Raw genomic sequence first — 72089 nt, forward strand, 5'->3', positions numbered from 1 at the left:
CAAGCCAACAGTTATTTTATTTAAAAATTTTTAATTTGAAGAAAGGACAAAAGGGTTTGATTTGTGAGATCGTGAACAGTTGATACAGTCCAAGATGGAGAAAAATTTTATTAAAAAAAGAAGATAATAATGCGTCAAATATATTTAGGTGAAGCCTGCCAGGCTATAACTTATAGCCAAGTAAATTTCCATAGCCTCTGTTTGCATGTGGTCGTGTTGTATTAACATTCATTTCAAATGCAGCACAAGCCTGGCAAGCGGGTGCTGAGGCAATGCACAGGCTGACATGAACATGAGCCTACCAAGGTTGCATGTTACTAGAGGAATCGTGAAAATTGCAATCGAAGAATAAGAAAAAATTAATATCAAACAAGTACTATGCAAGGGAAAATTTTGATACCTCTTGCCCACCGAAGCATAGAGTCCACAGGTAGCTTCGACAGCCAAGTGAACCGGACAGCCAAGTGAACCGGTCGCCCGGGGTATCGACCCATAGCTAAATCACACTTAAAAGTCCCTGAAAAGCATTGATACTCTTCAACTGCATAACTTCATTCGACGGAAAAATGCAGAAGAGTTCTATTCCCAACGGTGATCAGGCAGCAAGAAATGATTTACCAAGAATTTCACAAAAGCAGCAACTTCTATTGAAATTCACTGATGTTCTCTAGAGACATTAGAGCATCGCGGAGTTTTCAGCATATGGCTGAGCCGCATTATGGAAATAAACGAGAAGTTCCCAGCTACGGGACTTATTACAGACCATAAATGAAGCATACAAGGTTTTCACTTCCAACTGTTTACTAACATACCACAATCATCCACTTCAGGAAATCATTTATTCGCCCAGGCAGTTTTCTTCACGACCCCACCATACTGATGAGATCAGTTTGGAAACAAACCTTCCATCTAGTTTCCTCTGTCCGATCACTCCAACAGGTCTTCAACGGATTCCTCGCCATCTGTAATAATGTCCTCAGAACCATCCACTCCATCTCCTGGCTGAACATCCGCACCTGAAGCCACCACCACTTCACCAACGTTGGGTAACTGGATGTTGACCGTTCCAGATCCTCCAGCTTGAAAAGCCATCTGCTCAGCTGGTAGCAGGCCACTTGAGCTGGAACGATTGCTTGCAGCACGCATCATGGCGCGCACCGGTGGAGACGGTAAATTCATTGACTGCTCCACAGGAGCTGCACCAGCTAAGGGTCCAAATAAGCTCCCAGCACTGGCTCTCCAAAGGACAAAGTGTAACCAATATCAGAATTAGATCATCACCTTTGAGTTGTGAGTTGATAGTACTTTTTACCAACAAAATCATGCCGAGGAAAAAAAAAGAATGGAAGGCGGTAATGCAAGATTGCTACTTAAGTATAGCATCTATTCTTCACCATAAATATGTCAGTATCTACCAAGAAATGGTGGAGCATTGACAGGATTACGAAAAGATGCTGGCACAAAATAAAAGAATGATTAACCATTACCAATCACAATGAGGAGGATGTTTTTAGGGATGTGGAGGAGCCTCTAATTTGATAAAGATTTACCTCATATTGAAAATGGGCTCCCCCAAGAACGCAAGGTCTGGTGCTTCAAGTCCGACAGGTTGGATGCTGTTCATCCCTTGAGGAAACAAATCATAGTGTTCATTGGGGCCAACATTACCCTGAAATGAATATCCATGATCCGTCCTTCTGTTGACGCCGAGAAGAAGATGTGTGATCCTTGTCACCTGAGATGACGGTGAGGCCCGACCAGAACCATTAACTGAACCCATCATCATATGGGCAGTTTCTCTGCGGTGGCGTGGAAAGGAGTAGGGGTGTCTAATAGGACTGCCATCTGCAAAATATAGCACTTAATTAATATCCCAGTAAAGGTAGCACACTCATCAGCACACTGGCCATCGAAACTTACGTCCAAGTGATGGGGATCCGCTGAACCTGCAAAAGTAAAAAAAATTGTAAGTGGGAAGGAAAGAACACTACATATGGAAGATGAGTTTTAAAGCAAAGAAACAGAAGACTGTAGCAGGGTAGCCTAATTTAATCAGCTAAATAACGACGTTTATACTTTTAGATCTCAAAACCACTGAATGGACACATCGTAACTAATTTAATAGTGTCAAATGACTAGTCTGGACCAAAAGGCAAAACCCTAAAAAAGTCCGAGACACCACAGATCAAGTTTGCCTGGAGCATGCAGGTTGAGATCTAATTGATGTTTTCCGTACAAAACAATCATAAAATAGAATGATGTATCAACATTGATGACTAAACGTGTGATCACACCATACACGCCACACATGACCTCTTGAACTCCTAATAAAAAGAAAATATTTCACTTGAAACAACATCAGACTAACAAGTATATCTAAGAAGAGATGCTGCATTTCTGATGTTCCTTATCTTAATTTGCAACCACTTACTTTTCTTCTGCCAAAAAACACTACTTACTTTTTCTTTTGCAACTACTTCAATGAAAGCTTTCCATAATTTATCTGCATTTCCTTCGGCAACATAAAAAACGCCATTGTGCTAAGAAAGCTAATAAAAAAGAAAAAATTAAGAAAAACAATAAAAGCTTGAACGTCCCCTACTTATAGCAGTCTTGCCTCTTATATTTACTTCATTTCGTCTGCACATCAGCCTTTTTTCTTTTGAGCATTGATGAAGAATGCCAGACTTAAATATCCGTACGTTTTTCTGCATAATCTGATGCATCCTTTTATAAAGATCTTGATCACCATGTAAAAGTAATGTAACGAATTGTAATGACCTAAACGGGACTTCTTTCCAGTTGAATTTTCCTAGTACATCGACAGGCCACTATCTAAACAAGCATTCTAGACAAGAAAATTTGTTACTTAAGAAAAGAGTTCAGATGGAGATAGCAAAGCTGCAAAATTATGTGATACCAGTAGGAGGGAAAACAAGATCCCCAAGACATCAAATTTGCTAGCAGCCTAGCACTACGATGGAATTTATTTAAAAGAACCTCAATTACAATGTGGAAATTGCTCCTCTAAAATTAATTTCACGGTGAATTGTATTCTAGAGAGAACCATTATTTATGGCATCAGATTCAAATCCGTTCAAGAGCCTGGACCTATGAAATACGAGACAGCCATGAACTCACTACCCACTCCACCATAGGACCACTGCTGTAAAATCCATCCAGAGATGGGACAATAATTTATAAAGTTCTATAACTTCTTTACGGAATAGGTGACAACTATTCGAAAGGTTCCTATTTAGACCTCACAGCCTGATGAATCAAACAATTTCATGAAGAGTTCAGACACAAAAGATTCATGTTCTTGTCCATAATAAACTCGCAATGTATCTGGAAATGATGATGCACTCAACTGGCTTTCTATGGAAGCTTGAGAAACTTATAATAGGATAAAAAAAATGAACATCTGCTAATGCATCAAGTTTTAACAACGTACACTCCAAAAGGTCCAAAAACAAAATAATGGTAATTGATGATCACATAAATCAGAGTACCAAAAAAAAACCGAACAAGTAGCTATATTCAGCACAAGCTGATATTTCCAGCATTGCAAATCCAATATCTAGAAATTCCTCGAATTCTCCTTTGTTATTGAGGATCATCAAGATAAACAGGAATGGTATACCAGGTATAGAAGATTGAAAATTGGAGAAATTGTTTGCTTTAAGAAAGTTGCTACTGAGCCAAAGAAGGAAGCTCAAGGTCTATGTAACGCTAGTATTTATCATACAACCGAGGTTTGACATATAAGGGAAAGAAAATTAACAATGAAGCTTCCACAAAAATATAAGAGATAGTAACCGTTAATCATAAAAACAAGCATTTGCTCTTCTTACAGACATGGCAAAAAGTAAACACTCTGCAATCTCAAGGAAAATCCACACTTACCATCCCTGATCAAGGCTCCAGTAAATTCCAGATGGTGGCTGCTGCACAAATCAACAAAAGATTCGACTTGAGAAAACAACTATCTATTAGACAATGTAACAGGTATGACAATACAATTATCACCCAAGAGTAAAATCAATGAAACACAAACTGAAGCACAATTATAGAGGCAAGAGTGTGGTTGCAAGAGACAGATAAAATCATCATACTATGGTCAAAATAACGGCATAACGGAATACAGAGATCATGACCAATTCAAAGAACTTCCATAAAGCGAGAGGCAGCAGTCAATTAAACTCAGAATGAAGTCCACAGCAACTAGATAAGCCTATTATCATCTCAATTGTCAATGATGCGGGCTCTTTTACGACTTCCAGACCACTCCCTCTATGATAATACATGGGAAAATATTCCACTATTACTGATTAACCATTTTTGGATAAGTACTCCAGCAGAAGTCCTCTCTTATACCTAATGTAAAAAATATTTTTATGACTAGCTGCGTGGTTGACGTGGTGTAATTAGCCAATCATATTGCCAAAATGATATACGTCTCCATCGACTTTGTCTTTTGAACACTGAAACTGTTCATTTTTTCCTAGCCAACTTCTCCAACTTCTAGAGAAAAGCATGAGTAATGAGTAGTCTCAGTAACTAGTTCAGTCTAGAAACTTGTTGAATATCAATTTCTCATAAAAATTTAGCCTCTCTTCCACTGTTCCCTCCATATGGTCAGGGACAAGAAAGGCATAGAGGGCAACAACAAATTTAGCATCAATTCAAAACAGGAATTTTATATAATTGTCCAGTAACCATACCAGCTTTTATTAAACAGCCAAAGCAACGATACCGGCCTCAGTTGACCTAAATGATGCTTGGTTATTACAAGCGACTTTGATGAAAAGTATGTATTTTGTGGTCCAAGAAGACACTTCCAATATCAGTCTGATGCTCTACTAGAGAAATCTTGTCTTCGCCAATGTTCATGTAGGATAAGAGAGTGTAACAATGGCAAAGAACAAATTATACCCCTATGCTACAATTTTCAAGCAATAAATTGACTTCTTGGTCGTATAAGAGTTTGTTTGGAGTGGCTTTTGCTTCTTGCTTTTTCAAGTGTCGCGGCACATGTACTTTGACTATTTCATTTACAACTCAGGGGAACAGTTGCAGAGAGCCTAGCTACATGAAGCCCATGGAATATAGTCCCCCAAGTCCCATGAACTGACTAAGTCCGAGCTTTGCTTTATGCAAGCGGCCCTGAAGTAGAGCAGTTTTACGGGATTTGAATGGATGATCTCCAACTCTTGAGCTGCAAATTCTCTGACAACCCAGCCAATCATACCAACCTTGAGGGATTACTTTGACTTTTTTAAAGGTGCATACTTTTTGAGAGGAATCCATTACTTCATAAATATTATTTCTTTTAAATCACAAAGGCATATCCATGAAGATACGTAATGCATCTTTCTTGCAAATAATGCTATTTTAGCATATAAAAGGTCCGGCTATGTTTAATTCAAGCTAGGCTTAGGAAGAGAATGATGATCATTTTCCGTATATAGAATTGATAGTCCACAAGGAAGCTAAATTGAGGACAAAGTGGAAGATATACTAAATGCATGGTAGAAACATAAAGAGTACTCCGGTGCACAAGGCTTCTCGTACTGAGTGTACGAGGATAAGTTAATATGTGCAAACTACCTCTAGTTTCCTAGAGAGGTTGTTTTCGTGACTAGAAGTCATAATTTCAGCTACAATGGAGCAACCTTTTACGGCTACACTAAGGCTACCTCTAATTGCCTTTATGATGATTACATTTGTGAAGTTGCATTTTCGATTCGCTAAACAAGATAAACAAGTGGTTGTCGCTATGTGAACGATGTTTTTTTACATGTATGGATTAACAAGATTACCAAGAGTGAGCAATGCATTCATTAAACAATGGAGATATTTGGAAAACTACGTAAAAGGTTTTTTGTATCATTCTGTAGTAGCTATATTATAATTTGTGTCTATTCGTGTTCTCTGACAACATCATAATAATAATTTAGAAAGTCAAATGATTTATTATTGATTTGATCAAAACATGTTATAATCCTTGTATATGAGTCAAATGTATCATGTCATGTCATATTTGGTGTTTTCTCTGCACATATTTCACCTTGCCTCATGACAATCGACTCATTAACAGGTCATGTCCAATATTGCGAACCTTATTAACTAATAGGTTCAAACACGAGTCTCGTAAAAATTAATCCATTTAACCCCTCAGATATGGCCGAGATCCAATTGAATTGGCATTGATCATAGTAGAACCACTCGAGTAGAGTCAAAAGCCATCTTATCATCAGATGGATGATGTGTAACTTCTCCAATTTCACTCGCATAATAGGTATCTTGTAGTGTAAGCTCATTTGTCTTCCTAGAGAATAAAAGCCCTGTAAAACACATGGAGCTTCGCAAGCTTCATTACAAGAGCTTAATTGCAAAAGATACTAAAGTAAAAAGGTTTTGACATTTCTTTGTTTCCTCTATGTTTTTTGGTTGATTTGGAAAGAGTGGAACAAGAGGGTCATTGAAGGAGAGGAGCCCTCTTTTAAAGTAATTATTGAAAATTGGCTAAGAAATCTTACATTTTTAGTATAATCGAAGCTTACTTTTGGATGTAAGCGCTTTGATCAACATTGCAGACGCATTGTCTGGTGACTGAGGCAGAGCTCTTTTTTGGTTCTTGAGCTCTTTTTATATATGGTTTGCACCTCCTTCGTGCATTGGTAGCAGATCATCTTTTACCTAAAAAAATTTGTCGGATATTGCAATCTGAGTAACATTGGCAAAACAACGATTTTTCAACGAAGGGAAGAGGAAATTGTTGTGCACCTCTGTCTGCACTGCCCTTGGACATGGTAGATTTAGACAACTTCTTAAGCTTCCGTAGAGGGGGATTGGTCATGAAAGAGGTTCGAACTTCACAGAGTAACTTGCTACAAGAATGGATCCATCTTTGTGTTTCCCCATATTTCGGTCAATTTGGAATGGAAGGACCAAAAAGACTGCTGAGGGAGTAGTCCTATGGCATAAAGATATTCAGGGACGCCCAAGTTTCGATAGAGACAATAAATTCATGAATTCAATACTAGATGCCTATTGACATTCCGGCCTTCCTTCTTCTTTCCGAGCCTATCCGAAAGGCAATTCAGTACTTCTTAGTTGTGAATATATAAATAGTATGAACAGTTCTATGGATATCTTTGCTTCGGAACAAAACAGTTAGAATCAAGCTCGGTCAACTAGAATGTGTATTATCCATATAGGGATTCTTTATGTAAATGTGTATTACAATTTTAGTATAATGGAAGCTTACTTTTGGATGTGAGCGCTTTGATCAACATTGCAGACGCATTGTCTGGTGACTGAGGCAAAGCTTATTTATGTTTCTCAAGCTCTTTTTATATACAGTTGGCACCTCCTTTGTGCCTTGGTAGTAGATCATCTTTTACCTAAAAAAATTGTCTGATATTGCAATTTGAGTAACATTGGCAAAACAACGACCTTTCACCGAAGGGAAGAGGAAATTGTTGTGCAACTCCGTCGGCACTGACCTTGGACATGGTAGATTTAGACAACTTCTTAAGCTTTCGTAGAGGGGGATTGGTCATGGAAAGAGGTTCAGACTTCACAGAGAACCTTGCTACAAGAACGGATCCATCTGTGTTTCCCCATATTTCGGTCAATTTGGAATGGAAGGAACAAAAAAACTGCCGAGGGAGTAGTCCTATGGCATAAAGATTTTCAGGGATGCCCAAGTTTCAATAGAGACAATAAATTCTTGAATTCAATACTAGACGCCTATTGGCATTCCGGCCTTCCTTATCCTTTCTGGGCCTATCCGAAGGACACTTCGGTACTTCTTGATCGTGAATATCTAAATAGTACGAACTGTTCTGTGAATATTTTTGCTTCAGAACAAAACAATTAGAATCGAGCTTGGTCAAATAGAATGTGTATTATCCATATAGGGATTCTTTATGTAAATGTGTATTACATTTTTTGTATAATGGAAGGTTACTTTTGGATGTAAATGCTTTGATCAACATTGTAGACGTATTGTCTAGTGACTGAGGCAGAGCTCTTTTTATATACAGTTGGCACCTCCTTTGTGCCTTGGAAGTAGATCATCTTTTACCTATTAAAATTGTCTGATATTGCAATTTGAGTAACATTGGCAAAACAACGATCTTTCACCGAACGGAAGAGGAAATTGTTGTGCACCTCTGTCCGCATTGCTCTTGGACATGGTAGATTTAGACAACTTCTTAAGTTTCCGTAGAGGGGGATTGGTCATGGAAAGAGGTTCGGACTTCACAGAGTACCTTGCTACAAGAACGGATCCATCTTTATGTTTCCTCATATTCGGCCAATTTGGAATGGAAGGAACAAAAAAACTGCTAAGGGAGTAGTCCTATGGCATAAAGATTTTCAGGGACGCCCAAGCTTCGATAGAGACAATAAATTCCTGAATTCAAAACTAGACGCCTGTTGGCATTCTGGCCTTCCTTCTCCTTTACAAGCCTATCTGAAAGACACTTCAGTACTTCTCAGTCGTGAATATCTAAATAGTACAAACCGTTCTGTGGATATCTTTGCTTATGAACAAAACAATTAGAATCGAGGTCGGTCAACTAGAATGTTTATTATCCATATAGGAATTCTTTATGTAAATGAGGTTGTTTTTTGGTCTCTCCGCTCTTGTTAAATGCGTGTTTGCACCTCCTCAATGCCTATATGGTAAAATATTTCCTTGCTCAAATCAAAACACAAAAGATGGAAGCTGTCAAAATTATCTTCAAGATATATCTATCTTGTGCATGAGTAGTCTCTGGTTACAATATATTTCCAACAAGAGAAATAGATTTTTGATTGATAGTGCTATTAAATGTTTCCAAAAGTTCAATGACCACATAAGAAAGAAAATGAGTCATTCCCATCCCACATAATGATAAGGGAAATTGATCAGGTTATCAACGTAAAAGTTGCCAAAGAAAGATATCCACCAGTGAAAGCTTCTCCTAGTGTTATCAATGTGTAAAGCTCTTTAACAAGATCAGCAGCGACAAAATTCGACTATTCAAGTCCTTAAACCTGCTAGATTCCCAAAGAATCTTACCCTATCCTTTTCTTAAACCCAGCTTGTTCCTCAGTAGACTTCTTTAATCTCATTCCAAATCCAAGCCCATTCTGCATGCTCCATAAAAGATCTCATCCATCATCAACTGTCCTCCCTATCAAAGGATCTCTTTTCGCTGACCTCTCTTAATGATCCAGACCAGAGCAAAGAAAGCAATAGTGATATCGTGCGAACATGCTGCACACTTAAAAGTTAAGGGTTTGAAGGAAAGGAACAACCATTTCACGTTTTGCCTTTTCTCTAATCATTGTTCTCTCTACCTTTCCTTTTTTTTTTTTCACTTATGTATCAACAAGGTGCTTAAAATTGCCTTGCACTAGTCACAACTTACAGTCATTCAGTTAAGCCCCTTAACTTCTAATTTAGTTTGATAGGTTGCTGCTTCGATGTGAACGAGTAATTTCCTTCACATACACGTGGCCTTTCATCATGTTGAATCAGATTCCAACAACATACTAAGAAGACAGAGAGCAAAACAGATAGGAGGAGCAAAGAGCTCGACAGAGCCTAAAATTGCATGAAAATACTCTGGAGAGCTCATTCAACTCTAACTGATTTGCAGTCCACTCCAAAAGTATACAATTCCCCAGTCCTAGTCTTCCACAGGTAAAAAGCAGATCGACTCAAGCTCATTACGAGAAGAACGAGACAAAGCTAATGAAACTAGGAAACTGTGATTTCTTTCCACCACAAAGTCTAAGAAATTTAAAATCTCAAGTGCAGAGACCAGAGTCATAGCGATAACTCAATCCACATTACACCACATGCAGAATAGGGCAACATATTGCCCCTATCCCATCAGTTTCACCTGTAGCTTATCAAAATGATCAAGCAAAGCCAAGATTCAAAATCCAAACGGAAAGAAGCCACGAATCTACAGTCCTAGCAGATTCTAGAATCACGGCGAATGTGAATTTACAGGATCCCACGAAATCGAGAATCGAATGCGCAAAACAACTCGACGCAAGTAAGGGTGACTATTCATTACCATTCCGACGGGACGCACCTGCACATCTCCCGGGGCCGCACGGGCACCCGCTCTGCCGCCCCGAGGAGCTCTGGTCGGGAAGGTCCTCCAGACTCCTTCCTCCATGGCCCGGCACACGGGGCAGCGCATCGCGTTCGCGGCATTGAAGGCCGAACCCAGGCAATCTGAATCAGAAACAATCCCAAAAAGCAAAAACGATTCATTGCCGGAAATCAAACCCAAAGGGCTCAACTTGAACGCGATTCATCATCTGGTGGAAACTGGAACACTACAGCCGATGGACAAACCCCAAGAAATCCCACCATCAGGACGACAGATGCGAGGCAACAGAGCATCATACATTCACGAATCTAGACATTCTAAGAACGCAACAGATTGCCCATCATCATCCATCATTCAATTTGCTAAGATTGACAGGAATTACCAGGAAGGGAGATGCATCAGCTGGACATCGCATTGTCACCCTCTCTCTCTCTCTCTCTCGGACCGCAACATGCTGACTTCCAGTTTCTGTACGAGGATCCTTATATAGCGATGTCGTTTCATCTTCTTTCTTTCTTGGTGGTTTTTTTTTTTTTTACGGAGTGAGGGTCGACAATAATGCTTCCACTAATATTTAGTATAGCATAGACTTATATTTCCATAATGAGATGATATTACATCAAAAGAAGAAGCTTCTTCTAATTACATCAGATTCAGTTACCAATTGATAATCATGCTAACCATAATGCTTCTACTAATATTTAGTATAGGCGCGGAATTATATTAACACAAGATGCTATCACTGAAATCGATGTATCTATAACTTTCTCTCAACGCGTTTTGAAACATTAGGACAGCATGGACAATCGTGGGAGAGATACATATGTCGGCCCTTTTTCTTCAGAGAACTAATGGAACATCCGAGTTAAGAGAAAAGGAAAGCTAAAGAACGATATTGACTATGGTTGATGTCTTCCCAACCTCAATCCAGTCGCAATTAGTTAATTAGACTCGCCACGACAATAACTCGGTGAGATCAAGTCGCAGGAATTAAACCTCACATTTGCAATGATTGATGAATCTAAGTCAAATGACTAGTATCACCTTTGATTAATGTAGATACTTTTTACTTTTTGCCTACTATAGATAACAATGTGATGCTAATTAGACAGAATAGTGGAAGGTAAGTCTAAACAATGTAACCAATCATGGAGTTGTCAACATCGCAAAGAACATTAGTCGTGCAATATTTTACATCACCTAGCCATTCACCACAAAGTTTTAAACCATGCCAATGGTATTGGTCTTCAAAACCCAAATCGCTTATGAGCTTGAGATCATCAATATCAAGTTATGGCAATCTTGATATGTCTAGCTAGGCCAACGACGCTAACAAATTTGGGTTAACATTAATATATCGATAATGTCAGCTCAACACTAATAAATATTAAGATCTTCTAAGGATGAATTGATTAATTCACTTATCTACCTTAAGAGAGAATGTGACTTAAATTCTCACTCACCAAGAAACTTCACTCTCTCCTCACATGTTGTGTTGATATTGTGATCTCTCTCTCCATTACAAAAGATGAAAGGTAACCAAAGATATGTGATTCATTAATTCGATGCAAGAAAATAATAACTCAAATGTGTAAAGAACAATATACAAAATGTAATGCATGATATATTTCAACATATAAAGCTTATAGAAAGGAATCACAATGATAATAATAAAAACTAGATACATAGATACAATCAAAGCGATCCAATTAATAAAGTATTTTGTATAGTAGAAGTTTTTAATGGCCGGTGCACCTAACATAGACTTAGTGATTTTACCTTAACTATGATACTTTATAATAAGCAAATACTAGGTACTGTTTTTTCTACACATCCTCATCTATCACCATTGTTGTGGGTGGTTAGTTAATCAAATTACCCTAATCAACGTGATGAATGTACTTGCTAAAAATCATTTATCGTCAAGAAAATTGTGATCGGTTTTGATTTATGATATATCCATAATATAAAGAAAGCAATAGGATGTATTCACGACAAATGAATATTTTCCGCAAAATCATTTTTTCAAAAGAAAAATGTTTTTCCATTTTCAAGTTAGGAAATTCATTTTCAAAATTATAAGCATTCATATTTTCTTTAACCATAAATGATTTTTCATTTTCAGCAAATCAAACGCATAAAACTCCAAAAAAACTAATTCTCGAGAAATTCTTTCGCTCGAACATACACTTCTTGAGTTTATTACAATTATATGCACTCTTCATTAAAAATAGTTTTATTTTCTTTATTTTGAACACGTCATCACATTTTGCTTATTTGGTTGAAATGCAATCTCCTCTTTTTTTTTTTTTCTTTTCTTTTTTCTTCATAAAAAGAGAAATCTGGAAACGTCCTATATAAGAAAAACAGTGCAAACTTCTTAGAAATCAACAGTTTTTCCTTTGAAGATATATCTAACAACATGGCTTTCTAAACTGTGTTTTTAGACAAAGATCATAAGACTACGACACACTGGCTTAAGATATAGTAGTCTAAGATTTAATTGGCCTTATATTAGCATCTTTGATTTCCGATCAAATAATGACTCATGTATCCCAATAAAAAATAAATGGTTTTTAATACGGTCCGCACACAGGGAAAAACCCTAAATTGATGCACAAAAACCCTAATTATGCATGACAAATTTACTCCGAACTAATTTTTTTACTACTAAAAATCTCAAACTGCTACACTTATGACAAATTTACCTCCAACAAATGTTTTGACCACCAAAATCCCCAAACTGGTACACTTATGATAAATTTACCATTTGTTAAATTGCAATCACAAATTGATAAGCCTATGACAAACAGAGGAGTAAAACCCCAAACTGGTATACCCGTCAATTTTCACATGTCATCTAACTCAGCAATTTGATAGTAAAATTTAATGGAAACTAACGGAGGGTAAATTTATCACAAGTGTACCGGTTTGGGGTTTTTAGTGGTCAAAAAATTAATTTATGGTAAATTTGGTACAGTTGTACCGATTTGTGATTTTTCATGATATTAACCCAAAAATAAATATTAATCTCTACGTATACCATCGCCAACACCAAACCCCCACAGCAATAAATGCATCAAAACGTAAGTCCACATATTTCACGTAGAACTACGCGTTTTTCAGTCGAGCAGGCACATTTTCGTGCACAAACTGTGCATACTTGCACATGTGTCCATAGGGTAACAGCAACAAGACGACACACATCAGTTCTGAAGTATGAACAACTCGACAAAACTCTCTGTTTCTCTCTCAACAACAAGAACAACGTCAATTGAAGAAGTATACTTGTCACATGTGTACCAGTTTGGAGTTTTTAGTGGTCAAAAAATTAGTGCGGAGTAAATTTATTACAATAATACTGGTTCGTGATTTTTTATGGTATTAACCCAAAAATAAATATTAATCTCTACGTATACCATCGCCAAGACCAAACCCCCCACAGCAAAAAATGCATCAAAACGTAAGTCCACATGTATTTCACATAGATCTATACATTTTTCAGTCGAGTAGTCACATTTTTGCGCACATACCTGCATATACTTGCACATGTGTCCACAGGGTAACAGCAAAAAGACGACACAAATCAGTTTGCAGTATGAACAACTCGACGAAACTCTCTCTTTCTCTCTCAACAACAAGAGCATCGTCAATCGAAGAAGCACGCAATGAAAACTCACAGACACACAAAAAAGAAGAAAAAAGAAAAAACATATGAGTCTATAAATGCATATATACACAAGACGAAACACTTACCCAGATGGAAGGTATGGCGGCAGCGAAGGGTCACGGTGGTGCGTACAGCCAGGCCCTCTAGGCAAATTGTGCAATGGTTTTGGTAGTTTAGAGTGTTGTTTGATGCATCAGCCATTTTCTTTCAGATGCAGTTTCTTCTTCGCCTCCTTCTTCACAAACACAAAAGATGAGAACACGCACACAGACACACAACTAGGGTTTTGATCGAGAGCAAAAGAGGTGAGAATGAAAAAGGGGAACGATATGTAAATCAAGGGGGGTCACGATGATGTTAATGAGAATGAGGCAACTCCATACAAGGCATGCATAATCTGGGTTGGCACGTGGAAGCCATGGATGCAAGTGCATTCAATGCAAAAGAAGAGACAGACCAAATCCGATATAGGTGGTGCATTTTTCCATTGTTTAGTTGCAGATTTTGGGGAGTAGGCCCACAATTCCGCGGATGACACTAGTGACAAATAATGTAGAAATTACTCATTTAACCTATGTTTTATATACTATATCAAATTTGGACCACCAAATGGGATAACACTCATCAATTTTAATGGTCTGAACTCATCTAGCAATTTCTTTGATTGATTTGAGATTAATGGGGCTCATTTCCCACATGATTTGCACTTATTGGCCAATGTAAATTAGAAGTGTTGAACTAAGAGCGAACCATAAGAACGGTAAAATAAACTTGTGTTTTATGATGGGAGTAATGGAAGTCTTGCCATTTTTTATTATATGATTGGCTTCATTTAATAAAATGAATCTCAACGATATTCGGATAGTTTTTAGACTAAATCACTTTCCAAACATACCGTGGGCTTGAATTGTAGAGGATCATAGCTGGCCATTTTCCGTAATTAGGGTGCATTAACTAAGCTGCTCACTTTATAGAGTGAAACGAGTTTATCGTTTTTAAGTACTTTCCACATTTGCAACCATTTAAATTAATCATGATAACCAGACAAAAAAGAATCAATCATGACAAATAAATATGCCCTAAATGTATTGTTTGAATGTTGAATGTAACCCATAACAATTAATGTGAATAATTAATATGGATGAAGGAAAATATGGTAATTTCAAGACTCCGTTTTTTTCACGAAAAATATTTTCCGGGAAAACATAATCCTTATTTTTCGGCGTTTGGATTACTTAAAAAAATGAGTCAACGGAAAACCTACAATTAAATTCAGGAATATGATTTTCTCTTTAAAAAATTGAAAATCATTTTCAAGCATATGACTAGATATCAGCACTTGGACCAAAAACTCTACTTTTAGGCACGAAAACCTTAACGCTCATTCTCGGATCCTCGACGTCTAGGGCTGAGTCCATGGCGCCCAGACTCGAGATCCTGGTGCTAGTGCCCGGGTCCATGGAGCCCGAGCCCTACCGGTGCCAACGCTTAGGTCCCTGGCGCCAGTGCAAGGGTCCATCGAGGTTGGGCTCAAGGCCTCAGTGCCTAGGTACTAGGGTCTCAAGCATGGGCAATAGGGTCTCGAGCCCGGCCTTGATTGACTCAGTCGACAGGAGCGCTAGGTCCCCAACCCGGCCTCTGTGGACTTAAGCATCAGTATCCCGTGCTCGGCTTTTGTGGACTAGGGCTAGGGTGCCAGGGATTCGGGCACGGTCATCGAGGCCTCGAGCCTAGCCTCTATGGGCTTGGGCCCGGTGCTTGTGCTCTTGCTCGGGACCCAGGTGCTTGGTGCCCAGGTCCCTAGTGCTCGAGTTAGGGTCCATTAAGGTTGGACTCGGGATCTTGGTGCCTGTGCCTGGTTTCTCGGCTGCCTGTGTGCAAGTTATTTTCCAAAGGACGAAAAATATTTTCTGGTTGTTTTTCAGGTTTCAACTGCACAATATTGTTTTTTTCTTGGAAAATGACTACCTGAATTTTGTTTTTAAAAAAATGTAACATTTTTGTGAAACAAACAGGTTTCAAAGCGCCTAAAATTTTCCCAATCACATACAAGTGCCTAATTTAGGCAAAACAAGGTCAAGAAAAAAGCATAATGCACTTCGTGGTTACGAAAGTAAATGTTTGCCAAAACAAAATTTTATTGATTTTAGTTTGCAATTGATTAATTTAAGGTGAGGTTGTGCTTTTCACATTATTATTCGAAAATTACTTGGGCTTTTTAGCCAACACGAAAGTATCAGATGGAAAAGTATATATTGACATTGGACTACATACGTATAGACTGGGTAGCTGGACAAATTACAAGCGATACTCATACAAATATGCTACATCATTTACTATATTACTTTTATAAATCTATCTTAGTATAGCTAACATTATTGAAGTGAGAAATACAATAACAATATCCGTTGTAATTTTTTTCTGCAGTTACTAACCCTGAATGTGACCTCTGATCGATTTGGAGAGAGGGGAAAAGGAGGGAGCCGAGGACTTTGCTTGTTGAGCCAACGATGCCTTCAGATGTTTTCACCGGGACAACATCTTAAATTCGATTATACATCTAGTTGTCTAGTCTCTATCACGTCCCTTAAATAATAACTTGATATATGTGAATTTTTCGCTAACATAAAAATATGGATTTCCAACTTTTTAAGTCACCGCTCTTGGTTTTCTCCTTAAAATGTCCCTAACCATTCAGGCATTCACTGCATATCCCTAGATAAGCATAAAAAACGCAACATAGTTAAGATTAATCATCCACTAATTGCAAACGACTTTCACCACCTTTTGTTTTTCCTTCCCTTTCACGGTTTTACCTTTTGTATAATTTGTTTGCGTTCATATCAATTTAAAATAAAAATGGGAACATATTTTTTCATTCCATATATATGAATGCCGATTTGTGCTAATTTGCACATGTGCGATTGAGAAACTAGCTATGTGACCATGTGCTTTGTGCGAACATATATTGGTAAACATTTTCCTCTTTAACCGGTCTCTCGCACTGATTTAACTTTGACATGGTCTGCATCGTTTGAGATTGTTGTCCCTCACATTTGAGTTTGTAAAAATAAGAGTCCGAGTCACTTTACTTTTCTTTTAATGCACTTACGCTAATGCATCGTGCTTACCATCTGATCAACGATGTGTCTTTTCTTGGCTATTGTATTAGGTTTTGGGAAAGTAATATGGAAAAGAGATGTCGTTTTTTTTTTTTCTATAGTTGGCATGTTTTTTTTGTATAAGTGTGAAATGAAACTGATTATGGCCTGAAGGGCCATTAGGCTCGAAGTACATTTTGAGCAAGTGTCCACAATAGCGTTTTCGCAATATATTTTGATATTGATAAATGATATGGTCACACACAATAAAAATTCATAACTACCATTAGCTTATTATCTTTCTATTTGCTAAAAATATCAGAGAGAGAGAGATATATATATAAAATGGTGGAGAAAGTGGGGGTGAGGTAACTTACTAAACTCTCCAAACGACTTAAGGTAAAAGTAGAAACAAATGAAACTCGAGGGCAATCCAAAAAATTTCTAAGATACTTTTACTTTTTGGATACCATAGACAATGATTTAGTGGGAACTGGGCAGTGCAACCAAGGTAAGTCTAAATGGTGTAACGAGTCATGTAGTCATAATCATCGCTAAGTGCATGAGTCGTGTAATGATTTGCATCAGTGGCCAATCACCACAAAGTTTAGAATCATGCAATCGATTTTTTTTATTAAATATTAAAAAAATTGAAAAAAATTATAAAAATTATCTAGGTCAGCACTGTTGATACCACATAGGACAACCGGCATTTACATCAAATTTCCGATGAGGCAAATTAATGATGACAGTTAAGAGATTGACTTTTTAAATTTGTAACACTGAATGATCAAAAAAAAGTCATGGCGCTCATTACGAAAGTTATGGTATTCTTACTATTCTTATTCCAAAAAGTATCACAAGTAAAAATTCAAATAAATGAATGATGCTATATATACTGAAACTGGCCTACAAAAGTATATACTGGATAACCTAAAAAATTACAAGCAGCAGGCCCCTTGAGCAGGAACGATTCTTTGCAGCACATATCATGGCGCGCACATGTGGAGATGGTAAATTCATTGACTGCTCCTCAGGAGCTGCACCAGCTAAGCGTCCAAATAACCTCCCAGCACTGGCTCTCCAATGGACAAAGTGTAACCAATAACAGAATTAAATAATCACCTTTGAGTTGTGAGTTGATGTTATTTTATACCAACAAAATCATGCTGATGAGATCAGTTCTGAAACAAACCTTCCATCTGGTTACCTCTGTCCGGTCACTCCGTCAGGTCCTCAACAGATTCCTCGCCATCTGACATAATATCCTCGGAACCATCTATTCCATCTCCCGGAGGAACATCCGCACTTAAAGCCAGCACCACTTCACCAACATCGGGTAACTGGATGTTGACCGTTCCAGATCCTTCAGCTTGAAAAGCCGTCTGCTCAACTGGTAGCAGGCCACTTGAGCTGGAACGATTGTTTGCAGCACGCATCATGGAGCGCACTGGTGGAGAAGCGAAATTCATTGACTGCCGCATAGGAGCTGCACCAGCTAAGCATCCAAATAAGCTCCTAGCACTGGCTCTCCGAAGGACAAAGTGTAACCAATATCAGAATTAGATCATCACCTTTGAGTTGTGAGTTGATAGTACTTTTTACCAACAAAATCACGCCGAGGGAAAAAAAAGGACGGAGGGAAGAAATGCAAGAATGCTACTTAAGTATATCATCTGTTCTTCCCCATAAATGTCAGTATCTACCAAGAAACAGTGGAGCATTGACAGGATAAGGAGAAAATGCTGGCACAAAATAAGAGAATGATCAACTATTACCAATCAATAATAAGGAGGATGTTTTTGGGTACGTGGAGAAGCTTCTAATTTGATAAACTTTGACCTGTTATTGAAAATGGGCTCCCCCAAGAACGCAACGTCTGGTGCTTCAAGTCCAACAGGTTGGATGCTGTTCACCCCTTGAGGACATGGATCATAGTGTTCACTGGAGCCAACATGACCCTGAAATGAATATCCATAATTCGGCCTTCTGTTGACTCCAAGACGAAGATGAGTGATCCTTGTCACATGAGACAACGCGGAGGCCTGACCAGAACCATTAACTGAACCCATCATCATAAGGGTGGTTTCTCTACGTTGGCGTTGAAAGAGGTAGGGGTGTCTAATAGGACCACCATCTGCAAAATATATCATTTAATTAGTATCCCACTAAAGGTAGCACACTCATCTGCACACGGGGCATCAGAACTTACTTCCAAATGATGGAGATCCGCTGAACTTGCAAAAGTAAAAAAAATTGTAAATGGGAAGGAGAGAACACTATATAAGGAAGACGAGTTTTAAAGCAAAGAAACAGAAGACTGTAGCAAGGTAGCCTAATTCAATTAGCTAAATAACGATGTTTATTCTTTTAGTTCTCGAAACCACTGGATGGACACATCGTAACTTTTTGGTAGTGTCAAATGACTAGTCTGAAACAAAAGGCAAAATCCATAAAAAAATAAGTCCTAGACACGGCAGATCAAGTTTGCCTGGAGCATGCAGGTTGAGAACTTAGCAATGTTTTCCATACCAAACAATCATAAGATAGAAGTCAGTGAAAATACAGGCTGTATTTCATCCATCCCATGATCCAGATTGATGACTGCGCGTTTGATCACATCACACACGCCACACATGATCTCTTAAACACTTAATAAAAAGTAAATATATTTACTTGAAACAACATAAGACTAACAATTTTATCTAAGAAGAGATGCTGCACATCTGATGTTCTTTATCTTAATTTACAACCACTTACTTTTTCTTCTGGCAAAAACAACTACTTGCCTTTTCTTTTGCAATTACTTACTCAACGAAAACTTTCTACAGTTTATCTGCATTTCATTTGGCCAAATGAAAAACGCAACTGTGCTAAGAAAGCCAATAAAAAGGAAAAAATGAAGCAAAAACAATAAGAACTCGAACTTCCCCTACTTATAGCAGTCTTGCCTCCTATATTTACTTCATTTCGTATGCACATCAGCCCTTTTTCTTTTGAGTATTGATGAAGAATGCTAGACTTAAATATCCGTACGTTTTTTTGCATAATCTGATGCATCCTTTTATAAAGATCTTGATCACCATGTAAAAGTAATGTAACGAATTGTAATGACCTAAAAGGGACTTCTTTCCAGTTGAATTTTCCTAGCACATCGACAGGCCACTATCTAAACAAGCGTTCTAGACAAGAAAATTTGTTACTTAACAGCATCAATTGAAGAAGTACGCAATGAAAACAGAGACACACAGAGAAAAGAAGAAAAAAGAAAAACATTTGAATCTATATATGCGGATTTACACGACAAAACACCTACCCAAATGGAAGGTGTGGCGGCATCGGACGGTCACGGTGGTGCGCACAGCCAGGCCCTCCAAGCAAATAGTGCAGTGGTTCTGGTGCTTCAGAGTGCCGTTCGATGCAGTGGCCATTTTCTTCGGAAGCAGTTTCTTCTTCGCCTCCTTCTTCACAAACAAAAAAGATGAGAACACGCACACAAACACACCCAACCTTTGCAAGGATTTTGATCGAGAGCGAAAGAGGTGAGAATGAAAGAGGGAACGACATGCAATCAAGGGGGGTCACAATGAATGAGAGAATCAGACAACTCCATATATAAGGCAAGCATAATCTGGGTTGGCACATGGCAATCATGATTAGAAGTGCATTCAACGCCAAAAATAGAGAGACAGACCAAATCTGATATGGGTGGTGCATTTTTCCATTGTTTTGTTGCAGATTTTGGGGAGTGGACCCACAATTCCGAGGATGACACTAGTGACAACTGATGTTAAAATTACCCATTTAACCTATAGTTTATATACTAAATCAAATTTAAACCATAAGATGGGATAAGACCGATCAATTTCATTGATTTGAATTTAATTTGACTCATTTACTATAATACTCATCTAGCAATTTCTTTGATTGATTTGAGATTAATGGGGCTCGTTTCCCACATGATGTGCACTTATGGCCATTATAAATTGGAAGTGTTAAACTAATCGGCCGAAAGTGAATTTTCTTTTTTACCAATTACATCGACTGTTGAATGGATAGAATCATAGAGCGAACCATAAGAATGGTAAAATAAACTTGTGTTTTATTATGGGAGTGATGGAATATGATTGGCTTGATTTAATAAAATGAATATCAATGATATTCGGATATATTTTGAGACTAAATCATTTCCAAACATGCCATGGGCTTGGATGCAGAAGATCATAGCTAGCCATTTTCCCTTATTGGGGTTCATCAACTAAGCTACTCGCTTATATAGTGAAATCTGAGTTGATCATTTTTAATTACTTTCCACGTTTTCAACCATTTGAATTGATCATGACAAACAAATATGCCCTAAATGTATTATCTGAAAGTTTGGAGCATAATTAATAACAATTAATGTGAATAATTAATTTGGATGAAGGAATAGTAATTTCAAGGTTCCATTTGTTTCGTGAAAAATGTTTCCGTCATTTTCCGGCATTTGGATAAGTCAGTGTAAAATATTTTTCTAGTTAACAGAAAACCTATGCTCAAATTTAGAAAAATGATTTCCTCTTTAAAATATTGAAAATAATTGTCTAAAATATGACAAGATATCAACGCTTGGACAAAAAACTCTATGTTTAGGCGTGGAAACCCTAAACGTTCCCGGATTTAGGAACGAGTCCTCGACGCTTGAGCCTAGGTCCATGGAGCTTGGGCTAGGGACGTCGGTGCCAGTGCCTGAGTCCCTGGCGCCAATGCATGGGTTCGTCGAGGCTGGGTTTGAGGCCTTGGTGCCCACACATTGGGGTCTTGAGCATGGGCACCTAGACCCCAATGCATGGGTACTAGGGTCCTAGGCTTGACCTCGATGGACACGGTTTGAAGATGTATCTAACAACATGGCTAGCTAAATTGTGGTTTTTGACCAGATCTTCGGATTACGAGACACTAGCTTAAGATATAGTAGTTCTAGATCTAATTGGCCAGATATTAGCATCTTTGATATCCGATCAGATAATATCTCATGTATTCCAACCAAAAATAAATAATAATATCTACGTAGACCATCCACAACACCTAACACCCACATCAAAAAATGCATGAAAACATATGTCAGATATGTATTTGACGTAGATCTATACATTTTTCAGTTGAGCAGGCCCATCCTTGCGCATAAACCTGCATATACTCGCGCTTGTCTCGTAGGCTAACCGCAAAAAACAGACACCGAAAAAAGAAGAAAAAAGAAAAACACATGAGTCTCTATATACGCAAAAATAAACATGACGAAACAACTACCCAAATGGTAGGTACGGCGGGAGCGGAGCATCACGGCCAGGCCCTCTAAGCAAATAGTGCAGTAGTTTTGGTGCACTGCCAGGCCCTCAATGTACAATGAAGAAGAATAAATAAGCCTATATATAGGCTTTATTAGATGACTATCTAAAATACCAAATCAATCAAGATATGCACAATCAAAGGGAGAGCTACATACACTCTTAAGAGATACGGAGAATCAACAAAATTATCTAATTATCTCTAACATAGGAAATTATCCTAAAGAAATCTCTAATTATCTCTAACGTTCACAAACACAAAAGATCAGAACACACACTCAACACACATATCCTTTGCTAGGTTTTTGATCGAGAGAGACATAATAGAAAATGGGAGAGGGGAACACATGTATATTGAGGGGGTCACAACAATGGTAATGAGAAAATCCGGCAATTCCATAGAAGACATGCATAATATGGGATGCAGGTGGAAGCTAGGGTGAAAGTACATTCAATGCAAAGGAAGAGACAAAACAAATCCAATATGGGTTGTCGATTTTTCTTCATTGTTTTGGTTATGGATTTTGGGGCCACAATCCCGAGGATGACACTAGTGCCAATGACGGTGAAATTACTTCTTTTTTTGGTCGAAGAGAAATTACTTATATATACTAAATCAAATTTGGATAGTTAGATTGAATAAGACCCGTCAATCTCAATGGTTTGGATTCAGTTTGATTCGCATACTACACTCATTTAACATTTTATCTTATTGATTTTGATTAACAGGACTCGTTTCCCATGCGATGTGCACTTATAGGCCATTAGGAATTGGTAATGTGGGACCAACAGGCTGAAAGTGATATTTTCTTCTTCTTCTTCTTCTTTTCTTTTAATCTAAAATCGTGATTGGATGGATAGAATCATAGAGCTAACTACAAGAACGGTAAATAAACTAGTGTTTTAGGTGGGAGCAAGGAAAGTCCTACATTTTTTTACAATTTGATTAGCTTGATTTAATAAAAATCTAAAAGACATTCGGTTATCTAGGCTAAATCTTTATCCGAACATACCATGGGCTTGAATGTAAAGGAATATAGGCGGCCATTTTCCATTATTAGGGTGCATTAACTAAGTTTTTTTTTTTTCGCTAGAAGGTGCATTAACTAAGCTACTTGCTTTAGAGAGTGAAACCTGAGTTGGACTATTTAAGGTGCTTCCCATATTATCAATCATGACAAAAAAAAATGCAATTATGGTATTCTTTGAACGTTGAACATAATCCATAACAATTAATGTGAATAATTCAAATAAATGAATAATGCTATATATACAGACGCTTATTTGCGAAAGTATAGACTTGATAACCTGACAAATTGCAAGTAAATATTATTGAATACTCATACAAATATGCTACATCATTTAGTATATTACTTTTGTAAATCGATCTTCGTATTTCAAACACTATCGAAGTGAGAAATACAACAATAATATTTGTCATAACGTTTTTTTGCAGTTGGTAACCCTATATGTGACTTGGATCAATTTGGAGAGAGGGTAAAAGGAGGGAGTTGAGGACTTTGCTTGTTGAGCCAACCACACCTAAAGAATTTTCAAAGGGAGAACATTTTAAATTCAACTATATATTCGTGTCTCTAATATCTATCACGTCCCCCAGAAAATTAACTTGATATATGTAGATTTTCACTAATATCTCGCCCATATTAAAAGATGGATTTCCTACTTTTTAAGCCCCTGCCTTGATTTTCTCCTTAAAATGTCCCTTAACCAGTCACTATAAGATAATCATAAATTAATGCAACATAATTAAGATTTATCGTCCACAAATTCCAAACTACTTTCACCACCATTTTGTTTTTCCTTTCCATTCACTATTTTACCTTTTATATAGTTTGTTTGTGTTGATATCTTATGGAAAAATGGCACAAATGGTCCTTGAACTTTATCCCAATGTGCAATATCGTTTATGGACTTTTAATTTGTTCAATATGGTCCATGAACTATGGGATAATATTTAACATAATCCTTCCATTTGCTCAAACAACAAATTAAATGTTATTTGATGACGTGGATTGTTATATGTTCAGTTGAATTTTAATATAACGAGGAGTCAACATATCATCTTTTTATCCATCTACTTTAAAAAAGGAAAAAATTAGGACGTTAACGTGTCCATCGTTATTTGATGACTTGGATTATTATATCATGCTTTGAGATGACTATATTACTTGGATAATCCGTGTAACTTTTTTTTTTGTTGTCCAACACTTAAACTTAACGAATTGGAAGCCATATCGATAAATTCCATTAACTTGAAATAACAGAAGGATGGCATTGAATATTTTCATATACTCTATGAACTAGATAGAACATTTACAAATATTGCACATTGGACAGAAGTTCGGGGAACATTAGTGTTATTTTCTTATATAAATGGAATATATTGTTTCACTTCTTATAAATATTTTCAACACTACTGCTAATCTGCACATGCGCGAGTTCCGGTACTGACTAGCTACATGAGTTTGTGTTTTGTGCGAACATATGTTGATGAGCGTTCTCCAATTTAATCGGTTGCACGCACTAATTGCACTTCGACAGGATATGTGTGAGAAGATTTTAGTGAATGACTACATTAATAGCATCAACTACCATTTTTTCTTAATTTCTTTTGACAATTTCGTCTGTGGAGTTCCTCGTACTTGCTTAAGCATTTTAAATGTACTTGTGACTTAAATTTCAAATGATTTTGTGCGCTGAATTAATTTCTATGGCCCTAAGGTTGATTTCTTCACAACATTAGTGTTGATTAAATGGACTAATTGATCAGCTTCTTCCTAACATATCACCCAAGTCGTAAAAATTGTATGTAAAACTTGCAAATTGATCAATCAGGTTCATTTTGGCGTGAGGGTTTATTCGAGCAATAATTTATACGGAAAGAAACTTTTTGGCAAAAACACTAATTCCATGTTTCATAAGAAAAGTTAATACTTGAGAAATTATAATAGTTCTTATTTGACATTGTCTTAGAGGTGTGGGCCGGGTCGGGTACATAGATGGGTCGTCCAGCTTGCAACAGTACTATGCATGATGGACCGAAGGCTGAACCTTTCCGACCCGACCCAATTACCCTGCCTAACTTGGCCATCAAACAAAAATGAGATGTGAATTATCATGTCCTTATCTTTTAATATACAAAAGAAATTTAACGATTGCAAGTGGAGAGAGAAGGGACTTTCTCGGCATATTGGTCTTCGTTAGACCCACAATCCTAATTTCGCGATGTCGTAGCACATTCTTCGGTCCAAAACCCTTGCCTGTATATGCTTCCTGTCTTGCCGATCGCAAATCCTCTCTTGCTCTTGCCATCTCTGCCTCTCTCTCTCACTCTCAATTGCTGTAGATGCGATCCGAGACAGCTGCACAAATCTCCATTCATGTAGGTCTATCAGGATCTCACTGGTAACAATTAGTTAATTAGACTTGCCATGGCAATAGCTTGAAGAGATCAAGTTGCGTGAATTAAATCTCGCAATTGAATGATTGATAAATTTAAGTCACGTGACTAGTATCACCTTACTATAGATGCTTCCACTTTTTTGCTACTATAGATATTGATTTCATGCGAATTGGACAGTTCAACCAAAGGTAAGTCTAAACAGTGTAACTGGTCATGCATTCATCAGCATCACAAACAACATGAGTCGCGCAATGATTTACCTCACTTGATCATTCACCACAAAGTTTCAAACCATGCAATTGGTATTGGTCTTCAAAATATATGAGCTCGAGTTCATAAATGTCAAGTCATGGCAATCTTGATATATTTGGCTAGGGCAATGACTCTTTTGAATTTGTGCTTGCACGAGTATATCAATTTTGTCAGCTTGACACTAATGAGAATTAAGATCGTCTAAGGATGAATTAACATTTTCAATTTTAGACGGACCGTGATATTTTCGATGCCTCTGAATCCGCTGCCGAGGCTCCCGTGACTTGCACGAAATGAGAAGGGATTTGATGCCAAGACACCGTCTGTGATTTAGGGGCTGGGCCAAAAGAAACGATTTGGGGCGACAATGGAACATGACCATTTTGGATCATCATCGTTTTGGACAAGTGGAGTTTCTCACTTATATTATTTGCCACATAGGACAGCGTTTTGGAGTTTTTCACTTAAATCATTTTGGATCAATAATTTCGTTAGCCAAATTGGACAGAGTAAACGGAAATACTCGATTGCACCAATTTGACAAGTGTTAGGATTTGATTGTATTTTTTGCAAATTTTTAGAACTTAATTGTAGTTTTATGATAAATTTTAAGAATTCCATTGCATTTGTCCCACACTCCTTTGGTCGTACTGTTTTGAGTTATCAATTCCTCTTACTTGCTTAAGCATTTTAAAGTGCTCGTGATGATATTGTGAGTTGAATTAATTTATATGGCCCTATGGTTAATTGACCATCATCTTTCTAATTTATCTCATTAATCAGTTTATAAATATCTCAACCTGTCGTTTGACTCAAATATTAACATATCATGGTATTGCCTCTGGAAGCTTTTAATTTTTTGAAAAGTACTAATTAGACATTTCAAAAGAAATTTTAATGCACGAGAAATCATTATAATTCCTAATTGACATTGACTTAGAAATGTCATTCAAACCAGGTCGGCTACAAAATATGAGTCAACCCAGCTTCCTTCAGTGCCATGCATGACGGACAGAGAGTTGAATTGTTCTGAGCCGGTCCGGTTGCCCCACCAAAATTGGCTATTGGACGACCCGGAGCAATGGTCCATGAAGATGTGAATTATTGTGGAGAAAGAAGAGAAGGGACTTTCTCAGCATATTTGCATTCCTCAGACTCATAACCGTAATTTCGCAATGCCGTGGCATGTACTTCAGTCCGAGACCCTTGCCTATATTTGTGAGATTGTTCTTTCATACGAGTCTTTGTTGTTGTATAAGGGAAATTCGTGCGAAGGACGGACTTGATCACGTTAATTCCATGAACCCTCCCGTCCTGCATATTGCAAAATAGTCCACCACATTTATTTATTACACTTTTCAATTTGAAAGACAATTCAGTGACAAAATATCCAGACAATTCAGTGACAAAATATTTGGATATATTTTGAGATCAAATCACTTTCCAAACTTGCCATGGGCTTGGATGTAGAGGATCATAGCTGGCCATTTTCCATTATTCGGGTGCATTAACTAAGCTACTCACTTTATAGTAGACATGGCCACGGTTCGGAATCGGCAGTTCCGATTCGTGGCCATGTGTGAACCGGAACCGGAACCGCCCCTAGCGGTTCCAGTTCCGGTTTGTAATTTAAAATTTTAAAAAATAAATTATGAATTATAAAATTATGAAATAATGAATTATTCAATATAAATTGTAATCAAAATGTAAATTGTAGGGGTGATCGGTTCCCGGTTTGGTCCGGTTCCGCTCGGAATCGGGAACCGAACCGGTAAGACCGGTCCCTTAATTTTAGAACTAGGAACCGGACTGGCAAATCATAGAACCGGGAACCGGACCATTGGTCCGATCCGATTCTAGGCGGTCCAATGGAACCCTTTGCTCTTAACTAGCAAAGGATCGTAGCCACAAAAGGCATACAACTTCACATGCTCATGGCTTGGCTTGGATTTTATACACAACCCCTTTGATGGTCTCTTCATTCCCATTCGATGTGAGACTCTTGGCATTTGCATGAAGACAAGCCAAGAGTCTCACATTGAAGGTGTTCAAGGCAAGCCAAGAGTCCCACATCGAATGGAAACGAAGAGTCATTAGAATAATTATGTATAAAACCCAAGCCAAGCCTTGTAATTGCCATGCATTGTAAGTGCGTTGATCTCTAATTACAGTGCTTGGCTTGGGTGTATCGAACTATAATTACAAGGCTTGGCTTGGGTTTTATACACAATGATTCTAATGACTCTTCGTTCTCATTCGATGTGGGACTCTTGGCTTGCCTCGAACACTTTCAATGTGAGACTCTTGGCTTGTCTTTATGCAAATGCCAAGAGTATCACATTGAAGGTGTTCAAGGCAAGCTAAGAGTCCCATATCGAATGGGAACGAAGAGTCATTAGAATTATTGTGTATAAAACCCAAACCAAGCTTTGTAATTAGAGTTCGATACACCTAAGCCAAGCATTGTAATTAGAGATCAATGCACTTACAATGCACGGCAATTAGAGTTCAAATTATTTTATAAAAAAAATAATGAATTTTTTTAAAAAAAAATTCATTATTATTTAAAAAATAATAATAATTTGGAACCGGAACTGGGCCCGTAGGCCACGGGCTGGTTCCGGTTCTGAACCGCAGGCCCGGTCAACGGCCCGGGGACCGGTTTGACCAGGCCGGTTCCGGGCCGAAACCGGTCCGTGGCCATGTCTACTTTATAGAGTGAAACTTTAAGTACTTTCCACATTTTCAACCATTTGAATCAATCATGACAGCCAGACCAAAAAAAAATAATAATAACCATCACAAACAAATATGCCCTAAATGTATTGTTTAAAAGTTGAACGTAACCCACAACAATTAATGTGAATAATTAATTTGGATGAAGGAAAACCTAGTAATTTTAAAGTTTCGTTTGTTTTACAAAAAATATTTTCCATAAAAACATATTCCTCATTTTCCTGCATTTGGATCGTTTATGAAAATGAGTGAATGGAAAATATTTTCCTAGTAAACGAAAAACTTATGCTTAAATTTAAGAAAATGATTTTCCTTTGAATATGACTTGATATCGGCAATGGACTAAAAACCTTGCACTTGGACATGAAAACTCTAGCGCTCATTTCCGAATCCCCTGGGCCTAGGCTTGAGATCCCGGTGCCAATGCCGAGATCCATGGAGTCTAAGCTCTGGCCAGTGCTAATGCTCAAGTCCCCAACACCAGTGCAAGGGTCCATCAAGGCTTGGCTTAAGGCCCCGGTGCCCGGGCACCATAGTCTTGAGCATGGGCCGACCTCGATTGACTTGGTCAACAGGCGCCCCGGCACTAGCGTCCTTAGCTTGAGCGCCAAGTCCCCAGCTCGGCCTCAGTGGGCTCGGGCATTAGTATCCCGCACTTGGCTTTTATGGACCAGGGCTAGGGTGCTAGGGATTCAGGCATATGCATCGGGGCATCGAGCCTAACCTTTGTGGACTTGAGATCGGTGCATGTGCTCTTGCTCAGGACACAAGTGCTCGACGCCCAGTGATGTAGTCATAATCATCGCTAAGAATATGAGTCGTGCAATGATTTTCGTCATTGGCCAATCACCATAAAGTTTAGAACCATGTAATTGATATTGGTCTTCATAACCCAAATCAGTTATGAGCTTGAGATTGTTGATATCGAGTCATGGCAATCTTTTTTTTTTTGTGGTAAAATGTAAGTATTATAAAACCAATGAAGTGCAGCAGTTTAGGGGCATTTTCAGCATTACAAATAGAGCTAATGATTCGAAAATATGGAGGTATGAATTCTCCATATAGTAGCCAATAAAACATTTGATTGGGAAGGTATAATTTTTTTATAAAGCGAGGCTCTACCTCTTACATTTTTACGCACCTTTACCAAAACGATATGACTGTCAGTAGACTTGTTTTGAAAACGTCTTCTATTACGTTTCATCCAAATGCAATAGATGGTTGCTAGAAAGGACACCTTGATGAGTCTTGCCGCCAAGTCTTTGTCCTTTGTTGCTCTAATCATTCATTGAAGTTCATCATTCCATCCTCCTAAAGGACGCCTAATCCCTTATTGTGCAAGAATACTCTGCCATATGCTGTCTGTCTGTCACGCCTCGAACCCCATCGAGCTCGCGACATCCCGCTCCGGTCGAAATATTGCGACGTCCCAGGAACGCCGCCGACCCAACCCAAACATCAGAGTTAAATCGCGGCGGAAGCAATCAAAAATCCCGGACAATAAAATTGGAGAACACCAAGAAGGAACAAATCGACAAACCACCAAGCATATATTACACTTCCAAATATTTATATCATCCGCCAATACAAACCACAAAATAATTTATAAGCACACCGAACTATAAACTCCAAACCACCAAATTATTAAGATCAGCTCTCTAGGTCAGCACTATCCAAAAATGGGGCGCATCCTCCTCCCAGAACTATCCCCTACGCCCTCTCGAAGGCGTCCACTCTGACTCACTGTCCTCGGCATCACCACTTGAATCCTCCGCAGCTATCTGCTCACCCGACGACTCCGAGTCGACCTCAACCTCGACATTCAGGCGGGGCTCTGAAATGGTTTGGTTGAAACAACCATGAGATCACATCTCAATAAGTCACAACCTAAGCCCCACCTAGGCTATCACGTAATTCCAGACACATCCAAACGCGCAACCAAACAACCACACAACCAGCAATCAAACATTCACACATACCTGGACTCTCTGCATACGCACCATGCCCGTTAGCCCACAATCCCAACATACAATTCTTGCACACATGCCATCACACACTTTCCACATATCAATACACACGCCAATCATACCACAAAGAAGTACATCACAGGCCGCGGGCGTGCCTGGATTATAAAGCAAAACCTACTTGGGCACGTCCCATACCATGCCTAGCAGATTTTACCCCATAATCGCGCACTGCATTACGCGATACAAACACAATCGCACACCAACTCACACCACGCGTCACTTTCTCAAACCTCGCACCTCAAGCCAATTCCCACTCATTCTCAATCTTTCCACCACTACCGCGCCCGCGTAAAACGCATCAGGCCAACGGTCTTCTGACCTCGTCAGGCATCGACACCCCGTCGGGCCGGGCATCGTCACCTCGTCAGGGACGACATCGTCCCGCGTAAACGAACACGCCTCAGGACGGAATCCTACACACACTTTTCTTCTACCGCGCCCGCGTAAAACGCATCAGGCCAACGGTCTTCTGACCACATCAGGCATCGTCACCCCGTCGGGCCGGGCATCGTCACCTCGTCAGGGACGGCATCGTCCCGCGTAAACGTACACGCCTCAGGACGGACCTCACCCCGCGTAAACGTACACGCCTCAGGGTCTCACTTTTCAAACCAATCCTACATTCCAGTACCTTCGTTCCACTCAAACCACATTTGTCACACGGCCACACCTACACACTGCCAAACACGCACACCTCACACACATTTCACAATTTCACATTCTCGTAACACGAACACGCCACCCAATCACACATTCTTGGCACGCGAATACAATACGCGAATGCACTATCACACCACCACATCTCACGGCCAAGCACACACTGCATATCACCAATCCACATTCAGCTCAAGCATAATCCAAATCAGCCCACGATCACAAATCACACAACCACGTACACAATTCAATTCATAGCATAATTCCCACTGATCGATTGCACAATTCAACCCCAATCCAGTCACAACATCACGGTCCTACCCAAGCTTTCTATACCTCAAATTTTCGTCGCCAAATCAGTCCACAACCACCAAATAACAAGTCTCTCAATTCAGCCCCAAACAGCCCCTAAAACAGTCACAAAATCCCCTAAACCAAACCCTAAACAGTGACCGGAATCCCATCAAAATAAATAGTAAAAGAACTCCAAAAATTCTAAATTTTGGATATGTCGCAAAACACATCCCGATAAACATTTCTTATGAAGAACACGAAATCCGGTTCAATCTACAACCATGCCTTTTTGTCCCTCAAAATCAGACCAAAATCAGTTCGCTCTAACAGACTATTTTGTCCTCAAAATACATTTATTTCAACACCCAAATCACCTTGAAAAGATTTGAAATTTTTATATGTTATATCCACAAATGTCCCCAACAGGTTTTGTGAAGGAAGTGTTTCGAGAATAGGCCTGGAAAAATTTATAAAAATTCGAACAGACCCGAAGGTCGGGTGAACAGTAAATCGGGCAGTTTTATTTCGGTCCAAAGATGGACTTCCGAATGGCATCAAATGATTTCCAAAAATTCCCAAATTAATATATGTTATACTTCAAGATGTTGGGAGCAACTTTCATGAAGAAAATTTCCTCAAATTCGGCCCCCAAAATTCTCTACAAAAATAGTAAACCGGGCAGGTACAGTAACCGCGAATCCGCAATTCACCCCGAACCTCACGGATTCAAACCCGAACCGATTCCTACCAAATTCCAACCGCCTAAACTCATTTCCCGACGTCTAATCCAACCCATAACACCCGCTAACAGTCACGATCAGCCATCAACAACCACGATCAGCCACCAAAAACCATTATCGACACCTTAATCACCCTCTAAATACTCTAAACCATACCCGAACGAGTCCGAAAATACCCGACGTCCTAAATAGGGATTAGATCGCGACTTACCGGACTCTAGACTAACTCGGCTAGAGCGGGAAGGTGGAACAGCTGGCCGGCGTGGCTCCGGCGAAACTCCGGCGAGAGAGAAAATGAAGGAAAATGGAGAGAAAGTGGAGAGAAAAGGTGGGAAAATGGGGAGAAAATTTCTAAAGAGGGCTGGTCTGCACGTGAGAGTGAGTGAGGAGAGAGAGAGATCAGCCAACTTGGTCAAATAATTTAATTAGGGGTGCCATGTGTCAAGCTTAGGTAAAAAGGACTAAAATGCCCCTAATTAAATGGTTCCTATTCATTCTTATCTAAAAAGAGAGGGGCAAAAGGGTCAATGGTCCCCAAGGATGCAGCTGATATTTATCCATAATTATCCCAATTTATCCAAAAAAAATTCGGACCCAAAAATTAGCCCAGGGGCAAAATGGTAATTTTCCGGTCCCGGGACGAAATTCCAATTTTCGCACATACGCGTTCCATATGTGCGTGGCCAACATAATGTGGTGTCGGAATCGCGAAATTCACTTTCTAAGCCCTCGAAAATCAACTGCGAAGTTCCGGGAATAAAATAATATTATTTTTTCAATTGTTGTCGAAATTCCAATTTTTGTCCAAAACTGTTCCAAATGCACGTGGCCACCCCAAAATGACGCTAGCCTCGAAAAATAACCTCAAACGACTTCAAAATCCAACATTGGTGTCCACATGGGCAAAACCGTAATTTTTCCGGCCCCGGATCAAAATCTATTTTTTTTTTTGCAGAAATGGGTGGCCCCAAGGTTGGCCAAGCCAAAAACGTCATCGGCCGCTCAAAATTATCACTTTTCAAAATTCTCGATTCCCGGGCCCGAATTCCAAGAAATGACTAAAATTGACTAATCGCGACTTTAGCTTATCTCTTGCTAACGGGTGGCTCATTAGGATTACGCGCTCTCAACCCGTGACCGACACCGAGTCAAATCACGTTTAAGTTTACTCTACCCGGAACGACCTCGGTTGTCATATAATTGCGAGGGTCTGTCACTAGTGCCCTTCGGACACGATCAATCAAATAGACTGGTCTCGGTTGGCTCAAAACATTCCCTCGTCAATCCATATGGTCGAAGATCGAACCCAGGTCGAGTTCTTTGGTCGTGCGAACTCAATCCCGTAATAGCCTTACCCTAAGGTTAGCATCCCGAGAATGCGCGAGTCCCGGGTAAGATCTCACTATAGTGCATTGGTCAAATTCATTTCTTAAATCCCGGGAAAAGGATCGAAAATTCAGACTGTTACACTGTCCACTCATACTGGAAGAATAAATGTGTTCTGTCTTCTGCACTGGCCCTACAGAAATGACATTGGATATCAATGGAAGACATCCATTGGGAGATGATCTCTGCTATCGGTAGTCTATTTCTGCAAATTAGCCAACTAATAAAATTATGTTTGATAATGCCGCGGGACCAAATTAGGTTATACAACTCCACAGCTGGTCCCACATACCTGAGTTCGTCATATACATCACAGCAATAGTAACTTGAGATAGGGATAATCGGGGTTAGAACGGGTCGCAATTTCAGGAGGCAGAGCCAACTCCATGCCATATTGCCCTTAATGTTGACCTACATAATTGGAGTGCCTCTGCATTTTGTGTTGTGAACCCATATACTCCAAAGCGAAGAGGACGGACGATTGATGAGGTTCCACATCATGCAGCCCAACAATACTTCGTTCCATTTGTTCAGATTTGGTAAACTCAATCATTTTTCCCTTTTAGGTGAACAAACTACTTGCCATGCAACCTTATGCGATTTATGATCTACTGCATTACCGGCCCATAAAAATTGTCAAATCCTCTTCTCAACCTCGTAGATAGTTTGTTTTGAAAGTAAGAACATTTGCATCCAATAAGTGCAGATGGAGACGAGAACTGATTTGACTAGCTGCAAATGCCCTGCATAACTTATGTGCTTCATGCCCCAGCATTCAATTTTCTTAAAGATCTTATTAGTAAGACTCTTACAATCAGTGTGAGTGAATCTTTTGGTAACTAAGGGGACACCCGAGTATCGAATAGGAAGAGTACCTATGAAAAAAGGCGTGTGGTCCAGTATAAGGTGCTTCTCATCCTCATTCAACCCAGAGAAAAAGATTTGGCATTTATCAGGGTTAAACCGTTGTCCAGTGAGAGCTGCAAATTCGTCAAGGGCATCAACAAGGCAAATGACTGAATCTACATCTCCATGAGCAAATAAGAACAAGTCATATGCGAAGCATAAGTGCGTAATTTGTTGCACTTTGCAACGCCAGTGATACTTACAAGCAAAGGCAGCAACTTTTGCACTAACAATTCGATTAAGAATTTCCATAACCAGGACAAACAAGTATGGAGAAAGAGGGCCACCTTGTCACAATCCATTAGTACTGTCAAAATAGCCAACCTGTTCGCCATTGAAAATCATTGAAAACCTCGGAGTAGTTATGTACTCGGTTATCAGATCCACTAAGTACTGGGCCGTATTTAGCTTTGAGAACCCCAAGGACTGCATCCCATCTTACCGTGTCATAAGCTTTCATGAGATCTATCTTTATTGCCACGCGTTTACCTTTCCCGCCCTTGTGGTAGTTGTGTAATAGATCTTGGCACAATAGAATATTCTCTGATATTTGTTGTCCAGTAATGAAAGCAGTTTGATTTAGCCCAACAATCGACGGAAGTATGCAACTTATTCGTATTGCAAGTAGCTTAGATATGATCCCATATAGGACATTGCAATATGAAATGGGTCTGAACTCCTTGAGGTAGGATGGATTGTGGACCTTCGGTACAAGGCAAATCAATGTGGAATTTATAGACTTCAACATTCTTTCGGACGAGAAAAAGTCCATGACAGCTTCCTCAATGTCTTTGCCTATAATGGGCCAGGTGCATTTGTAGAATAGAATGTTATATCCATCTGGACCCGGAGCTTTGAAATCATTGAAGCCCTTTAAAACTCTGAGGATTTATGATCTTTGAAATGTAGGAAATGTAACCAGAGCATTAACATCTTCATGAAATAAAGAAGCGTATCTATCAGAATGAGTCCTATTTCGACCGGAGTTACCAAGAAGGTGTTGATAATATAATATAATTGTATTCTTAATAGCACACTCTTCGGTAATAATAGAGCCATCCTTGAGTTTAAGTTGATTTATCCTATTCTAGGCACTCCTCCACATCATGGCGGCGAAGAAGATCTTACTATTGTTGTCCCCCTCCTTTAGCCAAAGATTTCTAGATTTCTGTTTGAGCAAAACTTCTTCATGTTTATTGAGAGCAAGTAATTCTTCTAGTTGTGTCTTTTCTTTTGCCCGAGTAATGGGATTATAAGGGTCATCCACTAGCTCCTATTGAAGTCGTTGTAAGCTCTCCTTAGCCTGCTTGACCTTTATATGTAAGTCCTCAAACTGAGATTTATTCAGGCCCTGGAGTTATCGTTTCAGTGCTTTGAGTTTCATCACCACTGTGAACATTCTTGATCCTCTAACTTCCTGTTGCCAGCTCGTGGAGACCATACATAGGAACTCAGGACTCGTAGTCTAGAAATTAAAGAATTTGAACGAGAATTTCCGTCTTCTATATGTGGTGTCGAGACGCACCTAACATGGGGAGTGATATGATACCCCAGGTAGAAGGAATTCAACTGAATAGTGGTTAAAATTGTTATGCTAATCTGCATTAATCGGGACTCTATCAATTCTGCTTGCTTTAAGATTATTCCCGAGGCTTTTGTTTGTCCATGTGAAGAAAGTGCTTGTAGACAAAGGTTCAATAAGTGCTAGCTCCTCAATCATGGTGTTAAGTTCCTCCATACCCGAAGTCCAACGAACCGTGGAGCCAATCCTTTCACTTGTGTCTCTTGTTTCATTAAAATCCCCCATTAACAACCAGGGTAGGTTTCTAGTATGTCCGATAGAGAAATTTGAAATGTTGCGCCATAGGGACCCTCGTTCCACTTCAGTGTTGTATCCATAGATGGCCAACATCAAAAAAGAATCCACCCTAGGTTTTTCAATGAGACAATGTATTACTTGGGCAGATACCTCCAACATTGTTATACTAAGGATGGATTGTTTCCATAGGATCCATATTCTACCCAGGCTACTGCACATATAGTTATGAGTATAATTCCATCCTCGGAAGCTACTATCAATAACAAAATCAGCATTATCTTCTTTTATTTTGTGCTCAATCAAAACCAAAATTTGGGGATCTTGGGATAGAGCAAAGTCCACCGGTTCCCTTTGTTTGGGGCGAGTCATGGCAATCCTGATATGTCTTGTTAGGCCAACTGCGCTATTGAATTTTAGTTTACACAAATATATTGATTATGTCAACTCAGCGCTAGTAAGTATTAAGATTGTCTAAAGATGAATTGAGAGGTTCAATTTTCTACCTTAAGATAGAATGCGAAATATATTCTCACTCGCCAAGAAACTTCACTTAAAATCTCTCTTCTCGCGTGTAGTGCTGATGTTGTGATATGTCTCTCTCCCCGTTACAAAAGATGAAAGGTTACCAAAGATATGAGATTCATTAACGCGATGAAAAAAAATCTCAATTGTATAAAGAACACTACACAAAATGTAATGCACGATGCACATCAAAATAAAAAGTTTTTTTTTTTTTTGATAACCGAGGTATCCCAACCGAGGTATCCCACGTGCAATGGACTATTCCTCGGGGTGGTGGGGTACAAGACCAATGCCACCGGGTAAGCATAAAAAGTTTATACAAAGGAATCACAATGAAAATAATCGACAACTAGATACAAAGATATGCTTAATACAATCAAAGTGATCTAATTTATAAGATACTTGGTCTAGTTGAAGTTTCAAATGGCCTCTGCATCCAACGCCATTGTGAATCACCATCAATCATAAGACTTCTTGATTTTACCTTAACTATGGTATTTCTTAATAAGAAAATATTAGGTACTGACTTTTCTACACATCCCCATCCATCACTAATGATGTGGATAGTTAGTAAATTGCTACAAATCAAATTGTCTCGATCATTGGTGATGGATATGTACTCGGTAAAAAAAAGAAGTACACAGACCATATAGTTAATACAAGTGCTTGCATCATATGTTTTGTTCGGTATGTATGTATAAGTGTCAATTTATAATATCACTCATAAGAATACTGGCAATTTGGTTTGACACAAGCTTAGCATATAACCCTATGTCAAGAAAAAAGTTTCTTATGCATAAAATTCTATCACAGCTATATACACTCTTTATTGGAAAATAGTGGATGATTTTTATTTTTGAAAACTTGACCTTAATATTCCATATGTTTACCATCAAGAAAATCACGATCGGGTTTGATTTATGATAAAAGCCCAAAATAAAGGAAGTAACAGTAACTCTATTACAACTATATGCGCTATTCATAAAAATGGTTAACTCTTTTTAATTTGAACACATCAACAATTTATTTATTCGGCTGAAAAGTAACCTCCTCTAATTTCTTTTCTTTTTTTTTTCATTAAAACAAAGAACCCCAAGACTTCATACATAAGACAAACAATGCAAACTTCGCAAAAATCAACTGTTTTTCTTTGAAAATTTATCTAACAGCATGGTTTGCTAAATGTAGTTTTAGAGAAAGATTCAGTTAAGACTCACTAAGTTAAGATTTACTAGTAGTCCTATATCTAATTGGCCAAAACTTAGCATCTTTGATTTCCAATCAAAACCCTCACGTATTACATCAAAGAAGAATTGATAATCTCTACCTATACCATCCACAATACCAAACACCCACAACAAAAAATGCATGAAAACGCAAGTCCACATGTATTTCATGTAGATCTATACGGTTTTAGTCGAGCAGGCACATTTTTGGGCACAAACCTACATGTACTCGTGCATGTGTCTGTAGGGTAATGTTGAGGTTGATGTATTGTATTCTGTTATCCAAGAGATTATGAAACGGTTCCGAAAGACCCCCTGACAACTGGACAGCACAGGGGTCGCGGGGGTAGCGCCCCCGGGCCGCCAGAGACGTTTTATGTTCAGTCATAGAAGGATTTATATGGGAAAGTTAAATATTTTAGGCTATATGGGCAACTTTGTAATTTGTGCCATGTAGGGTTTCGCTATATATATTTAGGGCGAAACAGGTCTGTAAACATAGAGAGCAAGGTGTGAAAAGAGTGGCTGTACACTTTTCTACGTTATTAGTGAAACGGATCTCATCTCCCCGTAGACGTAGGTAGGCGGAACATCTCCCCTGCTGAACCACGTAAATTCTTGTGTTGTGCGAATTTCCATTACTTTCTTGTATCGTTGATAGGATCGAATTTAGATATTCGACAGGTAACAACAAAAAGACGGCACACATCAGTTTGAAGTTTGAAAAACTTCATGAAACAAGACACTAAAAGAGCCATCGCTATTGTTACCCCAAATCAATAAGTCATCACCACCACAGTTTGAAGGTGGTAGCATAGACTCGATCCGCAACAAAATTGACTGAGGGAGAACATTTGTTAGGCTCATGAGATTCCAATGGCTGTCATAGACAAACCCAGCACCAAGACAGTCAAGATCAGGTACTGTATTAGATGGTGAAAGAATTTCTGTAGATTGTTAAAATAAAAGTATGCATATCTTTAATAACAGCCTAAATTTCTCGATTTTGGCTGTTTTGTCATTCTAGAAACTAAGGCTTCTTATATCTTCAATTTTTGTTAGACAAAAAGAGTTTCCGATTGCAAGTGGAGAGAGAAAAGAAAAAAGGAACAATATTGACTATGGTTGATGTCTTCCCAACCTAGATCTAGCAACAATTAGTTAATTAGACTCGCCACAACAATAGCTCAATGCAATCAAGTTGCGTGAATTAAATCTCGCATTCACAATGATTGATGAATCTAAGTCACGTGACTAGTATTACCTTTGATTAATATAGATAGTTTTACTTTTTGAATCTATAAATAATTATTCGATGTGAATTTGACAGAACAGTCATGGGTAAGTCTAAACAATGCAACCAATCAAAGAACATGAGTCTTGCAATCATTTATGTCACTTGGCCATTCATCACAAAGTTTCAAATCATGTCATTGATATTGGTCTTCAAAACCCAAATCCCTTATGACCTTGTGATCATCTATAGAGTCATGGTAAGCTTGATATGTCTGGCTAGGCCAAGGACACCATTGAATTTGATTGAGTCATGGTAAGCTTGATATGTCTGGCTAGGCCAAAGGACAACATTGAATTTGCTAGGGTTTTGATAGAGAGAGAAAGATGTGAGAATGAAAGAGGGGGACGATATGTAAATCGAGGGGGGATCACAATGATGGTAATTAGAGAATGAGGCAACTCCATAAGGAATGCATGATTTGGCTTGGCAGGAAGCCATGGGTGGAAGGGCATTCAATGCAAAAGAAAATTACTCATTTAACCTATGGTTTATATATTAAACTAAATTTGAACCGTCAGCTGAGATATGACACATCAATTTCAATGATTTTAATTTAGTTTAACTCATATAATATTCTCATCTAGCGGATCGATAGATGAGATAAGACCCTTCAACTTGAATGGATTGAATTTAATTTGACTCATATAATATCCTCATCTAACAACTTCTTTGATTGATTTGAGAATAACAAAGCTCGTTTCCCACACGATGTGCACTAATTGGCCATTAGAAATTGGAATTGTTGAACCAATAGGCCGAAAGTGAATTTTTTTTTTACCAATTACATAGACTATTAAGTGGATTGAATCATAGAACGAACCACAAGAACGGTAAAATAAGCTTGTGTTTTGCGGTGGGAGTAAAGGAAGTCTTGTCTTTTTTTTACTATATGATTTGGCTTGATTTAATAATCTCAATGAAATTTGGATATATTTTGAGACTCAATGATTTTCAAAACATACCTTGGGCTTGGATTTTCCATTATCAGGGTGCAGTAACTAAATTGCCCAATTTAGAGAGTGAAATATGAGTTGGACTCTTTTAGGTACTTTCCATATTATCAATCGTGACAAAAAAAAATGCCATTATTGTATCCTTTGAACATTGAACATAATCCATAACAATTAATGTGAATAATGCATTTGAATGGAAGAAAATATGTAGTTTCAAAACTCTAAAATTTTCCACATACAACTGCGTAATTTAGGCATAATGAGGTCAAGCAAAACATATGACGCGTTTCGTGATTTCGAAAGTGAAAGTATTTCAAACCAATCAAAACTATTATTTTGATTTTGCGTCACCATCAATTTACTTAATTTTTTATCGCAAAATAAATTGATTGAGTTTAGTTTGCAGTGATCAATTTAAGGTAAGGCTATGCCTTTCAAATGATTACTCGAATGGGCTTTTTAGCCATCACAAAAGTATCACAACGAAAAATAAAATAAATGAATGGTGCTATATATACTGACACTGGTCTACAAAAGTATAGACCGGATAGCCGAAAAAATAACAAGTGAATAATACTGACTACTCATACAAATACGCTACGTCATTTAGTACATTACTTATTTAAGTCGATCTTAGTATATCAAACAATATTGAAGTGAGAATCTCTAACCGGATAACTTCATTCAACGGAAAATGCTGAAGAGATCTATTCCGAACGGCGATTAGGCAGCAAGAAATGATTTATCAAGAATTTCACGAAAGCAGCAAGTTCTATTGAAATTCACTAATGTTCTCCTCAAAGACATTAAAGCATCGCGGAGTTTCAGCATTTAGCTGAGCAGCATTATGGAAATAAACGAGAAATTCCCAGGTATGGGACTTATTGCCGACCATAAACGAAGCATATATAGTTTTCGCATCGAATTGTTATTAACGTCCATACCACAATCTTCAACTTCAGGACATCATTTATTCGCCCAGGCTGCTTCTTCACTACCCCACCATACTGATGAGATCAGTTCAGAAACAGAACTTCCATCTGGTTTCCTCTGTCCGATCACTCTGACAGGTCCTCAACAGATTGCTCGCCATCTGACATAATATCCTCGGAACCATCTATTCCATCTACCGGAGGAACATCCGCACTTAAAGCCAGCACCACTTCACCAATGTCGGGTGACTCGATGTTGACTGTTCCAGATCCTTCAGCTTGAAAAGCCGTCTGCTCAGCTGGTAGCAGGCCACTTGAGCTGGAACGATTGTTTGCAGCAGGCATCATGGCCCGCGCTGGTGAAGATGGTAAATTCATTGACTGCCCCCCAGGAGATGCACCAGCTAAGTGTCCAAATAAGCTCCCGGCACTGGGTCTCCAAAGGACAAAGTGTAACCAATAACAGAATTAGACCATTACCTTTGAGTTGTGAGTTGATGATATTTTTTACCAACAAAATCATGCTGAGAAAAGAAAAAGGAAGAAGGGCAGTAATGCAAGAGTGCTACTTAAGTACAGCATCTGTTCTTCTACCAATCACTAATGAGGAGGATGTTTTTGGGTACGCGGTGGAGCCTCTAATTTGATGATTATTTACCTGTTATTGAAAATGGGCTCCCCCAAGAATGCAACATCTGGTGCTTCAAGTCTAACAGGTTGGATGCTGTTCATCTCTTGAGGAAATGGATCATAGTGTTCATTGGGCCCAACATTACCCTGAAATGAATATCCATTATCCGGCCTTCTGTTGACGCTAAGATGAAGATGAGTGATCCTTGTCACATGAGATGACGCTGAGACCTGACCAGAACCGTTAAATGAACCCATCCTCATATGGGCGGTTTCTCTATGGTGGCGTTGAAAGGAGTTGGGGTGTCTGATAGGACCGCCATCTGCAAAATATAGCATTTCATTAGTATCCCACCAAAAGGTAACACACTCATCAGCACACTGCCCATCAAAACTTACTTCCAAGAGATAGAGATCCGCTGAACCTGCATAAGTAAAAGATATTGTAAGTGGAAAGGAGAGAACACTATATAAGGAAGATGAGTTTTAAAGCAAAGAAACAGAAGACTAGCAGGGTAGCCTAATTCAATTAGCTAAATAATGATGTTTATTCTTTTAGTTCTCGAAACCACTGAATGGACACATCATAACTATTTTGGTAGTGTCAAATGACTAGTCTGAACCAAAAGGAAAAACCCGAAATAAAAGTCCGAGACGCAGATCAAGTTTGCCTGGAGCACGCAGGTTGAGAACTAAGCAATATTTTCCATATAAAAAAAATCATAAAATAGAATGTAGTCAGTGCAAATACAGGCTATATTTCATCCAACCAATGATCAAGACTAATGACTATGCGTTTGATCACATCTTACATGCCACACATGACCTCTCTAACTCCTAATAAAAAGAAAATATATTCACTTGAAACAACATCAGACTAACAAGTATATCTAAGAAGAGATGCTGCATTTCTGATGTTCTTTATGTTAATTTGCAACCATTTACTTTATTCTGGCAAAACACACTAGTTACTTTTTCTTTCCTGACTACTTACTTCAATGAAAACTTTCCACAGTTTAACTGCATTTCATTTGGCAAAATAAAAAACGCCAATGTGCTAAGAAAGCCAATAAGAAGGAAAAAAATGAAGCAAAAATAATAAGAACTTGAACTAGCAGTCTTGCCTCCTACATATACTTCATTCCGTCTGCACATCAGCCCTTTTCTTTTGAGTATTGATGAAGAACGCTAGACTTAAACATCCGTACGTTTTTTTGCGTAATCTGATGCATCCTTTTATAAAGACCTTGATCACCATGTAAAAGTAATATAACGAATAGTAATGACCTAAAAGGGACTTCTTTCCAGTTAGTTTTTCCTGGCACATCGACAGGCCACCTATCTAAACAAGCGTTCTAGAAAATTTGTTACTTAACAAAAGAGTCCAGATGGAGATCAGCTAAGCTGCAAAATTATGTGATATCGTAGGAGGGAAAACAAGATCCCCAAACCAACAAATTTGCTAGCAGCTTAGCACTACGATGGCATTTATTTTATATAACCTCAATTACAATGTGGAAATTGCTCCTCTAAAATAAAATTTCACGCTGAATTGTATCCTAGAGAGAACCTTTATTTATGGCATAATATTCAATCCGTTCAAGAGCCTGGACCTATCAAATACGAGACAGCCACGAACTCACTGCCCACTCCACCATAGGACCCCTGCAGTAAATCCATCCAGAGATGGGACAAAAACTTCTAAACTTCTATAACTTCTTCACGGAATAGGTGACAACTATTCGAAAGGTTCCTATTTGGACCTCACAGCCTGACGACAATCAAACAATTTTGAGAAGAGTTCAGATACAAATTATTCATGTTCTTGTCCATAATAAACTCAAAATGTATCTGGCAACAATGATGCACCCAACTGGCTTTCTATGGAAACTCGAGAAACTTAAAACAGGAGGAAAAACAATGAACATCTGCTAATGCATCATGTGTTAACAACGTATACTCCAAAAGGTCCAAAACTCAATAATAGTAACTGATGATCACATAAATCAGAGTACCAAAACCGAACACGTAGCTATATTCAGTACAAGTTGGGTATTTCCATCATTGCAAATCCAATATCTAGTAATTCCTCCAATTTTCCTTTGTTATTGAAGATCATCAAGATAAGCAGGAATAGTATACCAGGTATAGAAGATTGAAAATTGGAGAAATTGTCTACTTTAAGAAAGTTGCTGCAGAGCCAAAGAAGGAAGCTTAAGGTCTATGTAGCGCTAGTTTTATCATGTAACCAAGGATTGACATATAAGGAAAAGAAAATTAACAATGAAGATTCCACAAAAATATATAAGAGATAGTAACCGTTAATCGTAAAAACAAGCATTTACTCTTCTTACAGACATGGCAAAAGTAAACATTCTGCAAGCTCAAGGAAAATCCACACTTACGATCCCTGATCAAGGCTCCAGTAATGTAACATCCCGAATTTCGGCCCATTTTTGGGATTTATAAAACGCGTAATTTGTCAGTGTGCTTATAGTAAAATCTCGCCCGGGAACTGATCACTCCCGGTTATCATTTTAAATTAGAGATTTCGCTAGAATCGCACTCGATCAAATTTGGCCGTTATTTGGATCCCGAACTTGGCAGTCAAATTTCGGGAGTTTCGGGACAAAATAAATTGGACGGTGTCAATATTGTGGTAGCCAACGTTGAGATTGTCATGAATGATGGAAAAAGTGGAGTTTTTGACCACGTGCGAATTTGGACTAGTAGGCCTCCCTCGTTATAGTTTGATTCAATTAATTTGGCGCTGTCCTTTTTATGTGCGAAGGCTTATTTTGGACCGGTAGACCATTTTCGATTTTTAATTTGGGCCATCGGATTGCAAATAATATTTGAATGTTCAAATATTTTCTTTTATTTTCACCTTCTCTCTCTTTTTTTCCTCTGACCGCGCACGTTCTCCCCCCCCCCTCCGGTCACGTTTTCCCCTCTGCAAGTCAGACCACTCACCCACTCCCTCTCTCTCTCCTCCTTTTTCTTTTCTCTTTTTTCTTCTCTCTCTTCTCTCTTCTCTTCCTTCTTCCTCCCCCACGACCCCGACTGGTTCTGCTCTTACCCCCTTCGCCCGACGCTGCTGCTTCTTCTCCTTGCTGCCCGGCCGGCCGCCTCGCCCCGCTCCGTCGCCAGCTCGCCGCCGCTGCCGCGGGTCGCCGTCGCTCAGCCCAGCCGAGCCGTCGTGGTCGTCGTCCCGGCCAGCGAGCTCGCGACGCGCCCGCAGCTCACCGGTGCAGCTCGCCGGCTCGCCGGCTGGCCCCGCGTCGCCGTCGCCGCCTCCGGTGCCGCTGGTCGCCGCCTTGTCTCTCCCCCAAGCAGCCGGCAAGCCCCCTCTCCTTCTCTCTCTCTCTCTCTCTCTCTCTCTCGGTTTGGCCGTGAGAGGCCTTGAGCCGAAGGAGCTCCGCCGCTACCGTCACTGTTCCGGCGCGGACCCGTCGCCTCGCCCAGCCGTCCAGCCGTTCCATTTCCCTCTCTCTCTCTCTGACCGTGCCTCTCTCTCCCTCTCTAGGCCGTGGATTAGCTTAGGCCGTCGCCGCCGCTCGCGCCGTTCGCCGAAGCCGCCACCGCCGTTACTGTTCCGGCGAGGGACCGCCGCTGCCCAGCCCTTTTTCGTCGCGTGTTTGGCCCGTTTCAAGCTTAGGACACCCGGTGAGTTTGACCCTAAACCCTAATTAGGATAATTTGCATTTCTAAACGGGTTTTACGGGTTAATTAGGGCAATTTGGGGATTAAATGGTGGAGGTGATTAGGGGTTGTGATTGTGGTTGATTTGGTGGATTAGTATGATGAACTAATGGAGAATTAGTAGCCCGAAAGGCGCGATATATGGGCTGGACAGATTTGGATTGAATAGGCCCGAGTTCGGATTAATTCGGGTTCAATTGGGGATTATAGAGCGCGCCTAGTTTGGTCCACGTGGTGACGGATTTGGGTGTTATTTTGGAGAGTCAAATGGAGCGTTTTGAGGATAATTAGTGGCCTAGAGCGACCTGTTGGTGGCTGTCCTTATCGGATTTGAATTGGATAAGGCACGATCAATTTGGGGGTTAGTTTGCAAAGGCTGTTAAGAGCGGATGTTGTGGCGTATTTGGTGGCTTAGCGTAATGTTTTATTCGAGGTTTAGCGGCCCGTATAGTGCTGTGATGTGGCGAAGCATGGGTGCCGAGATTTAGACAAAATGACGAACTTAGTGGATGAAATTGATAGACCGGGTGGTGGCTGTTTTGGTGGCTGTTCTACGGGCTTAGTGCGATAAATAAATGGAGGTTTAGTAGCTTGAGAAGCGCCGAGTATTGGCTGGACAGATTTGGATCGGATTAGCCCAAGTTTGGGAAGTTTCGGGTTTAAAATGTGGATTCTAGTGCGCATCTTATTTGGCATTATGGTGGCTGATTAAAATGGTGTCTTGGGGAGTTTAGTGGAACATTTTGAGGTCATTAAATGGCCCGGCGCAATTGATTTAGCGGCTGTCCACTTTGGAAATTAGTCGGACAAGGCGCGATTGAATTGAGGTTTGGAGTGTAAGTGCCGGAAATGATGGATTGACCGAACTAGTAGTTGAATTGTCCCTAAATGCGAGTGATTTTGTAGTACCATGACATGTGCCTAATGCTATCAGGAAGGGAGTAATGTGATGGGCCTCAATTTCTGTGGATTCATGCTGATCTGATTGTGTGATTTATACGCGTGAATTGTGTACCGTGCATGAGTGCTTGAATTGAATTTCATGGTCGTGCTAATATGTGGGTTGGGCATATTGAAATGTTGATTGGACATGGTGCATTGTGAATTAATTAATTGGCGTTGTGCTATTGAATATCCATCGTGAAATTGTGAATGCCCGAGTGTGAAGTTTATGGCCATGAGTTTGCATCACGAGCATTGGCACGGCATGCGCATTTACAAGTGTGCTCGAGTGACATGTGCATTGTGATCACCTAAATACCCGGCGTTTTTACGGCGGGTTCGAATAATAATGAGTTGTGTGATCACCTAAGGGCCTAAGGGTCGTTCTATCAAACTGTTGGCCTTCGGGTCGGGCCTTCGGGTCGAGATAAACGGTGGCCTTCGGGTCGGGCCTTCGGGTCGGAATAAACGGTGGCCTTCGGGTCGGGCCTTCGGGTCGAGATAAATTGTGGCCTTCGGGTCGGGCCTTCGGGTCGGGAGAAACTGTGGCCTTCGGGTCGTGGCCTTCGGGTCGGCTTAACTGTTGTTGGCTTCAGAGTCGTGGCCTTTGGGTCGATTTACTCGCATATGTTTTATAATGATATTAAAAGTCTAACCTGCATGGCGGAGTAGTGAATTGGGCTATGGGCCCGGGTGAACTTATATTGATTGTTATCTTGGTTCGATGATTTATGTGTTTTATTTACCTCTGGAGGTGCACGTTAGCCTAGTTTAGGTTTAGGGAATTACTCACTGAGATTATTCTCATTGTTGTTTAAACCACATTTTCGGACCCCGACCTTGAGGATGGCGGCGTCAGAAGTGTTTTGGGAGGAGCCCGGCTAGTTGTAGTGGCCTTGAACTGCTTTTGATTTTGAGCATGGGCTGTATATGAAAATTTTATATGGTTTCTCATAGTAATACAAGTGTTTATTTTGTAATCTTGTTCTCGTTTGTGGCTATCCTTGGTTTGGTGTTATAGTTCTGTACGGGTGTTTGATTTGCTTCCGCATGTGCTTTAAACCTCTGTGTTGGGCGTTGGGTCGGCGACGCGTCCTGGGACGTCGCACTCGAATCGACCATGGTAGGGATGCTCGCGCGCCGTAAGGTTCGGGGCGTGACAAGTAAATTCCAGATGGTGGTGGCTGCTGCACAAATCAACAAAAAATTTGACTTGAGAAAACAACTATCTATTAGACAATGTCACAGGTATGACAGTACAATTATCACCCAAGAGTGAAAACAATGAAAGACAAACTTTGTCAATGTTGATGTAGGATAAGAGAGTGTAACAATGGCAAAGAACAAATTATACCCCTACGCTACAATTTCCAAGCAATAAATTGACTTCTTGGTTGTATAAGAGTTTGTTTGGAGTGACTTTTACTTTTTGCTTTTTCAAACATCGTGGCACGTGTACTTTGACTATTTCATTTTATGACTCAAGGGCACAGTCGCATAAAGCCTCGCTACATGAAGCCCATGGAATGGCCCGCAAGCCCCATGAACTGACTAAGTCCGGGCCTTTGGTTTCTGTAAGCAATCCTGACCTAAAGCAGATTGCACACAATTGGCGGGCTTTGAACGGGTGATCTCCAACTCTAAAGCTGCAAATTTCTGACACCCCAACCAATCATGCCAACCTTGAAGGCTTACTTTGATTTTTTTTTTAAGGTGCATGTTTTTTGACGGCAATGCATTACTTCAAACATATTCTTTCATGAAATAGCCAAAGCATATCCAAGGAGATACATAATGCATCCTTCTAGCAAATAATACTACTTTAGCATATAAAAGGTCCGGCTACGTTTAGGTCTAGCTAGACCTAGGAAGAGAATGATGAGCACTTTCCTTATATAAAATTTATAGTTCACAAAAACACTAAATTGAGGACAAAGTGATAGATGAACAAAATGCATCTAGAAACATAAAGAGTGCTCCAATGCACAAGGCTCTTCATACTGAGTGTCTAAGGAGAAGTTGAAATGCGCAACCTATCTCTAGTTTCCCAAATAGTAGGTTCATGTGAACTCGTAACCTCAACTACAGTGGAGCAACCTTTTACTGCTACACTAAGGCTAACCCGAAAAATGTATATTAGAAGTAGAAAAGGACTCCGATTGCCTTTATGACGATTACATTCGTAAAGTTGCATCTTCGATTCGCTAAACAAGATAAACAAGCGGTTGTCACTGTGTGAAAGCTGGTTTTTTTTTTTCATGTATGGTCTGACAAGATTACCAAGAGTGTGCAATGCATTCATAAAAAATGGAGATGTTTGGAAAACTACATAAAGGCTTAGAAATTTGTATCATCATGTAATATCTATACGTATGCCAAAAGAAGTGAGAAAGGAGAAAGAAGTGATATAACACTTTCTTCCTTCGGACACTTTGGAAAAAAAAAGGAGTTCGTTTATGGTAATTTGTGTCGATTCATGTTCATTGATGACATCATAATTATAATTTAGAAAGTCAATTGATTGATTATTTATTTGGCGAAAACACGTTATGATCCTTGTAGATGAGTCAAAAGTATCATGGAATGACATATTTGGTGATTCGTGACAATTGACTCATAAATAGGTCATGTCCAATATTGCCACCCTCTTTAACTAATAAGTCCAAACATGAGTCATGTTGAGATCTAACCCATTTAACCCCTCGAATACGCCCAAGATCTGATTCAATTAGCATTGATCATAGTAGAACCACTCGAGTAGAGTAAAAAGCCATCTTATCATCATATGGATGTGTAACTTCTCCAATTTCACTCGCATAATGGGTATCTTGCTGGGTAAGCTCATTTATCTTCCTAGGGAATAAAAGCCCTACAAAATACATAGAGCTTTGCAAGCTTTATGACAAGAGCTTAATTGCAACAGATAATAAAGGGGAAAAGTGTCAAAAAAGTCTTCAAAAAAGTCCTAAACCTTTTTTTGGTGCCAATTCAGTCCTAAATCTTTTGCATTGGTACCAATTCAGTCCTAAACCTTTTTATGGTGCCAATTCGGTCCTAAACTTTTTATATTGGTGCCAATTCAATCCTAAATTTTTTGTTTTTGTGCCAATTAAGTCCTTCCGGCCAATTTTGGCCCGATTTTGCTGACGTGAATAACTTTAATAATATTTTAATATTTTTTTGAATTTTTATTTCTTTTTTTCTTTTTTTCCCCCTCCCCTCCCTCCTTCCTCTAGCCGATCATCGGACCGGCCGGCGACCGGCCAAAGGCCAGAGGCCTGCAAAGTCGACCTCACCGACCAGTCCTCGCCGGATTTGGCGATTTGGCAAGGTCGGGCCTCGCCCAGCCACTCACCATGGCTGGGCGAAGTCCGAGGCGAGCCTTGCCGATGTTGGCCAATTGCCGGTCCGGTGACCGGCTGGAGGAAGGAGGAAGGGGAGGGGAAAAAAATAAAAAAAAAATTCAAAAAATATTAAAATATTATTAAAATTATCCACATCGGCAAAATCCAACTAAAACCGACATCCACTAAATTAACACAAAGATAAAATTGGTTTAGGACTGAATTGGCACAAATGCAAAAAGTTTAAGACTAAATTGGTACCAATGCAAAAGATTTAGGACTGAATTGACACCAAAAAAAAGTTTAGGATTGAATTGGCACCAAAAAAAGGTTTAGGATTAAATTGGCACTAATGCCAAAGGTTTAGGACTTTTTTGACACTTTTCCCAATAATAAAGTATTAAGGTTTTGACATTTCTTTGTCTACTCTTTGTTTTTTGTTTGATTTGTAAAGAGTGGAACAAGAGGATCATTAAAGGAGAGGACCCTCTTTTAATTTAATTATTGAAAATTGGCTAAGAATCCTACATTTTTGGTATAATAGAAGCTTACTTTCGGATGTAAACACTTTGATCAACATTGTAGATGCATTGTCTAGTGACTGAGGCAGAGCTCTTGTTTGGTTCTCGAGCTCTTTTTATATACGGTTGGCACCTCCTTTGTGCCTTGCTAGTAGATCATCTTTTACCTATAAAACATTGTCCGATATTGCAATTTGAGTAACATTGGCAAAACAATGACCTTTCACCGAAGCGAAGCGCAAATTGCTGTGCACCTTTGTCCACACTACCCTTGGACATGATAGATTTACACAACTTAAGTTTTCCAAGAGATAGATTGGTCATGGAAAGAGGTTCGGACTTCACAGATCACCTTGCTACAAGAACATATCCATCTTTGTTTTCCCCATATTTTGGTTAATTTGGAACAGAAGGAACAAAAAGATTGTTGAGGGAGTAGCCCTATGGCATAAAGATTTTCATGGATGAAAAAGCTTTGATAGAGACAATAACTTTCCCTACATTCCATTCCAGACACCTGTTGGCATTCGAGCATTCCTTCCTCCTTTCAGGGCCTATTGGTAAGATAATCCAATACTTCTTGGTCATGAATATCTTAATAGTACGAACCGTAACATGGATATCTTTGCTTTGGAACCAAACAATTAGAATTAAGCTTGGTCAACTAGAATGTGTATTATTCATATAAGGATTTTTTACGTAAATAAGGTTGTTTTTTGGTCTTTCCACTCTTGTAAAATGTGTATCTGCACCTCCTCAGTGCCTATATAGTACAATTTTTCCTTTCACAAATCAAAATACAAAAGATGGAAACCCTCGAAATTATCTTCAAGATATATCTATATCGTGAATGAGTAGCCTCTGGTTAAATTATATTTCCAACAAGAGAAACAGATTTTTGATTGATAGTGCTATTGAATGTTTCCAAAAGTCCAACGAGCAAATAAGAAAGAAAATGAGCCAATCCCATCTCACATAATGATATTGGAAATTGATCAGGTTATCAACGTAAAAATGGCCAAAGAAAGATATCCAACGGTGAAAGCTTCTCCTAGTGTTATCGATGTGTAAAGCAATTTAACATGACCAGCAGGGACAAAATTGGACTATTCAAGTCCTCAAACCTGCTAGATTCCTCAAGAACCTTACTTCATCCTTTTCTTAAAGCCAGCTTGTTCCTCAGTAGACATCTTTAAACTCCTTCCCAAATCCAAGCCCATTCCGCATGCTCCATAATAGATCTCATCCATGTCCTCCCTATCAAAGGGTCTCTTTTCACTGACCTCTCTTAATGATCCAGACCAGAACGAAGAAAGCCGTAGTGATATCATGCGAACACGCAGAACGCTTAAAAGTTAAGGGTTTGAAGGAAAGGAACAACCCTTTCACGTTTTGCCTTTTCTCTTGTCATTGTTCTCTCTACCTTTCATTTTTTTTTTTTTTTTGTTTATGTATCAACAAGGTGCTCAAAATTGCCCTTGCACTTGTCACAACTTACAGTTGGTCAGTTAAGCCCCTTAACTGCTAATTTAGTTTAATAGGGCCCATCTTCGATGTGAACGAGTAATTTCCTTCACATACATGTGGCCTTTCATCATGTCGAATTGGAATGCAACAACATCCTAAGAAGACAGAGAGCAAAACAGATAGGAGGAGCAAAGAGCTCGACAGAGCTGAAAATTGCATGATTATACGTTGGAGAGCTCATTGAATAGAGAAGGACCGAAGAGATTTTAACTCTGGCTGATTTGCAGTCCACTCCGAAAGTATACAGTTCCCCAGTCCCAGTCTTCCACAGGTAAAAACAGATCAACTCAAGCTCATTATGAGAAGAACGAGACAAAGCTCATGAAACTAGGAAAATGTGATTTCTTTCCACCACAAAGTCTAGGAAATTTAAAATCTCAAGTGCAGTGAGCAGAGTCATAGCGATAACTCAATCCACAATACACAATATGCGAAATAGGGCAACAGTTTGCCCCCATCCCATCAATTTCAACTGTAACTTATCAAACTGCTCTAGCAAAGCCAAGATCCAAATCCAAAAGGAAAGAAGCCACGAGTCTATAGTCATAGCAGATTGTAGAATTAGGGAGAATATGAATTCACAGGATCCCATGAAACCCATAAATGAAGGCGCAAAACAACTCGAGGCATATAAGGTTGACTATTTATTACCATTCGGACAGGGGGCTCCTGCACATCTTCCTGGACCACGCGGGCACCTGCTCTGCATCTCCGAGGAGCTCTGGTTGGGAAGCTCCTCCAGACGCCTTCCTCCAGCACCTGGCAAACGGGGCAGCGCATCGCGTTCCCAGCATTGAAAACCGAGCCCAGGCAATCTGAATAAGATACAATCGCAAAAGGCAAAAACGATTCATCGCCCGGAAACAAAACCGAGACAGCTCAACTTGAACGAGCACACCACAATGCGGGCTTCGTCTGGTTAAACTAGAACACTACTGCCAGTGCATAAACTCAAGAGATAACACCATCAGGACGACAAATGTGAGGCAACAAAGCATGATACATTCACGAATCTAGACATTTTAAGAATGCAATCGGAGACTCATAATCAGATTGTGCATCATCATCCATCATACTGATATTGATAAGTATTCGATAAGGCTAATGAAAACCTGCTAAGATTGACAGGAATTACCAGGAACGAAGATGCATCATCAGGACATCGCATTCACCCTCTCTCTCTCTCTCTCTCTCTCTCTCTCTCTCTCTCTCTCTCTCTCTCTCTCTCTCGGACCCACCGCAACATGCTGCGTTGAACTCGAAGGAGAGCTCAACTCTCTCTCTCTCTCTCTCTTGGACCGACCGCAACATGCTGCGTGGAACTCGAAGGAGAGCTCAACTCGCTCTCTCTCCGACCGACCGCAACATGCTGCGTTGAACTCGAAGGAGAGCTCAACGTGAGTTCAAGCGCAGCATAGCCGCGTTCACCTTCTGATCAACGTTCTTCTCTACCGTTTCAGTTTCTGTGCGAGGATTGGTAAATAGCGATGCCATGTCGTTTCATCTTCATCTTTCTTTGTTTTTTTTTTTTTTGAATAAATGCCAAAACTCCAAAACCGATACATTTTGTATCGGTCATTTAATCTCCAATTACTAATTTTTTATGGTTAATTTAGTAAATGGAGACTCTACATTTTATGCTTTATTAATCCCATGTTAGGTTTGGGGATATATAAGCTTGTTTTATGTTTCTTTACCAAGCCTTGAATATTTCGATTGATCATCGATATTGGGTCATGGCAATCTTGATATGTCTGTCTAGCCAACGACTCTATTGAATATAAATTAACATGAATATATCGATTATGTTAGCTTAACGCTAATAAGTATTAAGATCGTCTGAATATGAATCCACTGGTTCAATTTTCTACCTTAAGATACAACGTGACATATATTCTCACATAGTACGAAATTTCACTTGAAATCTCTCTTCTACCATATAGTGCTGATATTGTGATCTTTGCCCATTTCAAAAGATGAAAGGTAATCAAAGATAGATGTGAAAAAAAATAACAACTCAAATGTGTAAAGAACACTGCACAAAATGTAATGCACGATATATTTCATCATATAAAGCTTATAGAAAAGCTTATAGAAATGAATCTCAATGATAATAATTGAAAACTAAAACTAGATAAGAAGATCCAATCAAAGTGATTCAATTAATACGGTATTTGGTCTAGTTGAAGTACTTAATGGCTACTGCACCTAACACTGTTGTAGACCATCATAGATCAGAAAACTTCATGATTTTCCCTCAACTATGGTACTTTATAATAAGCAAATACTAGGTACTGTCTTTTCTACACATCCCCATTTATCTCCATTGATGTGGGATGGTCAGTTAATTGCTACAAAACAAATTACCCTCATCAAGTGCTTTCATTATATGTTTTGTTAAGTATGTTAAGTACAAGTGCCAGATTATAATATGGGTTATAAGTATATGAGCAATTAGGTTTGGCGCGAGCTTAGCATAAAACCCCGCGTCAAGAAGGATGTATCTCATTCATAAAATTCCACTAAAACTATATGCACTCTTTACAGAAAAATAGTTGACGATTTTTATTTTTGAAAACTTGACCTTAAGATTCCATATGTTTACGGTCAAGAAAATTGTGATCGGTTTTGATTTATGATAAATGCCCAACATAAAGAAAGTAACCGGATGTATTCACGATAAAGTAAAATGTTTTTCTGAACATAATCTTTTCAGAAGAAATTTTTTTTTCCATTTTCAAGTTAGGAAAATTAAGTACGCATATATATCTTTTAGCTATAATGGTTTTTCATTTTCAACAAATCAAAAGCATGAAAGTCCCAAAAACTAATTCTCAAAAAAAAATTCACTCAATTAAATTCTTTTATTTTGAGCACATCATCACATTTTGTTTATTCGGTTGAAATGTAACCTCTTCTTCTTCTTTTTTGGCTTTTCTTTTTTCATTTTTAAAGAAAAAGGAACCTTGAAACGTCATACGTAAAAAAAATCAGGCAAACTTAGCAGAAATCGGCAGTTTTTCCTTTGAAGATGTGTCTAACAACATGGCTAGCTAAACTGTGGTTTTACACAGAAATCTTCGGATTACAATACACTGGCTTAAGATATAGTAGTCCTAGATCCAATTGGCCAGATATTAGCATCTTTGATTTCCGATCAAATAATCCCTCATGTATCCCAATTAAAAATAAATAATAATCTCTACTTAGACCATCCACCACACCAAAGACCCAGAGCAAAATATGCATGAAAACGTAAGTCCACATGTATTTCCTGTAGATCTATACGTTTTTCAGTCAAGCAGGCGTATTTTCGCGCACAAACCGGCATATACTCGCGCATGTGTCCATAGGGCAACAGCAAAAGGACAACACATATCAGTTTGAAGTTTGAACGACTCAATGTAACTCTTTCTCTCTCTCTCTCTCTCAACAACAGCAACAACATCAATCGAAGAAGCATGCAATGAAAACACATAGACATGGAGAAAAAAAGGAAAAAGAAAAACATTGCAATCTATATATGCAGATTTACACAAGACGAAACACCTACCTAAATGGAACGTGTGGCGGCAGCGAAGGGTCACGGTGGTCCGCACAGCCAGGCCCCCTAAGCAGATAGTGCAGTGGCTCTGGTGGTTTGAAGTGTCGTTTGATGCAGCTGCCATTTTCTTCAGAAACTTCTTCACCTCCTTCTTCACAAACACAAAAGATGAGAACACCCACACAGACACACAGCCTTTGTTAGGGTTTTGATCGAGAGTGAAAGAGGGGAACGATATGTAAATCAAGGGGAATCACAATGATGGTAATGAGAGAATCTGGCAACTCCATACAAGGCATACATAATCTGGGTTGGCACATGGAAGCCATGGGTGGAAGCGCATTCAATGCAAAAGAAGAGACGGTCCAAATCTTACATGGGTGGTGCATTTTTTCATTATTTTGTTGCAGATTTTGGGGATGGGCCCACATTCGAGGATGACACTAGTGACAAATGATGGAAAAATTACTCATTTAACCTATGGTTTATATATTAAACTAAGATTGGGTCGTTTGATGGGACAAGACTCTTCAATTTTAATGGTTTGAATTTAGTTTGACTCATATAATATTCTCATCTAGTGGACCAATAGATAGGATAAAACCCATCAGTTTCAATGATTTGAATCTAGTTTGATTCATATACTATACTCATCTAGCAATTTCTCTAATTGATTTGAGATTAATGGGGCTCGTTTTCCATATTATGTGCACTCATTGGCCATTAGAAATTAGAAGTGTTGAACTAATTGGCTGAAAGCAGTTTTTTTTTTAACCAATTACACCGGACTGTTGAGTGGATAGAATTATAGAGTGAACCACTATATGATTGGCTTGATTTTATAAAAGGAATCTCAATCATATTTGGATATATTTTGAGACTAAATCATTTTTCAAACATAGCATGGGCTTAAATGTAGAGGATCATAGCTGGCCATTTTCCATTGTTAAGGTGCATTAACTAAGCTACTCCCTTTAGGGAGTAAAACCTGGGTTGGTCAGTTTTAAGTGCTTTTCACATTTTCAACCATTTGAATCAATCATGTCAAACAAATCTGCCATAAATGTATTCTTTGAACGTTGAACTTAATCCATGACAATGAATGTGAATAATTAACCTGGATGAAAGAAAACATCATAGTTTCAAAGCACCGAAAATTTTCTCAATCACACACAAGTGCGTAATGTAGGCGGAACAAGGTCGAGCAAAAAGCATACTTGTTTAATAGGTCAAGAAAACAACCGTAAGTTTCGACGAGTCGTTTTCTTAAAACCAGCTTGTTCCTCAGTAGACTTCTTTAATCTCGTTCCCAAATCCAAGCCCATTCTGCACGCTCCATCAAATTGCCCTTGCACTTGTCACAGCTTACAGTTGTTCAGTTAAGCCCCTTAACTTCGCTTTTCTTCGATGTGAACGAGTAATTTCCTTCACATACACGTGGCCTTTCATCACGTTGAATCGGATTCCAACAACATACTAAGGCTCCGTTCGTTTCGCAAAAAATTTTACGTTTCTGGAAAATGTTTTCTAAGAAGCCATTTTCCTGGAGAATGATATAATTTTCTGATGTTCGGCTGAAATCGAAAAAGTCTCGGAAAATATTTTCCCTTGTTCGGTATGGAAAAGAATTTCCTCCTTGCACTACTTTTAATTATTTTTTATTTTTATTTTTTAAAAATATTTTTAATTTTCTTTTTTTTCCTTCTTCTTCTTCTTCCTCAGCCGGTTGCCAGCCACAATGGCGGCTGGCCATAGGTGAGCTCGAGCCTCGCCACAGGCCGGCGAGCTTGGGCGAGGCTCAGGGTTGCCAAACGTCGGCGAGGCTTTGGCGACCTCACGCGAGGCCCACGCCTTGCCCAGCTCTCCGGATCTGGCGAGGCCCAAGCTCACCGGCCTCGGGCGAGCTCGGCCTCGCCACAAGCGGGTGAGGCTCTGTGGCAAGGCTCAAGCTCGCCTATGGCCGGTCGCCAGCTGAGAAGAAGACAGAAAAGAGAAAGAAAAAGAAAATAAAAAAAAATTAATAAGATAATTAAAAAATAAAAAAAATTTAGAATTTTAAAAAAGAAACCAAAAATAATTATAATGAATGATGAAAGAAGGAGGGGGGAAAATGTTTTCCTCTTTTCAAAAAGTGGAAAACATTTTCCTTATTTTTTAAGGTATTTTGTCCATTGAGGGAAAATGTTTTTCATGACTAGTTTATTTCCGTTAAATGAACACCGAAAAACCCAGAAAATGTTTTCCCAGAAGTTATTTTTCGTAAAACGAATGGAGCCTAAAAAGACAGAAAGCAAAACAGCTAGGAGGAGCAAAGAGCTCGACCGAGCTGAAAATTGCATGAAAATACATTGGAGAGCTCATTGAATAGAGAAGGACCGTGGAGGTTTTAACCCTAGCTGATTTGCAGTCGACTCCAAAAGTATACAGCTCCCCAGTCCTATTCTTCCACAGGTAAAAACAGATCAACTCAAGCTCATTATGAGAAGAACGAGACAAAGCTCATGAAACTAGGCAAATGTCTGTTTTCTTTCCACCACAAGACCAAGAAATTTTAAATCTCAAGTGCAGAGACCAGAGTCATAGCGATAACTCAATGCACATTACACCATAAGCGAAATAGGGCAACACATTGCCCCTATCCCATCAGTTTCACCTGTAACTTATCAAACTGATCTAACAAAGCCAAGATCAAAATCCAAAAGGAAAGAAGCCCCGAGTCTACAGTCATAGCAGATTCTAGAATTACGGCGAATATAAATTTACAGGATCCCATGAAACCGATAATTGACGTGGCAAAACAACTCGAGGCGTATAAGGATGACTATTTATTATCATTCGGACGGGTGGCTCCTGCACATCTTCCTGGGTCGTATGGGCACCCGCTCTGCTGCTCCGAGGAGCTGTGGTCGGGAAGCTCCTCCAGACCCCTTCCTCCGCTGCCCGGCACATGGGGCACCGTTCCCAGCATTGAAAGCCGAGCCCAGGCAATCTGAATCAGAAACAATTGCAAAAAGCAAAAACAATTCATCGCTGGAAATAAAACCGAAAGGGCTCAACTTGAACGAGTACACGGTCGTCTGGCTGAATTGGAACACTTCTGCAGTGCATAAACTCAAGAGATGCCACCATCAGGACGACGAGTGCGAGGCAATAAAACACTATACATTCACGAATCGAGACATTCTAAGAATGCAATTGGAGACTCATAATCAGATTGTGCACCATCCATCATTCAATTTGCCAGGTCCAGCGCTGATGAGTATTCGATAAGGCTAATGAATCCTACTAAGATTGACAGGAATTACCAGGAACGAAGATGCATCATACGGACATTGCATCACCCGCTCTCTCAAAAAAAAAATGTAAAATCTGAGTTAAGCGAAAAGGAAAGCTAAAGGACGATATTGACTATGGTTAATGTCTTTCCAACCTAGATCCACCTGCAATTAGATAATTATACTCACCAAGGCAATAGTTCGATGAGATCAGGTTGCATGAATTAAACCTCTCGTTCGCAATGATTGTGAATCGAAGTCACATGATTAGTATCACCTTTGATTAATGTGGATACTTTTACTATTTGACAACTATAAATAATGATGTGATGCGAATCGTATAGAACAGTCAAAGGTAAGTCTAAACAAGTTAACCAATCATGCAGTCATCAACGTCGCAAAGAACAAGATTCATGCAATATTTTACGTCACTTGGCCATTCATCACAAAGTTTCAAACCAAGCCATTGATATTAGTCTTTGAAACCCAAATCCCTAATGAGCTCGGGATCATCCATATCAAGTCATGGCAATCTTGACATGTTTGGCTAGCCAATGACCCTACTGAATTTTAATTAACACGAATTTATTGATTACGTCAGCCTAGCTAATAAGTGTTAAGATTGTATAAAGATGAATCAACGAATTCAATTTTCTACCTTAAGATAGAATGTGATATATATTCTCACTCAGTAAGAAACTTCACTTGAAATCTCTCTCCTCACGTATAGTGATGATATGTAATCTCTCTCTCCATTACAAAAGATGAAAGGTAACCAAAGATACGTGATTCATTAATTCGGTGTAAAAAATATAATAACTCAAATTTGTAAAAACACTGCCGAAAATGTAATGCCCGATATATTTCGGCATATAAAGTTTATAGAAAGGAATCATAATGATACTAATCGAAAACTAGATACAAAGATCCCGTCAAAGTGATCCAATTAATAAGGTATTTGGTCTAGTTGTAGTTCTTAATGGCCGCTGCACCTAACACCGTTGTGTACCATCATCGATCACAAGACTTCTTGATTTTAGCTTAAATATGGTACTTCATAATAAGCAAATACTAGGTATTGTCTTTTCACACATCCTCATCTATCACCACTGATGTGGGTGGTTAGTTAATTGCTACAAATATATTACCCCGATCAACGGAGGAGGATGTACTTGCTAAAAAGAAGTACACGGACCATATAGTTAATACAAGTGCTTACATAATATGTTTTGTTCAGTATGTAGGTATAAGTGCCAATTTAAGTATATGGGCAATTAGGTTTGACACGAGCTTAGCATAATACCCCGCGTCAAGAAGGATGTAACTCATTCATAAAATTCTACTGCAACTGTATGCACTCTGTATAAAAAATAGTTAACGATTTTTATTTTTGAAAACTTTACCTTAAGATTCAGTATACTTATCGTCAAGACAATCGTGATCGGTTTTGATTGATGATAAATTTCGAACATAAAGAAAGTAACATGATGTATTCACGATAAAGAAAAATGTTTTCCGCAAAATATATTTTTCAGAAGAAAATATTTTTTTTCATTTTCGAGTTAGAAAATTTATTTTCCTAACTTTATTAATGCATATTTTTGTTGACCGTAAATGGATTTTCATTTTCCATAAATCATACGCGTGAAGTAAACTAAATCTCAGAAAATTCTTTCACTTGAACAAACGCACCCTAAGTTTATTACAATTATATGCACTCTTCATTAAAAATAGCTATCTCGTCTTATTTTGAACACATCATCACATATTGTTTATTCTGTTGAAATGTAACCTCCTCTTTTTTTCTTTTCTTTTTCTTCATTTAAAAAAAAAAAGAACCTTGAAATGTCATACATAAGAAAAACAGTGCAAATTTTGCAGAAATCAGAAGTTTCTCCTTTTAAAATTTATCTAACAACAAGGCTTGCTAAACTTTGGTTCTAGACAAAGATCTTAGGATTACGACACACGGCTCAAGATATAGTAGTCCTAGATCTAATTAGCCAAATATTAGCATCTTTGATTTCCGATCAAATAATCCCTCATGTATCCCAACGAAATATAACTGATAAAAACTACGTAGACTATCCACAACACCGAACACCCACAGCAAAAAATGCATGAAAACGTAAGTCCATGTGTGTTTCACGTAGATCTATACGTTATTCAATCGAGCAAGCGCATCTTCATGCACAAACCTGCATATATTTGCTCATGTGTCGGTAGAGTAACAACAAAAAGACAGCACACATCAGTTTGAAGTATGAACAACTCTCTCTCTCTCTCTCTCTCTCTCTCTCTCTCTCTCTCTCTCTCTCTCTCTCTCTCAACAACAGAAACAACGTCAATCAAAGAAGCACGCATTGAAAACACACAAACACACAGATAAAAGAAGAAAAAAGAAAAACAAATTAGTCTATATATGCAAATTTACACAAGACGAAACGCCTACCCATATGGAAGGTGGGGCGGCAGCGAAGGGTGGATGGTCATGGTGGTGCACACGGCCAAGCTCTCTAGGCAGATTGTGCAGTGGTTCTGGTGGTTTAGAGTGGCGTTCGATGCAGCAGCCATTTTCTTCGGAAGCAGTTTCTTCTTCACCTCCTTCTTCACAAACACGAAAGATGAGAACACGCACACAGACACACACAGCCTTTGCTAGGGTTTTGATTGAGAGCAAAAGAGGTGAGAATGAAAGAGGGGAATATGTAAATCGAGGGGGTCACAATGATGGTAATGAGAGAATCAGGCAACTCCATTCAAGGCATGCATAATCTCGGCTGGCATGTGGAAGCCATGGGTGGAAGTGCATTCAATGCAAAAGAAAAGACAGACCAAATCCGATACGGGTGGTGCATTTTTCAATTGATTTGTTGCAGACTTTGGGGGTGGGCCCATAATTCAGAGGATGACATAGCGACAAATGATGGCAAAAAATTACTCATTTGACCTATGATTTATATATTAAACTAAATTTGGACAGTCAGACGAGATAAGACCTATCAATTTTAATGATTTGAATTTAGATCAACAGATGGGATAAGATCCATCAATTTCAGTGATTTGAATTTAGTTTGACTCATATAATATTCTCGTCTAACAATTTTTTTTTATTAATTTGAGAATAAAGGAGCTCACTTCCCACACTATGTGCACTTATTGGCCATTAGAAATTAGAACTGTTGAACTAATTGGCTGAAAGTGAATTTCTTTTTTTTTTTAACCAATTACATCGACTATTGAAAGGATAGATTCGTGGACTGAAACACAAGAACAGTAAAATTAACTTGTGTTTTATGTTGGGAGTAGAGGAAGAATTTCCTTTTTGTAACTATATGATTGGCTTGATTTAATAAAAAGAATGTCAATGATATATGGATATATTTTGATACTAAATCACTTTCCAAACATACCATGGGCTTGGATGTAGAGGACCATAGCTGGCCATTTTCCATTTTTATGGTGCATTAACTAAGCCACTCGCTTAACCACCGGGGTTTACCCCGGTGGCCACCATTCTCACTTGAGAAGGGAGAGGTGGGGAGTTCGAATCCTCACCTTCGCAGGGGAAGGGCGAGGCCGCGTAGTTTAAGATGGGTTTCGCCGCCCACGCCACTGTAAGAGGTGGGGCGCAAGTCCGAGTGTGTATCGTGAATGAGAGATAGAGTAGGACCGACCAAAAAAAAAAAAAAAAAAACTAAGCCACTCGCTTTAGAGAGTGAAAACCTAAGTTGATTGTTTTTAAGTACTTTCCATATTTTCAACCATTTGAATCAATCATGACAAACAAATCAGCCATAAATGTATTCTTTGAACGTTGAACTTAATCCATAACAATTAATGTGAATAATTAATTTGGATGAAAGAAAACATCGTAGTTTCGAAGTACCTAAATTTTTCCAATCACATACAAGTGCGTATTTTAGTTGGAACAAGGTCAAGTAAAAAGCATAATGCTCTGTAGTTTCAAAAGTAAAGGTTTGCCAAAAGAAAAATTTATTGAGTTTAGTTTGCAATTGAATAATTTAAGGTCAAGTTCTGCTTTTCAAATTATTAGTTCAAAATTAATTGGGCTTTTAAGTCAGCACGAAAGTATCACATGGAAAAATATATATTGATATTGGTCTACATAAGTATAGACTAGGTAACCTAACAAATTACAAGCGAATAACGTTGAATACTCATATAACTTTGCTACATCATATTGTCTATGACTCTTATAAAACGATCTTAATATATCAAACATAATTGAACTGAGAAATACAATAATAATATCCGTTGTGATGTTTTTCGCAGTTGGTAACCTTATATATGACCTTGGATCAATTTGGAGAGTGGGGAAAAGGAGGGAGTCAAGGGACTTTGCTTGTGGAGCCAACGACGCCCTAAGTCAGGGACAACATCATCTGAAATTCAACTATACATCAAGTTGTCTAATCTCTATCACGTCCTCCAAGATATAACTTAATATATGTAAATTTCACTAATATCTCGTTAAAATAAAAAGTTGGATGTTGACATCTAAATTTTGACGACCCGGTTAGTCGTTCGTTGCATAAAAATTAGGGATCGATCCTGATCCTTAGAAAAAAATTAGTTAAATTGCATATAGATTAGGAGCATTTGAATTAGTATTTAGGCTCATATAGCTGCATTTGCATTGGACCGGCGGCGGATGGACTTAAGTGAATGGTTTTGAGCTTAATTGATTGGACTCAGCCCAAAAGATTAAATGTTTGTCCAAGCCCATTGAATACATATATGGCCGAAATTTGCATTATAGAGCAAGTTTGAATAATTGAATCATCAAATTATTAAATAATATACTTGGAAGATAATTCATATTATTCTATGAATATTCAGATAGAGCAAATAATCAGAAAATTGCCTAAGTTGAGTATCAGAATTAGGAAATAATATATCTTGGCTCTTGCAAGACAACCCAGATTAACTCTTATAAATAGATGTATTAGGGTTCGCAATAGAAGGAGACCACGTAATAGAATACACGGCCAATAATTGAGGGAGGGCGAGACGTTCACCATTGAGGGGAGTACACGTTCTTGTGGAACCGGAGAAGAGAGAGGCGTGAATATTGAGGGAGTTCTCTGGGGAAAGCTTCAGTGGGTTTGCTGGGTGAGTGGATCAGTGTGTGAGTAAAAAATATATATAGCGCCTACAATTGAAAGAAGCATGCGGCCAAGAGGACCTTCGTGCCGATTCTTCATCAAGAGCTCACTTTCACATCCCATCATGACGTTCTTTCTTCCTCAGATTTACGGACACAGCAAGTCCGACGTTCACCAAGTCCAGCCGTAGCGCCTTGTTGCTCCTGCCATCAAAGTTCATTGCTTCAGCGACGCCGGAACCAACAATTTGAACAACAACGAAGCAGTTCCCAGTGGCGCCGCAGCCACGTGACCTTGTCTCACCATCGAACCCTCCTTGGCCGAGTCACACCGCAAGCCACCATCCGTCGAGTCACGTGATTCGCAATCCGGATCCATCGTCCGTCCGAATTTGGAAACGTTATTTGAGCAATGTTGCGGATTAGGTAAGAATTTTCATTATTCAATTTTTATATATTTTGTTGCCTAATTTGTGAAATTGCAATCTTGTTTAAATCTTTGAGTAATCTTACCCTTAAATTAGGAATTATTTCCTAACTTCATAACGTGCTATGGTCGACAGTCCGATTCCATGCTCGAAATATGACTCGCGATCGCACGGAAAATCGTCAATTTGATCTCCCGCCCGAGATATGGTTCGCGATTGTGCGGAAGATTGACCAATCCGATCCTCATGCCCGTGATATGATTTGTCAATCTATTGTTTTTAAATTTAAATGGATATGGATAATATTTCTCGTGATTGGGTGTCGTGTTCATTTTATTGCTATTTCTTTCCGTCTTTTGTTTGAATTAATTGTCTTTCCATAAAACATACAAAAAGATTAGGTAAAATTTGAGTAGATAATATATTGCATGTTTAGGATAAATTTTGATTATTTTCTTAGAATAGATTAGATTCTTTTCTTAGATTTTATTATTACATGTTTAAATTAGGTTAATTATTTATTCTGAATTTAAATTAAAAATATATATAAAATACCACATGCATGTCATATTAGAGTAGTTGCATATTAATTAATTCTTGTCATTAGAAATCTCATGTCTAGGTTCATTTGCGTGCCATATTAGAGATAGTGCATTTAATTATTATTAGAATTAGGACATTTAGATAAATCGTATATCGCATGTCATGTTAGACGTAGAATGCATTGCATAAAGTTTAGTTTTCATTGAATCAGAGAAAACCCTAAAAAAGTATTTGAGTGAAATTGCGTGTTAATTAGAAATCATATTAGTGTTGTTGATGTGATTTTCTAACTAACATTGCAAAAGCTTTCGTTGCTTCGAGGTAAGTTTTCCTCCTTATCTTTACAATTTATTTATTGCTTTGCATTATTGAGTGTTATATTGTTGGTTGCGCACTCATATAATCACCCCGCATGTTAGTAGATAGGTTTAAAATCAATCCAAGCTGCCTGCAAATATTTTTTTGAAATAAAAGAGAAAAGGTACCGAAAGGGCATTAGAGTAATTTAGTGTAACCAAGTCCCCGAATCTATAATCTCTGAGTCGTAGGAGTAAATTAATTCTCCCGATGCTTTACTTGGGTTTCTAATCAACCCACCAAAAATAGATTAGTGGCGACTCCTGATTGAAATGATTTGCATGTTAAGAACTTGAATCTTAAGTCGCGAATTGGTACCTCTATGTGGTGCACCGCGGGAGGTGAGATTGCGATAGTTAACTCGGGCTCTCCCAAGCCTATACCAATTCGCGACTTAAGGTTCAAGTTCTTAACATGCAAATCATTTCAATCAAGAGTCGCCACTAATCTATTTTTGGTGGGTCGATTGGAAACCCAAGTAAAGTATTGAGAGAATTACTTTACTCCTACGAACTAGAGATTATGGATTTGGGGATTTGGTTACACTAGATTACTATAATGCCCTTTCAGTACCTTTTCTCTTTTATTTCAAAAAAATATTTGCAGGTAGCTTGGATTAATTTTAAACCTATCCACTAACATGCGATGTGATCATGGTGCGCAACCAATAATATAATACTCAATAATGCAAAGCAATAAATAAACTGCAAGATAGGGACTTACCTCAAAGTAGCGAAAGCATCTGCAATGTTAGTTAGAAAATCACATTGACAATCCTCATATGATTTCTAATTAACGCACAATTTCACTTAAATCTTTTTTAGGGTTTTCTCTGATTTAACAAAAACTAAACTTTATGTAATGCATTCTAGGTCTAGTATGACATTGGACATACGATTTATTTAAATGTCCTAATTCTAACAACAATTAAATGCATTATCTCTAATGTGGCACGCAAATGAACCTAGACGTGAAATTTCTAATGACGAGAATTAATTAATATGCAACTACTCTAATATGACATGCATGTGGTATTTTTTATATTTTTTTAATTTAAATTCGGAATAAATAATTAACCTAATTTAAACATGTAATAATAAAATCTAAGAAAAGAATCTAATCTATTTTAAGAAAATAATCAAAATTTATCCTAAACATGCAATATATTATCTACTCAAATTTTACCTAATCTTTTTGTGTTTTTTTTTTATGGAAAGACAATCAATTCAATTCAAACAAAAGACGGAAAGAAATAGCAATGAACACGACACCCAATCAAAAAAAATATTATCCATATCCCTTTAAATTTAGAAAGGATAGATTGATGAATCATATCTCGGGCATGAGGATCGGATTTGTCAATTTTCCACACAATCGCGAATCATATCTCGGGCAGGAGATCGGATTGACAATTTTCCGTGCGATCGCGAGTCATATTTCGGGCATGAAATCGGACTATCGACCATCGCACGTTACGAAATTGGGAAATAATTCCTAATTTAAGGGTACTTGGGAGTTTCCATGGATATGGTAATATTACTCAAAGATTTAAACAAGATTGCAATTTCACAAATTAGGCAACAAAATATATGAAAATTGAATAATGAAAATTCTCACCTGATCCGCGATATTGCTCGAATAGCGTTTCCAAATTCGGACGGACGACGGATCCGGATTGCGGATCGCGGGACTCGACGGATGGTGGCTTGCGGTGTGACTCGGCCAAGGAGTGTTCGATAGCCTCTCGGTGAGGCAAGGACTGAGCAAGCTCGCAGCGTTACTGTGAGTTCTCGATCGATGGAGAATCAGACAAGGCAACGACCAACGAGATTGGCCAACTCGGCTGTAGGACTCGTTGGACTTGGTAATGACTTTGAACTCACGGAGCTTCACTGCGAGGACACTTGTGAAGTTGCTGGACGTTGGTGGATTTCAAAGGAGGACCTCCGGGAGTCGTCCAAATTGATTGAGACACGCCAGACCTGCTGGAGAATGGCCGAATTACAGGGACTTGCTGGAAAACCTGACTGCAGTGAGCGTCGGGTCAGGGACAGTGGCTCGCCGGGATTGTAACGGCGCTATATATGGTGGCTGGCGATGAGCACTAGTTCCGCTGGGCTGCTGTGCTGAGCGCCGGAGAGGATGGGCTCGCCGAGAATCTGCAGAAAATTGTTTGGAATTACTGGAAACCGCTCGCGCTCACTGGCTGGTATCTCTGGGCGCTCGCTGGCTGTCGGAGCAGCGTCTGAGGCGTGAAGGGCTGAGGCAGGGACAACTCCGGATGTTGGAAGCAGCGTGGTGGTGCAGAGTGGGGCGTGATATCATCCGCAAGAAGTAAAGCAACGGTCGTTCATGAAGAGGAGTCAACACATGGCATGCAGTCAAGGGAGAGCTTCTTTGCATGTATCGTGAATATAGCCGATCTCTCTCTCTCTCTCTCTCTCTCTCTCTCTCTCTCTCTCTCTCTCTCTCTCACAATTGTTGTAGGTGCGATCCGAGAGAGTTGCGCAAATCTCCACTTATGTTGGTCTATCAGGATCTCCTCACCGGTAATAATTAGTTAATTAGACTTGCCACGACTATAGCTCGATGAGTCGCAACTATAGTAAGGTGATACTATTCATGCGACTTAAATTCATCAATCATTGCAAATGCGAGGTTTGATTTACAGAACTTTTTTTTTTTGGTCGGTAAGTTACGGAGCTTGAATCATGCAAACCAAAGGTAAGTCAAACAGTTTAACCAGCCATGCAGTCACGGGCATCGCAAAAACATGAGTCGTAAAAATGGTTTGCCTCACTTGGCCATTCACCACAAAGTTTCAAACCATGCAATTGGTATTGGTCCTCAAAATATATGAGCTCGAGTTTATAAATATTGAGTCATGGCAATCTTGATATGTCTTGCTCGGGAAACAACGCTATTGAATTTGTGTTGCTCCTCACTTATAGCGCTAATGTCACGATCTCTCTCTCTCCGATACAAAAGATGAAAGTTAATTAAAGATATGGGATTCATTAATTCGATGCAAAAAAAAATCGGGTCTTTAAAAATCACTACACAAAATGTAACGCACGATACATTTCAACATAAAAAGCTTATACAAAGGAATCACAATGATAATAATCGAAAACTAGACACAAAGATATGCTTAATACAGTCAAAGTGATCCAATTTATAAGGTACCTGATTTAGTTGAAGTTTCAAATGGCCGCTGCATCAAACACCACTCTAAACCATCATCAATCGTAGGGCTTCCTGATTTTACCTTAACTATGGCATTTCTTAATAAGACAATTCTACACATCCCCATCCATCACCAACGTTGTAGGTCATTATTTAATTGCTACAAATCAAAAATTTATTTTTGAAAAATTAAACTTAAGATTCGATATGTTTTTTTTGTCGAAGATTCGATATGCTTACCGTCAACAAAATCGTGATCGGTTTTAATTTATGATAAAAGCCCAAAATAAAGGAAGTAACAGTAATTCTATTACAAATATATGCACTCTTCATTAAAAATATTTGTCTCTTTTTATTTTGAGCACATTAACACATTTTATTTATTTGGCTGAAATGTAACCTCCTCTATTTTTTTTTCTTTTTGATTTTCTTTTTCAAAAAAGGGAACCCTGAAATATTATGCGTAAGAAAAACAGTGCAAAATTCACAAAAATCAGCAGTTTTTCCTTTTGACAATTTATCTAACAACATGGATTTCTAAAATCAAAGATCTTTGGATTACTGACACACTGGCTTAAGATATACCAGTCTATTGAAGAAGTACACAGCGAAAACACACACACAGAAAAAAGAAGCAAAAAGTAAAAAGTACGTGATGCATATGCGGATTTACGCAAGACAATACACCTATCCAAATAGAAGGTATGGTGGCAATAGAGAATCCCAAGGGTGCACACGGCCAAGCTCTACAAGCAAACGGTGCACTGATTCTGGTGGTTCACAGTGGCGTATGGTGCAGCCGCCATCTTCTTCAGGATCTGCTGCTTCTTCTTCACAAACACAGAAGATCAAAACACACACAGGCTTTACTAGGGTTTTGATTGAGAGCGATGGAGGTGAAAATGGAAGAGGGGTATAATATATATATTGAGGGGAGGTCACAACGATGGTAATGAGAGAATCGGGCAATTTCATACAAGGTATGCATAATCCGGGTTGGCACATGGAAGCCATGGGTGGAAGTGCATTCAATGCAAAGGATGAGACATAACAAATCTGATATGGACCGTGGATTTCTTCACTATTTAGTTGCTGATTTCCGGGGTTGCGCCCACAATTCCGATGATGACACTAGTGAAAAATGACTGAAAAATTACTCATTGAGAAGCTATCGCTTAAATGCTAAATCAAATTTGGACCGTCAAATTAGATAAGACCCATCCATCGCAATGGTTTGAATTCAGTTTGATTCATATACTACACTCATCTAACGATTTCTCAAATTGACTTGAGATTAACGGGGCTCGTTTCTCACGCGATGTGCAATTTTTTTTCTTTTTCTTGGTTTTTGCCAATTACATTGGCGATTGAATGGATAGAATCATAGAGCCAACCACACCGGTAAAATAAACTCGTGTTTCATTGTGGGAGCAATGGTAGTCTTGCATTTTTTTATTTATTAAATGATTGGCTTGATTTAGTAAAATGATTCTAAATGACATTTGGTTATTTTTGGAGACTAAATCTTTTTCCAAACATACCATGGGTTGAATGTGGAGGAACATAGCTGGCTATTTTCCATTATTAGGGTGCATTAATTAAGTTACTCTGGCTTTAGAGAGTGAAACCTGATTTGGAGGTTTTTAGGTACTTTCCACATTATCAGCCATTTATATCAATCATGACAATTCGACCAAAAAAAAAAATCAATCATGAGAGAAAAATTGCCATTATTGGATTCTTTGTACATTGTTGAACGTAATCCCTAACAATTAATGTAAATACTTAATTTGGATGGAAGAAAACATTGCAGTTTAAAAACACCGACAATTTTCCCAATCACACATATGCGCGTAGTTTAGGTGGAACAGAATTTAAGCAAAAAGTCCAATGCACTTCGCAGTTTTGAAAGTAAATATTTCTAAACCGATCGAAACTATTATTTTGATTTTGCGTGCTACCACTTCACTTATTTTTTTCCCTCGGAAAAAAATTTATCGGGTTTAGTTTGCAATTTCTCAAGTCAAGGTTGTAGGCAATGCTTTTCAAATGATTAGTCGAAAAATACTTGGGCTTCTTTCCCGAAAAGGGCATCGCATGGAAAATTTTAAACAAATGAGTAATGGTTTATATTTTGACACTGGTCTACAAAAGTATAGAATGCTTAACTTGACAAATTACAAATGGATCGCATTCAATATGAATATATATATATGGTACATCATTCAACATAGGGTTAATATCAGGAAAAAATCCAAACTGGTACACATATGACATATTTATCTCAAACTAATTTTTGAGTCCCCAAAAACCCCAAACCAGTACACATGCGATAAATTTACTCCAAACTAATATTTGGGTCATCAAAAATCTAAAATTGATACACTCATGACATATTTACCATCTATTAACTTCTGTCAAATTTATCCGTGAAATGGTTGAGCTAGATGACACATGACAATAATTCTACCACACGGGAATTCATGAGTTTCGGATAAATTTGTCACAAGTATACCGATTTGGGGTTTTTTGTGATATTAACCCTTCAATATATTATTTTTGCAAATCGATCTCAATATATAGAAAATTATTGAAGAGAGACCAATGTAATGTTTTTCGTAGTTTGCTCGGTGGCGAATGGGCTATGGCAAAAGTCTTCACCATATGTCATCATTCACACACAATTAATTACAAGACGATAAATGCCGCATATTTTTCAGTATCTACAATTGCAAATAATAAAGGGTTAATACCATGAAAAACCCTAAACTGATACACTTATGACACATTTATCCCAAATTATTTTTTTGACCACAAAAAACCCCAAACTGGTACACCTGTGACAATTTTACCTCGAACTTACACCACAAAAACCCCAAGCGAGTACACACGTGACAATTTTACCCGAACTAATTTTTTAATAATATTTTTTTGAATTTTTGAATTTTTGAATTTTTTTTTTCTTTTTTTTATTCATCTTCAACCTACGGCCGGTCGCAGGACGGTGCTCAGGCGGATGCCGGCAAGGTTGGCCCGCCCGGTGAGGCTCGACCTTGCGGCTTGGGCGAGGCGCCTCGCCGGCGTCGGCGACCTCGCCCAGCGCGGGCGAGGGTTGCCCTCGCCCAGATCCGGCGAGGCGCCTCACCGTGCCGCCAAGGCTCGACCTCGTCGGCCGGCCGGCGAGCTCGACCTTGCCGAGGCGTGGGCGAGGGGCCCCTCGCCCAGGCTCGGGACGAGGTTGCCCTCGCCCACCCGAGCGAGGGCATTCGTCCGAGCCGCGGCGAGGGACCTGCCAGGCATCGGAGCGAGGTGACCCTCACTGCGTCGAGGCAAGGGCGCCCTCGCCGGATCGGCGAGGGCGGCCCTCGCCGGCGTCGAGGCGAGGGCGACCCTCGCTTGACTACGCGAGGTTGCCTGCGCCCGGCAGTGTCTCGCCGACAGCCGCGAGGCGGCCCTCGCCCGGCGGCCAACGAGGCCAACATCGCCGGCTTAGCCTACGGCCGAGGTCGCCGGTCCGGCTCACCGACCCGAGAGGTTGAAGATGAAGAAAAAAAAAAAAAAAGAAAAAT

General features: G+C 39.0%; 3 protein-coding genes across 6 annotated transcripts in view; 1 reads left to right on the forward strand and 2 right to left on the reverse strand.

The window, feature by feature from the left end:
- Positions 1-624: 624 nt before the first annotated feature.
- Positions 625-53251, reverse strand: LOC115682911 (uncharacterized). 4 transcript variants are annotated; one of them, XM_056312798.1, is made up of 6 exons: positions 53195-53251; positions 10086-10249; positions 3907-3947; positions 1921-1946; positions 1551-1845; positions 625-1237 (listed from the first exon to the last, which is right to left on the reverse strand). In XM_056312798.1, exons 2-6 carry the CDS (start codon positions 10212-10214, stop codon positions 928-930), a joined length of 801 nt encoding a protein of 266 aa, XP_056168773.1. In that variant the 5' UTR covers positions 10215-10249; positions 53195-53251; the 3' UTR covers positions 625-927. The 4 variants fall into 4 exon arrangements, with proteins under 4 accessions (XP_056168773.1, XP_056168774.1, XP_056168775.1 ...); XM_056312799.1 differs by lacking the exon at positions 53195-53251 and adding an exon at positions 10510-10593 and having other exon boundaries at positions 3907-3944; XM_056312800.1 differs by lacking the exon at positions 53195-53251 and adding an exon at positions 10510-10593 and having other exon boundaries at positions 625-1231.
- Positions 41448-58941, reverse strand: LOC130138514 (uncharacterized). Its single transcript, XM_056312738.1, has 8 exons — positions 58909-58941; positions 58445-58592; positions 58257-58339; positions 55613-55754; positions 52711-52937; positions 47829-47851; positions 44429-44443; positions 41448-41823 (listed from the first exon to the last, which is right to left on the reverse strand). The coding sequence occupies exons 1-8, from the start codon at positions 58939-58941 to the stop codon at positions 41520-41522; spliced, it is 975 nt and encodes a 324-aa protein (XP_056168713.1). The 3' UTR covers positions 41448-41519.
- Positions 58942-67763: 8822 nt separating this feature from the next.
- LOC115682912 (translationally-controlled tumor protein homolog) overlaps positions 67764-72089 on the forward strand; it is an 8719-nt gene continuing 4393 nt past the window's right edge. The window contains exon 1 of the mRNA XM_030607278.2: positions 67764-67837. The gene's annotated coding sequence lies outside the window, so the exon portion shown is untranslated. The remainder of the gene's footprint in view (positions 67838-72089) is intronic.

The sequence above is a fragment of the Syzygium oleosum genome, unplaced genomic scaffold (genome assembly GCF_021117445.2).
Source record: "Syzygium oleosum isolate NSW1041296 unplaced genomic scaffold, Sole_v2.1 Sole_v2.06, whole genome shotgun sequence".
NCBI classification, from domain to species: Eukaryota; Viridiplantae; Streptophyta; class Magnoliopsida; order Myrtales; family Myrtaceae; genus Syzygium; species Syzygium oleosum.

Bases quoted from the DNA above. Each gene is read 5' to 3' on its own strand.
- LOC115682911 (XM_056312798.1), bottom strand. From the start codon at position 10,214: ATGCGCTGCCCCGTGTGCCGGGCCATGGAGGAAGGAGTCTGGAGGACC. The intron at 3,948-10,085 runs GTAATGAATAGT...TGATTTGTGCAG, and splicing joins AGGTGCGTCCCGTCGGAATG to CAGCCACCATCTGGAATTTA. The intron at 1,846-1,920 runs GTAAGTTTCGAT...TATATTTTGCAG, and splicing joins CGGATCCCCATCACTTGGAC to ATGGCAGTCCTATTAGACAC.
- LOC130138514 (XM_056312738.1), bottom strand. From the start codon at position 58,941: ATGCAATGTCCGTATGATGCATCTTCGTTCCTG. The intron at 58,593-58,908 runs GTAATTCCTGTC...TTTCTGATTCAG, and splicing joins ATGATGCATCTTCGTTCCTG to ATTGCCTGGGCTCGGCTTTC. The intron at 52,938-55,612 runs GTAGGTGTTTCG...GTTCAAGTTGAG, and splicing joins CCGCCACACGTTCCATTTAG to CTGTCTCGGTTTTGTTTCCG.